At 44.4% G+C, this 71691-nt stretch overlaps 2 protein-coding genes across 3 annotated transcripts; both read right to left on the bottom strand.

The window, feature by feature from the left end:
* Positions 1-1250: 1250 nt before the first annotated feature.
* Positions 1251-15658, bottom strand: YEATS4 (YEATS domain containing 4). 2 transcript variants are annotated; one of them, XM_040981856.1, is made up of 7 exons: positions 15389-15658; positions 13651-13770; positions 11618-11684; positions 11425-11519; positions 4423-4515; positions 4247-4334; positions 1251-1575 (listed from the first exon to the last, which is right to left on the bottom strand). In XM_040981856.1, the coding sequence occupies exons 1-7, from the start codon at positions 15437-15439 to the stop codon at positions 1406-1408; spliced, it is 684 nt and encodes a 227-aa protein (XP_040837790.1). In that variant the 5' UTR covers positions 15440-15658; the 3' UTR covers positions 1251-1405. The 2 variants fall into 2 exon arrangements, with proteins under 2 accessions (XP_040837790.1, XP_040837798.1); XM_040981864.1 differs by lacking the exons at positions 11425-11519; positions 11618-11684.
* Positions 15659-28895: 13237 nt separating this feature from the next.
* Positions 28896-34115, bottom strand: LYZ (lysozyme). Its single transcript, XM_040981876.1, has 4 exons — positions 33932-34115; positions 32368-32532; positions 30466-30544; positions 28896-29142 (listed from the first exon to the last, which is right to left on the bottom strand). The coding sequence occupies exons 1-4, from the start codon at positions 34065-34067 to the stop codon at positions 29076-29078; spliced, it is 447 nt and encodes a 148-aa protein (XP_040837810.1). The 5' UTR covers positions 34068-34115; the 3' UTR covers positions 28896-29075.
* Positions 34116-71691: the final 37576 nt, after the last annotated feature.

A 71691-nucleotide genomic window follows, 5' to 3' on the forward strand; every position in this document is an offset into this window, starting at 1 on the left:
CTTGCATTTTCTTCTTACTGACACTGTGCATCTTCTCATATTATTGTCCATTTCTACATCTTTGCTGGAAACACGGTTGTTCAAATTTTCTGCCCACTTTTAAACTGTGCTTTTTATTACTGAGTTATAGGAGTTCTCTGAAACCTCACAGGAAGATTAAAGTCAACACAGAGAAAACAAGCTGCAGAGGGCAAGACTGGGCCCTGACAGATGCTTAACCCTTGTATCCTTGATATGTATGAAGTCAGAACTTCAAGCATGGGCCATGCTGTTGTTGTTTTTACATTATTCATTTCAAAGACTGCCGCAGAGAGACAGGCCTTCCACCTACTGGCTCACTCCCCATGTGGTTGCAGCAGCCAAGCTTTGAACCAGGCTGAAGGTAGGAGACAGGAGCTTCCTCCAGGCCTCCCACGTGGGTAGCAGGAGCCCAAGCATTTCAGCCATCTTCTGGTGATTTTCCTAGGCCAGTGGTAGGGAGCTGGAGCAGAAGTAGATTAGCCAGGAATTAAACTGGCACCCATATGGGATGCCAGCATTGCAGGAGGTGGCATAACCAGCTACACGAGCACCCCACACCTTAGTTTCCTGGAACAACATATCCTTGGGGGTGCAATCCAGCGAGGATGATGGTTCCACATGTCAAGGCTTCTCTAGTACAACAGCATTTTCCCCTGTGTCTTCATCTATTCCTATGTCCTGTGCAATAGCACAGGCCTGGCAGGCACGAGGTAGAAGTTCAGTGATGCCTGGAACAGTGAAGTCCCATTCCAGGGGTCCAGACAAGGAATGTCAGACCATGCAGACCTCTGCCCAACCTCTGAATACTGAACACAATGGCACAATCTTAGAAGATGTGAGGTCGCAACACTATGAAGATATGTTAATTGCATTGAGGGGATGACAGAAAGTCTTCCAAGAAGAAGAAACGCATTAAGAGGCACAAATAGGATCTGTAAAATACATTTATTGAATACATAATGGGCACATCATATACAATATAGGGAAGACTGGGGCAGGTACAAACATGAAGAAATTAAATTATTATCATGAATTCTAACTACTACAGAAGCATATACAAAATCTGTACACATCATACTTTATAATGAAACTCTGATGCCTGTCAAAAGGACAATAACCTACACATAATTACAATAAAAATATTTTTTAAATTGTGCTTAACATCATAGAATTTCCCTAAAATCGGTTGGTAAAATGCCTATACAGCAGATTCTTACCATACACACTTCCTATGGAAGACTGCTTGAGTGCTACAAACACTCGTACTGCACTGCGAGAATCTCATCAACCACACTGCATGTCCTCTGGGAAACGTCACAGCACGTGCAGCAAGTCCTTTTCTCCATCAAGTCCATTTATCTTCACCAAGTTCTCTTCAAACTAGTTAAATGTCTTTTGTCTGATCATCTTCCTCAAGTTTTCGGATTTCATTTTTTAAACAATTTATAGTTTCACGACTTGCTTTTAATCTTTCCTTAAGCTCTGCAATTTCAAAGCTTGTTTTTTTCTTGGCAGCTTCTAATTTTTCTCTAGTTTTCACTTCAAGTTCTGCAACTAAGGAAAACATACTTTTATTGAATCATTTAATCTTACTCACATCTAAAAACAGTCATAAAATTAACGATGGTGGGCCCAGATCGGTAGCCTAGTGGCTAAAGTCCTTGCATCCACCAGGAGCCTCTCTGGGTGCTGGTTTGTGTCTTGGCTGCTTCACTTTCCATCCAGCTCCCTGCTTGTGCCCTGGGAAAGCAGTCGAGGACAGCCCAAAGCCTTGGGACCTTGTATCTGCATGGAAAACTTCAAAGAAAATCCTAGCTCCTGGTTTCAGATCAGGTCAGCTCCAGCCACTGCAGCCATTTGGGGAGTGAACCAGCCAATGGAAGATCTTCCTCTCTGTAAAATCTAACTTTCCAATAAAAATAAATAAATCTTAAAAAAAAAAAAAATCATGGACAGCTCATTATATGCCAGAGCCTGATCATCAGTATTTTTTGTTTGTTTGTTTCTAAATAAAAAGGTGTTTTCTGGGCCAGTGTGATGGCTCATCTACAAGTGCTGGCATCCCACATGGACACTGGCTTGACTGGCTGCTCTACTTCCCAACCAGCTCTCTACTTACGGCCTGACAAAACAGTGGAGAATGGCCTGAGTCCTTGGGTACTCTTCTTCCATGTGGGTGACCCAGAAAAAGCTCCTGACTCAAATTAGTCCAGCTCTAACCACTGCATTCATCTTTCTCTGTCTCTCCACCTCTCTGTTTATTAGTCTGCCTTTCCAATAAAAAATAAACAAACCTTAAAAAAAATTGTATTTTCTTCTGTCAGAGTCCCCTGGTAAAGTTTGAACAACTCATGATATGGGGGATGAAGTAGTAAACGAGTGATTTTTCCATGGACAAGCTAAGTTACTTTCTACAACTAAGACTCGAATTCTGCCCAGAGTCACAGCTTATATTTTGATAAAACACAAAATAAACAAAAACAAACTCAAGGCAATTCAGCTGGTAAGGCAAACTAACTTTATAAAAGTACTCTTCAGATCATATACAGGTAAAACTTATATAATCATAATTATACTATCAAAACAAGCCTTTTCTGTTTTGAAAGAGGTAGCATTAACAAAATTTGAATTCCAGCATTACAATTTATAAGCTGTGACACTCAAGTTATTTCATTTCTCTATGTTCATTTTCTCATTTTAAATAGAAATTATAATGGCAAACACTTCATAATATTTTTTCAGATTTTAAAAGAATTCATGTGTATAAAGCATCCACCACAATGCTACCTGTTACATAAGAAATCCTTCTGAGCTATTATGATAGGATATTAGATAGTATTTAAAACATCCTAGCTGACTACATAATAATTTACTAAAGAAAATGGCATTATTGCAAGATATCTATTGAAACATAACCCCTGAACAGGGAGCGTGAAGAGAAACACCTATGTGAAGCCAACGTTTCCATCTTGTGGACATTTTCAGTAACTGCTGCTGCTAATTTCTAAAGTATAAGAATGCTTCCAAAAGTTCATGGGAGAAAATGAAAAGTCTATTTTGAAGCCAAAAAAATTGGAAATCCATACATATTCATTTTACTTAATTTGAAGGTACTTCAAAAAATTCATGAAAAATGAAGTTAGAAGACATTTATCATATAATTTTTAAAGATTTATTTATTTGCAAGGCACTGCTATAAAGAAAAAAAGAGAAAGGTCTTCCACCAGACTGGGTGCTTCACTAGCAGGAAAGGGTGTATGTATTAGAGTGGGTTCTTAACCCCAGAAAAACAGGAATGGAGTTCCAAACAATGAGAACAGAATTACGTAGACGAAATGACATAGCAGCTATCCATAAAAAAGGGACACTTGAAAAACGTAAAAATAAAATTAAATGTCCAATGCAATAGCATAGTAATTAAATTCCTCGCCTTGCACGAGCCAGGATCCCATATGGTTGCCGGTTCTAATCCCGGGAGCCCTGCTTCCTATCCAGCTCCCTGCTTGTGCCCTGGGAAAGCAGTAGAGGACAATCCAAAGCCTTGGAATCCTGCACCTGTGGGAGAGACCCAGAAGAGCCTCTGGGCTCCTGGCTTTGGATCAGCTAAACTCCGGCCACTGCAGCCACTTGGGGAATGAATCACTGGACAGAAGATTTTCCTCTCTCTCTTCCTCTCTGTATATCTGATTTTTCCAATAAAAATAAATCTTAAAAAAAAAATCTAAACTAAATGTTATATACAGCCCTAACCTGACCTTGCACCCTGTTAACTTCTCCGGCCTCATTGCCCATTCCCCACTCCCTTATTCATTCTATTTCGTTACAGAAGCTTCTTTCCTGGTCTGTAGACATTCCAACTATACTTTCTCCAAGGGCTTACACCTCAGCTCAGTACCTTACCCCTTCTTCAAACACACTTCCTGGCCTCATCTTTAGACCCTTCAACCATTCCCTACCAAAGGTACTTCTGATCCTACTTTATTTTACCCCACATCCAATCACTACTTTACACTTCACTGCTCTATTTAGTTAATACCCGTTTTTCTTTTACTAGGATACAATATAAGGCCCACGATGGCAGGGCTCTTTGTCTAAGCGGGACACTGCTCTATCCCAGCACATGCTCTACTAAAAAACTATTGGACTGTCATACTCAATCCAATCCTTCCACCATTACAGAACATACTGCATCTCAGGAATAAAATTAAGAAAAAGTGGCACTTACATTCTGTTTCATGCTTATAGGCTCCTAGTGTTAGCTGACGAGATGTTGTTAATAATTGTTGCATCATTGCTGTTGGGTCTTGAAATATCTAAGGGAGGAAAACAAAAGCCCAACAATATCAAAGATTCCCAATTTAAAATGCTTTAAAAATTCATATCATTATTAAATCTTCTTACCATTTCATCATAAAATTCTGAAACCACCGTCTTTTTTCCCAGCATTGCATTGGTGTCCGATTGAAACAGTTTTAATAAATGATACAGGGTTACCTGTGAATAGAAAAGAGTCCCATCTTTGTAATGATTTTCACCATAACTGTGAGACAATGTCACTGCTTTAACAGATTTAGAGATTGGAATCCATCAATTTCAGGATCTTATTTTTTATTATAATCCATTGAAGCCAATCATCTAAACTCTCCGCATCTTGCTTTTCCACTGGGTACCACCATTCATCCAATGTACTTACTTCAGTATTTTTTTAAAAAGTAAGCATATTCGGGCCCGGCACGGTGGCGCAAGTGGTTAAGGTCCTCGCCTTGCACGCCCAGGATCCCATATGGGCGCCGGTTCTAATCCCGGCAGCCCCGATTCCCTTCCAGCTCCCTGCCTGTGGCCCGGGGAAAGCAGTCGAGGATGGCCCAAAGCCTTGGGAACCTGCACCCGCGTGGGAGACCCAGAAGAGGCTCCTGGCTTCGGATCGGCATAGTATCGGCCTGTTGCGCTCACTTGGGGAGTGAATCATCGGACGGAAGATCTTCCTCTCTGTCTCTCCTCTCTGTATATCCGCCTTTCCAATGAAAAAATAATAAAAATAAATCTTAAAAAAAAAAAAAGTAAGCATATTCAAGAATCTCTAGATAGTAAATATATGGAAAAAAACCCACAAGATTCAGTACTGGAAATTAAACTTGGAAGTTACTAAGACATAAATTATTTTATTTACACAGTGATATTGAACTGTAATACTTGGTGAAGACTAGTGTTTACCAATTTACTGTGAGAAAAAACAGATTTGATATTTTTCAAAAGAAATATCCAATACTAAAATGTTCTTTGAAGAAAAAGTAGTATCTTTGGAGATCTATAAGAACATTACATAAATGACATTAATAAATTTAAAAAGTTGGTCAGTGGTAATTCATTTTGGCAAGAGCAATGTACCTCCAAGTATTTAAATACAGATGTAGTAAGACATTAAAGCTAAAGTTGTGCAGTATAAAATGTAACAATTCCAGGCCCAGTGTGGTAGCTTAGTGGCTTAAGTCCTCGCCTTACACAGGGATCCCATTATCAGCACCAGTTTTAATTCCAGCAGCTCAGTTTCCCATCCAGCTCCCTGTTTGCGGTCTGGAAAAGTGGAAGAAAGCTCAAGGCCTTGGGAGCCTGCACCCGCATGGGAGACCTGGAAGAAGCTCCTAGTTCCCAGCTTCTGATCAACTCAGCTACGGCCATTATAGCTGCCTGGGGAGTGAATCACCACATGGAAGATCTTCCTCTCTGTCTCTCCTCTTCTCTGTATATCTGACTTTCTAATACATTTTTAAAAATTCAAGTAGTAATTTCAGGGAAATAAAATCTAGCTGGCAAAAGATCAAGCGTTTATGCTGAAGTTACAGAAAACAATTTAGAGACCTCAAAGAATTTTCCAAAACTACCTACATTAATAAGAGAATGCAATTCTCTAAAACACAAAACAGGTAACAAGGGTATACCATGAAAGAAGCCAGAAATTTATAAAAGTCCTTGGAACTGAATTTGAGCAAGTATTATCCACACCCTTTAAGAACAATCCAAACCAACTGGTAGAAATCTCAGACTTCCTTGAACATGGCTCAGCCAGAAGTACTCTATTTAAAAGACAATTTTCAGGTTCAAGATGGTATATTAAACATGTGGAGACAGGGCCCAGATGACTCAATTGGCTTCCCTTGCAAGCACAGGATTTCATATGGGTATCAGTTCATTTCCTGGCTGTTTCACTTTCCATCCAGCTCCTTACTTTTGGTCTGGGAAAGCAGTAGAGGATGGCCCAGAATCTTGGGACCTGCACCCAACACGTGAGACCAAGAAAGGTCCTGGGGTCCTGGCCTCAGATTGGCTGAGCTTCAGTCCCTGCAGTCATTTGGAGGTTGAACTAGGAGATGGAAGAGCTTCCTGTCTCTCCTCTCTGTAAATCTGACTTTCTGATAAAAATGAACAAATCTTTAACCAAAGCCCCAGATGATGTGGCAAATTGCTAGAGCTGAAACCAGAAGAGACAACGTGAAATGGTAATACACCATAACAGAGAACTGCAACCCGAGCAGCAGAGCCTCCTGAGTGGTGCGGCCTACCAGTGTATGATGGAGCCGCAGTGCTGCAAGCCCCCAAAACTGGGACACCAGCAGGTGGTCACGCTTTCTCATCCTCCTTTCTCCATTCCTGCAGATATCTAGAACCTTTCACCCCAATAAATCAAGTATGAAGGAAAAAATTTATTTCTCAGTAATCCTTTCTGAAGAAATTATTCCAGCAAAATGGAAAAAAACAAAAAGGATCATCTGTCATTATCATGAATTGTCAGATAGTATCCAAAGCTTGAAAACTCAAAATTAAGAGTTTAAACATGAGATACATAAGAGCAATTTCTAGAATTATACAGTAACTGTTAAAAAGTGATTCTCAGAGGGCTGGTGCAATGGTTCAACTGACTAATCCTCCACCTGCAAGCACTGGTATCCTGTATGAGCCCTGGTTTGTGTTCCAGCTATTCCACTTCCCAATCAGCCTTCTGCTTATGGTCTGGGAAATCAGCAAAGAATAGTCCAAGTCCTTGGGACCTTGCACATGTACAGGGGATCCAGAAGAAGCTTCTGGCTCCTGGCTTCATATCAGCTAAATTCCGGCTGTTGCAGTCAAGCTCTGGCCATTGCAGCCATTTGGGAGGTGAACCAGCAGACTGAAGATTTTTTTCTCTCTCTGTATATCTGCCCTTACAATTAAAAAAAAAAAAAAAAAGTGGTTTTCTGGAGTACCCACACCATGCTGCGGGTGGGCAGGAGGCCTTGGTGTCAACAAGCAGCCCATTCTTTCATGCCCTAATGGCCTCAGATACATCAGGATCTCCAGTCTCAGGGGGACCAGAGCCCAGGGTGCGCATCCTGGCTTCGGTACATATGTTGCATATCAGGAAACCTCTGCTGACTTCAGACCAAGGGAAAGAACATACCCACATGCAAAGGTAAGTCTGCCTACTCCTGTGAATGAACTGAAGGCCTCCTCAAATACCTCTTCTAAAGCAAAGTAAGTAAAGCCTTTGCTCTCACCATATCAAGGCCGTTGTACACTAAGGCAGATGTGTTTTTTTCTACCTCTTCTGATCCTCTTTGGAGGCTGCTATTGGTAGAATTCCTTAGTGAGTTTTTTTTTTTTTTTTAATATGTAATAACAGAAGATATCAGTAGATAACATGAATCTAATTCTAAAATCTTGATCTATTACTTCAAGTAATTCGGCCTACACTCAAGCCAACTTTTAAGTCTGTGGACACCGTCTAAACAGTCATGGACAATCCACAGGCACTAACAGAACCAGGAGGAGGCTGTGTGTGCAGTGGTTAGTGCTGCCTCTGCTCTAACAGTACCATCTTACTGAAAGGGGCATTACAAGTAGACAGTTTTACAATCTGCATAGAGACAATCTATCATCACCCACTAATTGGGAAATAATAAAATACAATTTTCCTACTTAAAGAGCACTCTACCATAATTTGTTTCTTTCCAATTTTGCTCATGCTGATTGATTAAACTGACAGTTTCAGAAGCCTATAACTTCTCAGTCACAATTACAATGCAAGGGACACAGCCACTGTCACTGCCTGGAAACTTTCTGGCTCGTGAGATGGGCCATTAGATCCTGGGACAGACAAAGCCTACACTTCTAATCAGCAGCAACCCTTACGATTAAAGGTGAGAAATCCGTGGTGGGGGGTGGGGAGAGAATGAAGCAGTGGAGGGAAGCTAGCTAGGGTCATGAGTTGTTAGGTGACATCTCTCCCACACCATGTAATATCACTTGCCTACCTGTCAACTAAATAACTCCTTCCCCAGAATTTACTTTTTGCCACACGGGACCTGAGGATGGCAGCATGCACCCCTCTGCAGGCTTACAGGAAGCCTGGCCACGGGGAGGGGCTCTCTCTCTCTCTCCACGTGGATAGAGGATGCATGGGAGAAGCATTTCTCTCTCAACTTTCCCCTCTTGACCTGCTCTATCCTGAACATGGCCCACATGTTGTCTGTGACTTTCTCACCTTTTAAATTTTACACATACATTTTTAAGAGGTTTTACCTGGGAAAGAGGTAAGAGATGGGGAAAGATGCTTTTGCAAATTTACACTGTGTTGCCCAGAGAGATATGCTGAAGTCCTGAATCCTAGTAGCTAAGGATGCCATCCTATTTGAGAACAGTCTTTGCAGATATAACTAAGATGATGTTACCAGGATGGGCCCCAATCTAGTGACTGGTACCCTATAAGACAGGGAGTGAAGATCGATCCCAGGACAACAGAGGCAGAGACTGGAATTACGCTGACAAAAGCCAAGGATCAGGAACTGGAAGAGGAAAGAAAAAGATCCTTCCTTAAGGCTCTGAGAAGAACAAGGAGACTCCTGGCCTCCAAGAACGTGCAAATGTCTATTGCTTTAAGCCCCCTCCTCCATTTGTGGTACTAGGAGATCTGCCTAACTTTCTTAAATCTTCTTTTAAACCATGTGGATGTTTCTCTAACTAGAAAAAATTTCTTCTACACCTATATCATAAAACTGCCTACCTAATTTATTATTTAGATTTCCATAGGCATTCATGCAAATATAAGCAACAAATAATTTCAAGACAGATGCTTCCGATTTTTAGTAGTATATGAAAATTCTTAGAGCAATAAAACTGCCTATACTAGAAATCCCCATTTCCAAGAATGAAAACCCAATTTGAGTACTTTACTTTCAGAAAACTTATAGTGGCATTCCCCCATACTAAAAACATGCAAGCCTAACAGGCTCCCACTTGAGAAACTACCTAGATGAATTTAATTCCTACATAGAAGAGCAACACTGACATCAGAGGGTCCTAATTCTCACCACATCAAAATCACCTAAAGTGCTGATCCCTTTCCAAGCCCTGCTCAATCAGCCTCTCCAGCAGGTGAGGCCTCATGGCCCGAGTGTCTAAAAGAAACCACCTGGGGTATTTCTCACCTAGGAGTAACTTCTCTACACCACTGGCCCAGAGGATAGTCAACTCCTTTAAAACAATAAAAACAGCCTTAAAAATAAGATAAATACATAAGCTGGGGGCCCTGTGCCATAGCACAGCGACTAAAGTCCTCGCCTCAAACATGCTGGGATCTCATATGGATGCAGGTTCTAATCCCAGTGGCCCCGTTTTCGATCCAGCTCCCTGCCTGTGGCCTAGGAAAGCAACAAGGACGGCCCAAAGCCTTGGGACCCTGTACCCATGTGGGAGACCCAGAAGAAGTTCCTGGCTCCTGTTTTGGATTGGCTCAGCTACAACTGTTGCGGCCGCTTGGGGAGAGAACCATTGGACGGAAGATCTTCCTCTCTGCCTCTCCTGCTCTCTGTATATCTGACTTTCCAATAAAAATAAATAAATCTTTAATAAAAAAAAAGCTGGGCCCGGCGCGGTGGCGCAGTGGTTAAGGTCCTTGCCTTGCACCCCCGGGATCCCATATGGGCGCCGGTTCTATCCTGGCGGCCCCGCTTCCCTTCCGGCTCCCTGCCTGTGGCCCGGGAAGGCAGTCGAGAACGGCCCAAAGCTTTGGGACCCTGCACCCGCGTGGGAGACCTAGAAGAGGCTCCTGGCTTCGGATCGGCATAGCATTGGCCGTTGCTCTCACTTGGGGAGTGAATCATCGGATGGAAGATGTTCCTCTCTGTCTCTCCTCTCTGTATATCCTCCTTTCCAACAAAAAAAATAATAAAAATAAATCTTTAAAAAAAAAGCTGATTCTACTAACATAAAACTTTTTTTTTTAAAGATTTATTTATACTTATTAGAAAGATCTACAGAGAGGAGAGACAGAGAGGAAGATCTCCCATCTGATGGTTCACTCCCCAAGTGAGCAGAACAGCTGGAACTGAGCCAATCCAAAGCCAAGAGCTCTTCTGGGTCTCCCACATGGGTGCAGGGTCCCAAGAATTTGGGCCATCCTCAACTGCTTTCCCAGGCCACAAGCAGGGAGCTGGATGGGAAGCAGGGCCGCTGGGATTAGAACCAGTGCTTATATGGGATCCTGGCTTGTGCAAGGCAAGGACTTTAACCACTATGCTATCACACCTAGCCCTAACATAAAACTTAATAGCAACAGAACTTCAAGTCCCAAAACTGGTTAACCCCAAGTCACACATATGTGCAATGAGACAGCAATAAACTGATTTGTAACTACATGTTTTATAAAAGTCAAACTTCTCAATTTTGGTCAAAATAAAAGGTACCTGAAGGTGTATTTGGTCTGAAAGCCACAGTTGGTTAAACTGAGTGCTTTTGTGCACGCACTGCTCTGAGCCTTACAATCCTCATCACCGAAAGCAGAATTTCCTCAACCTCATCAAGCTGCTGAGGGATCAAAATTTTAGAAGAATTTTGCACTGTCAGGCAACAACCTGACAACAGATTACAGCTGAAAATCCAATGGTTATATGTAAGCATGCACAGACACACCGAGGTTATAAATCAACACACACACATGCATACACACATCCACATCCACACAACACTGCCAGGACTGATGGTAATTTGAAAAAGCAAGAGACTGTTTCTAAAGGCTTAATCATAAAAACTGGATACTCCCATTTCAAACAGCATATGGACTCAACTTGTTCAGTACTAGCAGTGAAATGACACTAATGAAATTTGAATGTTTTTCTGTAGTAATCATCTGATTTCCATGGTTTCTTTCCAAAGCAATTATATCCTTTCTTTCTAGGCTTGAAAAAAAAGAGGGGGTGAGGGTAGTTTGGAAGGCACTTCACTTAACAAATGGAAAACTGAACTCATGGCAAAGCATACCATAATATAAGATTATATAAAGTACATCTAAACATGACCTATAACTATACATTGCATATTACTACATTTTGCATTTACTAGAAATCTTTATTTGCAAAAATTATTACTCACAGGTCTTTCATTAGGGTCAATAAAAAATATTTTGATGATTATTTCAAATTCACCCCATCCTGTTTCAGTAATTTCATACGGAGGCTTAGTAACAACTAGAGAGAGGAAAAAAATAAAACAACTGTAAATCACTGATTTATTTTTTGGATCTTTTCAACTTTATATACTATGAATCAAAAAGACTGTACTGTACCTCTTAAAGGATTGCCATAGCTTTCATGCAATTTAAACTGGATTTTCTTCACATATGCTGACATATCCTAAAACAAAGAAATTTGTTCTATCATGTACCAAAGAAAATTATGAAGGAAATACATTAAATTAAAATGGAAATACCTTAGCATATTACCTAATTTATAAAACTGCTTAGTAACAGATGCATTTGTTTATTTTTTTGAAAGGCATAGTTACGCAGAGAGGGAAAGTCAGGGACAGGAAAAAAAGATCCTCCAGTATTTTGAACTGGCTGCAATGGTTGCAGCTGAACCAACCCAAAGCCAGGAGCTTCCTCTGGGTCCCCTATATGGGTGCAAGGTTCCAAAGCCTTGAGCTATCTTCAACTGCTTTCCGAGTCCACAAGCAGGTAGCTGAAAGGGAAGTGGAGCAGCTGGGACATGAACCAGCACCCATATGGGATGCTAGCACCACAGGTGGCAGAACAGCCTGCTATGCCACTGTGCCAGCTCTACCCTATTTCTCTATTACCTTTATCTATTCATTGGTTGTAATATTTGCTTTGCCCCATTGACCATTATGAATGCTGCTATGAACATTCATGTACAAATTTTGTGTGGATATTGGAGACTGGTTCATTTATCTGTTTTATTTTTTGTTTACTTGAATGGCAGACAGATAGCTCCACCCAATGGCTCACGCTGCAAAAGCCTTCAACAGCCAGGACTTGGCTGAGTCAGACCAAAGCCACGAACTAGTAACTCCATAACTCCATGTGACTCTCTTACATGGACAGGAAGAACTCAACTACTCCACCAACACCCGCTACCTCCCAAGGTACAGTCTTGGTAGGAAGTTGGATGGGAAGCAGACGGAGAATTTCAACCCAGGAACTCTGATAAGAGATGCGGATATCCCTAGATTTAATTCACATAACAGATTTTTCACATTCTCTGGTGGTCTTATAATCACATGATCTGCTAGCCCTGAAATGCCTGCTTAAATCCTGTCACTTTCAGGTGTGATGTTTAGCTTCTCACTTAAGGTAGCACTGCTGTTCCTGAAACATTTAATCCAATATATGTTAACGTGAGATGTAACAGATGGAAGGTATACCTGTAGTTGCATTTATAGCATGCTCATTCTTGTTCATTTTAATTAGAAGACATCTCTGGGAAACTTATATCTACTAACAATTACATGAAAATGGCAATTCTTAGTCTTTTAACCTTTTCTGCCAAAATTTCTATAAATGGCTAATTTTACTCTCAGAAAATTACTATGTGAATAGTAGAATTCTGCTCTGTAGCTCACATCACTCCTCTGCATTCACCCTGCCCTGGCCAGCCTCTAGCGGACACCAGGTAAAGGAAGTACCCCCAATGTTGAACTGTGAACCTCTAAACTGTAAGCCAGAATAAACCATTTCCTGAGGCACAGCAGCCTAAGTGGTTACCTGGAAAGCCAGCAATCAATACTGGAGAGTCAGTATGAGGCCAGCTGCTTCACTTTCAATCCAGCATCCTGCCAATGCATCCTGGCAAGCATATGACTCCAGTGCCTGGGCTCCCAGCACTGGCCTAGCCCAGCCCTGGCTATTGTGGACATTTGGGGAGTAAACCAGTGGATACTTGCCTTTCAAGTAGAGGAAAACAAACATTTTTTAATGAAAAAAAAATCTTCAAGCAAAACAAATTATAGCTTCGAAAAGTTATAAGAGGGCACAGCTTGAAAGACTAGTGGCTAAAGTCCTCACCAGGATCTCATGTGGGCGCAGTCCCAGCAGTCCCGCTTCCCATCCAGCTCCCTGCTTGTGGCCTGGGAAAGCAACAAGGACGGCCCAAAGCCTTGGGACCTTGCACCCGCGTGGGTGACCTGGAAGAAGCTCCAGGATCCTGGCTTTGGATTGGCTCAGCTCCAGCCATTGTGGTCACTTGGGGAGTGAACCATTGGACAGAAGATCTTGCTCTCTGTCTCTCCTCCTCTCCTTATATCTCACTTTGCAATAAAAACAAATCTTTAAAAAAAATTACAGGAGAAACGAGTGCCTACCTCATTTCTGTATGGCTTTACATACACTGTCCACTGATGTGTGTGCCCATCTTCTTCTCGTTTCTTTCCAAAATATCGAGCCACGTTACCATAAACTATCGGTTTAACAATAGTTACTCCCTAAAAGAAAAACAATTTAAAAATCATTAAGTATTGTATCATTACCTACATACAAAGTACAAGAACTGTAAAAGCTTATTAAATAACAGCAGGGGAACAATCCAGAGTTGATCTAAATGGATTTCTCTTACTCATTTCAGGCAGTTACCCTCATTTCATATTAACATCAGATTAACTTCCTACTTTGAAAGCGTTTCCATGTAAATTACCATGAAAAGCATTTGGACAGTTCCGTTAGAAGAAACACACAAGGCCCTGGGCTTTAGCCCAGGCACCAGAGGCTGTGCCTGGCAGCCCCTTCCCGGCCACACCCTCCATCTGCAGGCAGTGTTGTCACCAGAGTGTGGCACACACATCAAAGGCTCTGTGAGAGGATTCAGGTAGAATAAAGGCAAATTTTTTTACTCTACTATTACGTGAGTTTTTATTTTTTAGCCAGTAAAACATAAACTAGAAGTTCAAATACACAATTTGAAGAAAAAATATTAACAGAGAAGTAATTTTGAGAAAATTTGATCGACTCCAAGATGAGTGTTAGGATGAAAGTTACAGTAAGATTCAGACACAGCAAAATGGAAGAGCGATGCTTGTACAAGGGCAGCCCTGCCTAGGCACCAGCTGATGGCAAGCCTGGTCCATTTGTGTGCTGCCATGGATCTGCTTCTCTCTTCACCTTTAACAGGTATAAAGGCAGTGAGTGTTGAGAGAGTCTGATAGAGGGTTTAAAACTTCAACCTGAAAACACTGACCATTCCACATGAAGATAAGGCCAGCTGCTCAACGGTAGGAATGGATATGAAGGACAAAGAGCAGGATTCACCGCATGGAAAACACAACCAACAAAATCAGTAAGACACAAGGAAAAGCAAACAAAAAGGAAAAACGTAATTGTGGCTGCAAAATTAACAATGAGATCTAATACCAAAATCTCAGTCAGTTCAAAAAGGAAGGCTGAAACTTAATCCAAGCAAGCGCTCCTGACGACAGGGTCTCGGGTACAAGGCTGAGAGCACACCACTGCCGGGGCGTGGCAGCAGTCCAGGAGGAAAGGGCTCCCCGAGGGGGGTCCCTGCAAGAAATGCATCTAAATGGGAAAAAGATGCCTGGAGGGACACGATCGTCAGCAGGGGGGGGCAATAAGTCCCCTAACGTTGATGTCTTTACATGGCTCTCTTTCGGTGAAAAAGCATTTGAGAACTGTACACTTAACTTTTCAAGGCAGTCTGCACTGAAACGTACTTTCAGAATGGAACGTAATTACAATGGGAGCCCTCTGTGCTTGCCTTTATATAAATAACAATCAGAAAGAGGTAAAAACGTGTGTCTGAGGGGCCGGCTGGTCCTACCTTGAAAAGGTACGCGCAAAGTGGGACAGACAGTAGCGCGCTCGGCGACCACGCACCCCTGTGTTTGGCACCCCCTTTTTACCCGGGTCCCGGGCCAGCGCCCCCACTCGCGGTGGGCGGGGGCGGTGACGCGCAGGGGCCGGGGACCAATGGCCTGGGCCGCCGCACCGCGAGCCCTGGAAACCATGGTTCAAATCCCAGGAGGGAAGGCGCCAAAGGGAGCCAGGCAGGTCCTCCCCGCGCCGGGAGGAGCGGTGCGGGCCGACACTGACCTTCACTCTTCCGCCGGAGTCAGGCCCAAATTCGGCCATTCTCTTGAACATATTGTCCCACGGAAGAAGCCGCCGCTGCCCACGGGAAAGAGATTGGGGCCGGCGGGGTCGCCGCTCCCCTCAGAGGGCCCGCTCCTCTCGCGTGGACGCAGGAGGAGGCTGTCCGGCTGAGGGAAGGCGAGTCACAGGGCCTCTCGGCGCTCGGTAACCGCCAACTCCCTCACGCGGGGGACGCTACCGAAGGCCATTCAGCCCCGCGCCGCGGCTGGAGGGAGAGAGCGGAAGGAGGGACGGCGGCGCAGTGCGCAGGCGCGGCGGGGTGGCGCGCGCACGCCGTGCACGCCGCGCACGCGCCCGGTCGTCACCCTGACCACGGCGGAGGCGCGCTGCGGCAGTTGCTTAAGAGAACAAAGAAAACTGGAAGCAAGGCAGGTTTCAGAAAGTTTGTCGGGATTTGAGTTTCTACACGGAACGAGTCTGCCAGGCACGAAGAAGAACACAGATCCGCGTCAAGGCCTGTCTCGGGTAACAGAACAGCGCGACCTGAGAGCCGATCCCACACAAACCTCGGTTGTGGAGATTCTGGGAATCGGGTTGGCCTCCGATCGGATCGCTCCATAGCAACATTAGGATCGAGGGAACAGTTAAGTCCCACCCTCACAGTCCTAAAAGAGGACTACTTCCGATTCAGTTGTCAATGCCCAGACATTCGCCAAGTTTCGGACGTGCAAAATCTAAGAAGTGTCTCTCAGGCACCCTGTTCTCAGGAAGCCGGGGCGTGATCCACCAGCGTGAGGGGAAGGAGAATATCGTGAAACACAAAACCCGTAGGGAAAGTGATGGAATCCTAAGGTGCTACTGAACCTAGCTACTTAGCGGTGCAGCCAGCAGTCTGCCCAGGTTAGATTTCGTTCCAGTCAGAAATCTCTGGAAGATACTGTGTCAGAAGGATGGATTTAACAGCATTCCAGCTGTATCTGAATCTGGAGAGGAGATCAACATAGTCACATGCCTCCTCCTAGTTAGTGACCCCTACATGTATTTATTTGGAAGGCAGAGTTAGAGAGATCTTCATCTAACTCCCCAAATGGTTGCAACAGCAGAACTTAGTTGATCCAAAGTCAGAAGTCAGGAGCTTCACTCGGGTCTGCTGTATGGGTACAGTGGCCCAAGCACTGGGATGGTCTTCCACTGCTTTCCCATGTTCATAAGCAGGGAGCTGTGTCAGAAGTGGAGCAGCTGGGACTCCAGCCAGCGCCTATATGGGATACCAGCAACCCAGGAGGCAGCTTTCCCCACTACACCACAGACTGGCCCCCTAGTTGGTGACTGTTAAGAAAATACTTTTTAAATGGTTTGGCAAAGTAGAAGTGCAAAGAAATGTGCTCAGTGTTTACTTATAATTAGTACCCTATGAATATTGTCATAGCAATACAAGGATAATTTCTTTCAAAAATTATCATTGATAATGATTTTTATTCTGGCCTTAGAAAATGAAGTATTGGAGCTTGATTACATTGGAAGTAATTTATGTAGTTGAGCATTCCTCAAAAACACGTGAATTTTCCAACTAACATTGCTGTCCTTTAAAATATTTTTTTTTTTAAAAAATGTGTTTATTTGACGACAGTCATAGAGAGGGAGAGACATCTTCCATCCACTCATTCTCTCCTACAACAGACGGGGCTGGGCCAGGTGGTAGCCAGCAGCTACTTCTGCTTTCCCATCTCTGTACCCTGGACCCAAGCACTTGGGCCTTCTTGTATGGCATTCCCCTGTGCATTAGCAGGGAGCTGCATTGGAAGTGGTGCAGCTGGGACTCTAATCAGCGAAGCAGGTGGCGATTCAACCTGCCTCCCACAAAACTGGTCCCCAGCCTTTCTTCTGCTGTTCGTCTTTGTTGATCTTTGTCTGTGGTTGAACTATATTAGCAGCTATTACATAAATACTGTCATTTTAATTCTTGGTTGCCACTCTCCCAAGTTTCATTACTCTATTCTGAACAATTCTTGCACACCTTAGGGTATACTGGTACAAATAAGCGCACAGTCTTTCTGAGTTAGTATCAGAATGGTTTGTGAGTTTTTTAATATTATTTTGAATTTTGATGATTTTTACATAGTTGATTAGGGTAATAAGAGTCAAGGGCTACAGGAAGGTGGGTGAGATCATTATTTCCACGTTCTCTCTCTCTTTTTTCCTTCCTGTGTCATCTGGGAGAAGGGAAGAAATAAAGAGAGAAGCCACATCCTGGGGTGGACAGCCACCCCAAGGTCCCTGATGAGGGTCCCTGATGTGGGGTATGCTCTGTGGGTTCTGCTCAAGAGGCTTTGATAGTTCAACAGTTCTGAATTACTGCCGATCTTGCCACTCCAAGCACGATGAAATCTCTCCACAATCCACTGATTGACATAGTCCACCATAAGAGTCTCCGTTTGCCCAGATATTCACTTCCAACTCTTGACTGGAATAGTTGATAAATCTGTTCTGTCCTCCGTCCTCTGTTGTGGTATCAGATGCCCTCTGCAGACTCCAATATACAGCCATATTCTCCTTGTGCACCTGGATATGGTGTCCACTGCTCCATCTAAGGCACTGAAGAGGCTCAGCTCTTACATATGCGCTCCACAGTCAGACCATGGAACCTGCAATTCTTTCATGGTTGAGGTTCTGAGTCTGGCAGTTCAGTTGCAGGGATCCCTATAGAAACTTCATCTGAGGCAACCCCCAGATCTGATTCTTGTGTGTGCTTGCCAATACAGAGTCTGGCACAGTCCTTAATTCCAAACAGCTATTCATATGCTGGTGGTTGCAATTGCTGGGTTGGCTCTGCCTCCAACCCTGTCTTCTACACAAACCAATGAGTGTTACAGCCCAGCCCAATCCTTCCCACCACACACTCGGCCCTCACGTACACCAGTGAGAGCTGCAGCCTAGTCAGAGTGACCCTCAGTAGCCCCTACCAGGCCCACCTCCTACCCTGGTCCCAATGCTTGCCAATATGTACAGCAGACTGGTCCAGTCTGTCCCACATCCCGTTCAGCTCTCATACATGTCAAAGGGCATTAAAGCCTAGTTCAACCCAACCAGCCCCACTCTCCAGCCCACACACATGCCTGCCAGTTCCACTCTCTGTCTAGCTGTGCCTGCCCCAGTCCTGGTTCTCATGCTTACCAAATGGAGCAGCAATCCAAAAGGAAAGTGCCCACTATTTCCCTACTAAGCCCACTCCCACTCCAGTTCAAGCACTCTCCAAGTGGTTCTGGAGTTTAACTTGACAGAATTTTGCCCCTGTGCCAGTACCTGCCAACTGATGTTGAGGCAAAGCCCAACCAACCCACACCCATTCTGACTTATACATGCACCAGTAGGAACAAACAGCCTGGCTTTCCCTTGATCCAGCTTATATGCAGACCCACAAATGTTATAGCCCTGCCCTGCCTCGTCTGCCCCATCCCAACTCATACTCTCCAGTGGGAGTGGTGGTCTATCAAGGGAGCCCCACACAGCCCCTTTCAGGCTTCACCTCTCCCCTGCGAAATCTCACGTGTGCTGGTTGGGTGCTGCGGCCCAATCTAGCATGGCCCGCCTCACCTTGGCATTTGCCAGTGGGTGTTGTAGCCTGGCCAGGTACAGCCCACCCCCAATTCCAGTTCATGCTGGTGGGGACTACAGCCTAGCCCAGCCCTGCAAGCCCCGAGTCCTGGCTCTCATGTGAACTGGCTTGTGTTGTGGTCCAGCCTGGCCTGACCAACACTCAATTCTGGTGCTTGGATTCGCCAGCAGGTGATATGAACTGGCCCAGCCTGGTTCGCCCCCTACTTGCACCAAATATTTGCTGGTAGATACCATTACCTGGCCTGGTCTTGGCTGCTGCCTGTTTTGATTCTTATGCTCACCTGCAGGAACTGTGTGCTGACAGAGGAGTTCCCCAAGCTCCTCCATCAGAACTTCTCCCAATGCCAGAAGTTAGTTCATGGACACCAGTTAGTTCATGGACCAGCCCTACGAAGTTCACCTCCTGTCCTAGCACGAACAGTGGCCTTTCCTGACTGGCCTTCGCACATTCTGGTTTTTACTGTTGTGTGTTACAGCCCAGCCAAGCCTGGTCACACGTGGATCAGCAGGAGCAGAGACCTAGCCTAGCCCATTCTGCACCTACGCTGGTTCCTAGAGCACCAGTGGATGTTGGAATCTAGCCTAATCTGGCGCACCCCAGACCCAGTCCACACTTGCGCTGAGGGACACTGCAGCTATGTCCAGACCAGACAGCAGTCCCCACTCTGGCCTTTGCATTCACCAGTGAAAACCACAACCCAGCCAGGGTGTTCCTTGGTTCCCCAATGAGGGCTGTTCCCAGCCCTAGATCGTGTGCATGTCAGTGGTTGCTCTGACCTCGCTTGGCCTAATCCCTCATCTGTCTTGGCCTTTGCCTTCAAATGCTGTAGCCAGACCTGACCCAGCCTGCCCCTAGTACCAACTCTGGCTGGCGGGTGCTGGAACCTGGCCCTGCTCAGTCTGCTCCCGTCCCTGGCTCCTGAAAACCAGCAGGTATGACAGTGTTCCTGCCTGTTTTCTGCACTTGCCAGTGAGCTAAGGTTTGCTCAGCTCTGACCGGTCTGCCCCTTTCCAAAACCAACCCACACATCTGCCAACAGTTGGAGCTACCTTGCCCAGCTTGCCCAACCTCCAGGTCTGGACCACATGCTCACCAGCTGGAGCTGTGACCTACTATAGGAGTTACCCGCATTCCCCGACTAAGCCCATTCCCAGATTCAGATATTGCACATGCCAGCGGATGCTAAGCTCTTTCCTGGCATACCCGCCCCTCCATCTTTGCCTTGCATGAGCTGGTGAATGTTGATACCTGGTCCACCTCACTCCCTGTTTTAGGATGCACGTGCGGGTGCTATTTTCAGTCCCTGTACCTGTGAGTGTTGACAGGTTCCATTGTCACATCCAGTTCAGCTCATCACCGCAGGGTTCGGCCCACATATCCCTCACAGAATATAATCCCAGACCTGGTTCTCTTACGTGCTGGTTAGGGTCATGGCCCTGCCTAATGTGACCTGTCTCCTATTCTGACAGTCAGGTACTGGGATCTAACCCTGCTAGATAGGCCCCCAGCCCTAGCTTTAGCGTGGACTGGCATGTGGTGGTCAGCAATGTTCCATGCTAACAGTCCCAACTCAGGACTCCCATGTGGACTGATGTATCAGTCTGACCCATACAAATCTTTCAGTCTCTCCCCTCCAAATCACAAGGCCTCAGCCCCTCGCTTACCTGCAAGTACAGTGGCCCTGTTATTGGGAGTCTCAGGGTTCATTCTTCATCTACCGTTACAGTGGCCTTATCCATGGATGTCCTTAGGCAGTAATTCCACACCCTCCAGACCCCAGAGCTCTCTGCCAGGCAGCTGGCACGCCCACAAGCTCAGGATTTGCCCTCCACTTGGCAGCAATGAGCCCAAAGCATTGAGCCCAACCTGGTTCAGGTCCCCCCAGCAGCCGCCACATTGCTAAGGAGGTCAGTCCATCCAAGCCCCAAGGTCAAACTCTGGTTCCTGAATCTTGAAGCCTATGTGTACACCAGTATGGAAGCCCTCTGCTACCCTCCGATGGCTAACCTATGAATTACACTTAGGTAACAGGAGTTGGATTTCCAGAAGTCATTGCAAATCATATGGGTTAAAGAACACAAATTTTAGCATGCTCAAGATAGAAGGAATATACTAGATAATCAGCAGTGTACTCATTCAATCAACTTGTATTCATTCCAATCATTGTTCTATGCTTCTAGTCTGTGGTGGGATTCCATTATTTGGAGATTGATATATTTTAAGGATGTTAAGTTTTTTTTTTTTAAGTTATTTATTTATTGGAAAGTCAGATATACAGAGAGGAGGCAGGCCCTTCCATTAAATTTTGAAAGTACTTTTGCACAAGGTATGCATTGGAAAGCCTTTAATTATAATGTTTATTTTACAACATGCATAACTCCGTGTGATTCTGTTTGAAGGGGAACAATAGCAACGTGACTTTGTAACTCCCTGAAGCTGAGAAAGAGACAAGATGAGCAGAGGAAAATTCCAGTGGAAAATTCCAGTTACACTCCACAGCCGCTGAGCACAGGGAGTGAGATCCTGATTTTGACCATGATGTCTGCACGCCACTCTATTGAGGAAGGCTCAACAAACAGTGAAAAGTCTAGGACACCGTCAAATATGACCACACACTTCAAATCCTTTGGGGGAGAGGAGGAATACTGTCACAACAGATAAAAGGGCCTGGGGATGGCTGGTGGGGAGTGTTGTGCTCAACTGGCCTCTGGGCGTGGCGGCCACGTGCAGCTGCCCCGCCATGCGAGCTTCCTCACCCGCTGAGCCGTGTCAGTTTAGATGCAACCGGTTTTATTCTGAGAGGCTAAGGGAAGAATACTAAGAAATTACTTCTCAACAGTCCGTATATCGCTGGGGTGAAACTTTTTCTTCATCCTACCCCATTCGGCAGCAAGGAAAGCATTTTGTCTCTCGTGTACATTGGACGCTCTGAAATCACTACGAGGGAGAGTCTGCTTCGCAGCAGACACTGTCGGAGAAAGCATGCCCAGTAATTTTTTACACAGCAGTTCTACGATTGAAAATATATCATAAAGAAATACGAAGACACATGTTCGTATGCACAAAGCTGTTCACAGCAATCCACCGAGGCAAAAAATGGAAACAACTGAAGGACTTACTAGTGGGAAGTGGGTCAATACATTATAGAATATTCATAGGATGGACTGCTACCTGTCCTTTAAAGTGACAATAGAGATTTGTATTTCTGGGTATGGACATAATTTGTGTGAAAAGAAGCAAGTCGTAAGGCAGTCTGTAAAATAAGATTTAACTTTGGTAAAAAGTTTCATTGCTCACATGTGCATATGGGCACCTATGTACAACCTGTTATTCTGTGTATCTTACATGATGTATGTGCACTCTGGAAGAACATATCGCAAGACTTACAATGGCCAAACCTTCCATCAGATGAAAGATATCTGTCTCTCCTCTCTATAACTCTATCTTTCAAATAAAAATAAGTGAGTCTTTTGGGCCCGGCTCTGTGGCCTAGCAGCTAAAGTCCTCACCTTGAACGTTCTGGGATCCCATATGTGCACCGGTTCTAATCCCAGCAGCTCCACTTCCCATCCAGGTCCCTGCTTGTGGCCTGAGAAAGCAGTGGAGGAAGGTCCAAAGCCTTGGGACCCTGCACCTGCATGGGAGACCTGAAGGAAGTTCCTGGCTCCTGGCTTCAGATCGGCATAGCACTGGCCGTTGCGGCCACTTGGAGAGTGAATCATTGGATGGAAGGTCTTCCTCTCTGTCTCTCCTCCTCTCTGCATATCTGCCTTTCCAATTAAAATAAATAAATCTTTCTTAAAAAATAAGCTGAGTCTTTTTAAAAATTGGGAAAGGTGCTTGGAGCAACAATATGCCATGTCAGAGTGCCTGGCTCAAGTTCCAGTTTCTCTGTGATTTTGAGCCAGTTTCCTGCTGCTGTGGGCTGAGCAGGCAGACAGGTCGTGAGGATGAGCTGGAGGGACCTACAAGCCACCACCCCCTGTGCCCATGTGTAAGTCTGTTCTTCTTGTCCATCTGCTTCATCTCGGCCTTAGAAGGAAGATGCCTTGAACTCCATGTGGAATCTGTGCAGGTGCCATGTAAATTCCCAGGGAACTTCACACCTGGAGAAACACAGCCCTGAGACCATAAACGAGACCAACAATTGGGAAGGGATCTCTTCCACTCTAAACCATGGCTGGAGGAACAGCCAGGTGCCCTCTCTGTCTCCCACCACTTCTCCTTTTGGGCAAATTTTCTGGCCCACAGCTAGGTCATGGTGAGTGTTTCTTGTGTGTGTGTGTGTGTGTGTGTGTGTGTGTGTGTGTGTGTGTGTGTGTGTATTTGCATTCTCACCTTTTGGAAAAATGGATCTCATTTGTATCAGCACTTAAAACACATAGCGTTGTGCATGACAAGGACCAGGATTTTAAAACTATACATTAACATCCCCCTCTCACCACCATCACTGCTAATACCCTTGATGTGGAAGATCTCCCCAGGGATACTTGGCACACTGAGAAAGTGCCAGACTAAGGGTGTGGTGAACACCTCAGCTCCACCAAGACATGCAAACTACCTAACAGGGAAGACCTGTTGGAACACAGAAAGCTCACCCTGAGAAGATGCTGCTGTTACAGACACACCTGAGACCACAGTCTATAGTGCAGCTGTTCGCCTCGGGTCACCTGCTTGCTCTTCTCTTACAGCCTTTACAATGCGCTGAAATCCACTCACTCAACAGACTACTCCACTGACCTCTCTCATCACTCACGGCACTGGCCTCAACTGGCCACTTCCTGCGACATTTTGGTGGTTTTCTCTCTGATTGTCGGGTGCCAGCCTCCGACATATGGTGCAGCAGGCAGTGGCAGTTTGTCTGCATGAATCCACAAATGCCCCCTGCTCACAGCCAGTCTTTCTTTCTCCTTGATGCTGTCTTTGAAGAACAGTTTAGCCATGCAGGACCAACTGAGATTCCTGGCCAGGGCAATTACTTGGTGGAATATGATGCCCAGTTCCCCAACGCCCAGTACCTGTCCATCTTAATGGGCTCGCTTTGTCCTTTACAAAGGTCAGAAGCCTGCTGCTCCCGGCAGCCATTTTCAGCTAACCACTCCCTGGGAATCCTTCTGGGCCAAAGGAATTGATGTTTCAAGGGTCAGTATGATTTGGGCTCCTTCCTTCCAGACCTGCCCAGGATGAGAGACCAGTCCTTTGGAGGAGGAACTATTGGGCCTTCTAGCTGAAAGCAGCACCACTGGTTGACCTCCACTGAGCAGCATGCTCCCACTGAAGCAGTCACCTGCTTTCTGTCCATTTGTTCAGCTGTGTCACCTCTTTGCTGGACTGTTTTTGAAGAATGCCACAACCGCTTTCCATCCCTCACGAGTCATTCCTGGCAACATCCTTACTGAGATCAGTGTGATGTCCAGAAGCACCTAAGTTTCCTTTGTAATGTTTTCTGGCTCCAGTATGAACTTCTAGAATAGAAGGCCCATAAGGAAAGAGTTCTTGTGCCTGATTGCATTACAGTAACTGTTACTGAAGACTCTGCTCAAACAGCACCTATTTGTTTACTTAGTTTTTTCTTAAGATTTATTTTGTTAGAAAGACATATGAGATCTACAGAGAGAAGGAGACAGAAAGATCCTCCATCTACTGGTTCACTCCCCAAGTGGCTGTAACAGTTGGAGCTGGGCCAATCTAAAGTCAGGAGTCAGAAGCCTCCTCTGGGTCTCCCAAGACCCTGGGCCATCCTCTTATAAGGAGGGAGCTGGATGGGCATGAACCAATGCTCACATGGAATCCTGGTGTCGGAAGGTGGAGGATTAACCAGTTGAGCCACCGTGCCAGGCCCTAACTATTTCCAAAGATTGCTAGAGGCAGACCCTATTTCTTTTTTTTTTTTTTAAAGATTTATTTTTATTATTTTTTCATTGGAAAGGTGGATATACAGAGAGGAGAGACAGAGAGGAAGATCTTCCGTCCGATGATTCACTCCCCAAGTGAGCGCAACAGGCCGATACTATGCCGATCCGAAGCCAGGAGCCTCTTCCGGGTCTCCCACGCGGGTGCAGGTTCCCAAAGCTTTGGGCCGTCCTCGACTGCTTTCCCAGGCCACAGGCAGGGAGCTGGAAGGGAAGCGGGGCTGCCGGGATTAGAACCGGGCGCCCATATGGGATCCCGGGCGTGCAAGGCGAGGACCTTTAACCACTTGCGCCACCGCGCCGGGCCCCAGACCCTATTTCTAAACAGAGATGCTAATGAGGCATAATACTTGGTATTCTCATACGTAATGCTAGAACCTATATCCAGCACCCAGAATGAGGTGCTAAGCACCTCTTTGACCTCTTCATGCCTGAGAAGCAAGAACTACAACTGAGAGCAGTGATTCAAATTTTAGGAAAATTCGGATGACAAATATCAGCAGGCATTTAAGCAACCTACACATTGGTATTTTGGTGTAGCAGGTAAAACTGACTCCTGCAATGCCAACATCTGTTTAAGTCCTGGCTGCTCCACTTTCAATGCCGCTCCCTACTAATGCATTTGGGAAAGCAGTGGGAGATGGTCCAAGTGCTTGGGGCCCTGCAGCCGTGTGGGAGACCGGGAAGAAGTTCCTGGTTCTGGCTTGATCCAGCCCTGGCCATTGTGGCCATTTGAATAGTGAACAAATAAAGATTCTCTCTCTCTCTCTCTCCTTTTCAAAATCTTAAAATAAATCTAGACATTGTCACCTGAGGCTCACTGACATGTCTGAGAAAAACAACACTTGTGAGGCAGTGTAGGGAATAGACTAGTTCATTTTTAGGCCTCCCATCACAAGGCATACAGCTGATAACCACCTCACTGACAAGTCTTCTGCTGGGAAAGCAGTTATCCAAAACTAAATGGCTTTTAAGGGGAACCGTGTGTATTCTCTCAAGCAGAAGGCTCTGTATATCCACACCTCCAGTAGTCTGGACATGCATTCATGTCTGGGTTTGCTGAACAGGAAACATTGCACGCTAGAACAAAGAATTCAGATGAAAGCATAGTTTTCATTGTGCTGCTGAGCTCTTGGGGCCTTCTCTTTGGAACAAATTAGTTCAGTTTGTCTCCTCCACAATACAGAAAACACGTTCCCAAACAGTAATTCAACAAGGATTTCAACTCCTTCAACATCAAATGCCTCCAGATAGGGCCACCTACAGGCCCCTGGGTAAAGCAGGCAGCCGGTTCCAGAACATTTATGTCCTCTTCTCTGAAGCTCTATCACTCGCTGGGGCCCTGCAGCCAGGAGCCCGGGGCTCCTTGGATCCTTGGCAACCTCACAATCTTAGGCAGGGCCAACGCAATGCCCCTATCCTACATGAAGCAATAACAGAAGGTGAAACTCTTCCCATATGAGAAAGATTTGTCACTGTGGATCGAAGGTGGGGGGGTGGTGAGGCAGGGAGGAGAAGGTGGAGGAGAGGATTACCGCAGGCCCTTGGCCTACTGGGAAAGTCCCTACTAAAGGCAAGGCCAACTCCCCAGCTCCACAAGAAATGCAAATTATTTAACGGGGCAAACCTGCTGGACCACAAGAAAACTCACCCTAGGCAAAGACGCCCTTTAAAAGTAGATGCTGTGGGTGACACTCTGCAGCAGTGGTCAGTCTCTGGTTGCATAGCCAGAGATTCTTTTTTTTTTTTTGTAATATTTTTATTTTTAATGGTGCCTACATTGTTGATCAGGGTGGGAAGGATTGAGGATTAGGGGAAAATGGGTGTGATCATTGTTTGCAATTTTTCCATTTCTTCTTCCTGTGTCTGGGGGAGGCAGGACCCAAGCTGAGAAGGCATACCCAGCCTCCCAACCTCTGAGAGCCTCCCAGAGCCTCCCAGCCTCTGAGAGTTCTGCCCAAGTGCTTTTGATGGTTTTGAAATGCTTTCGATCTTGCTGATCGAAGGATGAGGGAACCCTTACAATGTCCATAGGCTAACAGTCCACCTTAGAGTCTCTCTCCATTCGCCCCCAATTTTTGCTGTCATCGTTTGGCTGGGATAGTTGTCCAATTTGCTCTATTCTCCTTCTTCTGCCATGGTACCAGATGTCCTCTGCTGACCCAAATGTACTATCATCTTCTCCATGTGTATCTGGGCCTGCTTTCCAACTGCTCCGTATCCTCCACTGAGGAGGTCAAGCCCTCACAGGCAGGCCCAAGTCTCCAGGCCAGGCAACCCAGATCCCGCTGGACCTCCTCTCCCCAACCTCCCCTGGGGCTCACAGACCTGGCACCCACCATGTAGTTGTGTCCAAGGACCTGTGCCAGGCCATCTGGGCCATGCTGGATCTCCCAGCACTGGGACTCATGGATCCGGCACATACTGTGCTCATACTGGCCTCACCTCAGCATCAACCAGCAGGTGCTTCAATTTGGCTTTGTCCAACCTGCCCCTAGTTCCAGCTCCTGCTGGTGGGTGCCACAGGATAGCTCAGTGCAGCCACTGAGTCCTAATGTCAACTGGTTGGTGTTGCAGCCTAAACTGACTTGTCCTGCACCCCATCCTGGTTCTCAGATCTGCCAGCAGATGTTTGAACTGGCACAGCCTGGCCCTCTCCCGGACTTGACCCGCATGTGTGCTCGTGGGTACTGTAACGTCTGTCCACTGCTCTTTTGCTTGCTTTAATTGCTCCTTTTGTGTGGGAGACCCAGCTGACCCAGCTGGAGACTCTGCCCCCTGGAATCTGCCTAGTCCAGACCCAGGTTTTGTGGACAGCTGAGAAATGAATGAGTGGATGGAAGATTTCTCTTGCTCTGTATGTGCATTTACATGTGTGTGTGTGTGTGATTTTACCTTTCAAATGGATAAATAAATCTTTAAAAATGGAAAATTCTAGGATCTTGAACAAAGGATAAAGCTATTTTGACAGCTACCCAAGGAATCCAGAGGAAGGAATGACATGTTTGGCTCATGAGAAGAAGAAAAATGTTGGGGATTGTGACAAAGTTTAACACTGCCGTAGAAAGATCAGCTGCTCCCAATTGGAGCATGCACTAAGCCAAGCTACAGCTTCTTCCTATTCGTCCCTTTCTGCATTTGCAGAACTGAACTGATCTGAAGCAAGGATCCAGGAGCTTCTTCCGGGTCTCCCACTCGGGTGTAGGGTTCCAAGTGGAACAGTCAGGACGGAAACTGGTGCCCATACAGGATGCTGGTGCTTAGAGGCACCAGCAGAGGTTTAGCCTACTTTGCCACAGCTCCGGCCCAGTGAATAAGTATTTTTTTAGAAAGGAAGACAAGGTATTCATTGCAAAGCCTTTAATAATAATGTGTTTTTACAACATGCATAGTTTCACACTTTGGTTAATTAGCAATCATTTCAACATCCATGGGCTCATCCTGTCTCAGAATTAATCATAATGCACAACTCTAAATTAATAAAATTAAGAAACAGTACAAGCTCGTCTAATTCCTCCTTCACAATTAGCAATAAGCACCTTAGGTGTTCTTTATTGGACTACACTGCATATAAATCATGTTTCTATTTTAAGGATGTGTAAATGAAAGCTGTCTAAGGAAATCGTTAAACTAGAGGTCACATCCGTTATGAAAGCAAAATTCTTAACTCAGTCTCCATTTTTAAAGAATTGAATAACTGCTCGTTTAACAACTGTCTATTGCCAACCAAGAGAGCTGATTTTTCCTGCATTGGAGACGGTCCTGGACAGAAGGCATCCAAGGCCCACACTGACTCTGGAGTTCTGCCTAAGCCAAGTAGTTTAAAGATAGTCTTCTTTAATATTTTAACTCAATATTGATGAATATTTGTATTACTCAAGAGAAATTCAAGTTATTTCTTTCATCAAGGTTAATATACTAGAAATACATTTGATAACTACAGTTTTAGATGAATTTTCCCCAGTTTGTTATTAGCAAACTGAAATATGTAGTTTTAATGTCAAATAACAAGTACATTAGTGAACAGGCTCTTGGAAGAAAGGCGCTGCTTTGCCTCTGGAACAGTGAGACTGTTCGAAGGGGAAATGATGCTGGCGACTTTACCACTCCCTGAAGCTGAGAAAGAGACAAGATGAGCAGAAGAAGAAAATTCCAGTTACACTCCACAGCCCCGAGTATACTCAGAGAGATCTCGGTTTTGACAATGGCTTCTCCACGCCACCCTGTAGAAAAAGGCAAAACAAGGGAGAGGTTAAAACATGGTAAACTGGGAGAATATATTTCACATCTATGGGGAGAACAAAACACCCTGTCAACAACACAAACAAAATATCAAAGAAATGACAGGTGCTGTGGCCAGCTGACCTCTGGGTGGGAGGCCAAGTGCAGCTGCTGCACCATGCAAGCTTTGTTGAGAGAGCATTGGCTTTGACCTCCGTGCACTGCCTTGATTGAGTGGCAGCTTGCATGCTTGCATTTAGCTACAAAGGGTGAAACGATTCTGCATCCAGGGTGTTCACCTCCCCAGGGTGAGAGGCTGTGTTACGACAGCCTCTTGTGTGGAGCTTTCGGTGGCACAGCCATCCTAGCTTCCTGTGTTGCTAACAATGGGAGAAGAGTGGCCTAGGTCGGGGCGCAGGTGCAGCCCCTAAGATGCTCTCAGGATACTTGCATCATAACATGTGTTGGAGTGCTGTGTGAGAATTCTGACCCCACTGCTGACTCCAGCTGCCTGCTGATGTACTCCTTAGAAGGCAGCAGTGGATGGATCAAGTAGTGGCATCCGCACCAATCATTTAGGAGACCAGGATCATGTTTTGGGATTCTGCCTTTGGCCTGGCCCAGCCCTGGCTGTTGTGGCCATTCGAGATTGAATCAATGAATAGAAAATCTTTGTCTCTGATTCTTAAGTAAAGCAATTACATAAAGTTTTCTAAAAAGCGAGATGAATGGTTTTTCAGTTCAGAAAATGTGATGGATCTCAAGAGAGGACCTGGTTTCCACTTTGGATATAGAAGAATTTGGGGGGTGGGGTGGCGTGGGAGAGTTTCCAAATATTATCTTTCTCCAGACTAAAGGAAGCAAAAATTTGTTATGCAGCTCCATCTGCCATTATGACTTTATACTATATAGTTCCACTTTTTATATTAAAAAAAAGTAGATCAATAAATAAAATGAAGACAACAGACAGATTGAAGCATTGCCATCTGGTAAAACAAAGTGTGCAAACGTTACGCATTGCCCCACCCCACTGGCCTCAGGAGAGCACAGGTTGTGTTGCCCAACAGCAGATGCAAAGCAGTTTCCGCCTTTTATTATGCTAGACATTATCTCAAGACACAACAAGGAACTGTAAGAGTGTAAAGAATCTTAGAAACTCTGGAAATTTCCTAAAATAAATTGAGATAGACGAATAAGATTTTGAGGTAGTTTAAGTATTATTTCTATAAGGATCTAGGTCATTCAGCACTAGCACGGGCTCCCTTTTCAACAGCACATCTTTGGGGCTTTGGGAGTCTTCCCTTGGGACATACAGCAACACATACCATGCCCTGATGCCTTGCGGATCACTGACAACCCTCTTCGCACAGGTTACAGCTTGAGAGATGTCATCTTGCAGTAAAGCTGAAAGAGAGGTGGTGAGAGATGTCAACAACTATCACAGCAATTGCATGTCAAGCTTAGGTTTAGCCAGTGACGTTGCGATAGGTGATGAAAAAGTACTATTTCCAAGAGTTTACACATGTGTGATGGTTGGGGATATCTTTTCCTCCTACTCTTTTGGTATGACATGAAGCATTCTGTCTCTCAACTACCAAGGTCATTGGAAGCTTTGGAGAAACTACTGTGAGGAAAAGCCCTGTTCACAGCAAACAGTAGGAAAAAAAATGTCTAGTAATTTTTTTCTACTCAGCAATTCTATTGAAAATTTATTATAAATCCATTTGCATATGGATATATTGCAGGTACATGATAAAATTCTACTTGCATGTACATTACTGATATACATCTTAGAAGAATATATACCAATGGTGACAATAGGTGTAAATTTCTGAGATGTAAGATCATGACTGCTATTTTTTCCTAATTTATATTTTCTAATATTTAGTTAATGAGTACTTGTTCTTATACATTGCAAACATTTTGAAAAGTAGATTTAAAAAATTCTGGGGCCTGGCACAATACCCTAGTGATTAAATTCTCACTTTGTGTGCATTGGGCTCCCATATGGGTGCCAGTTTGTGTCCCGGCTGCACCACTTCCCATCCAGCTCCTTTCTTGTGGCTTGGGAAAGCACTGGAGGATGGCCCAAGACCTTGGAAGCCTGCACCCATGTGGGAGACCTAGAAGAAGCTCCAGGCTCCTAGTTCAGATGGGCTCAGCTCTGGCCACTGTAGCCATTTGGGGAGTGAACCAGTGGCTCTTTGCTTCTCCTTCTCTCTGTAAATCTGCCTTTCCAATATAAACAATAATAAATCTTTAAAAATTTTTTGAAATTAATCTTCTTGGGCATTGTGATGCAACAGGTAAAGCTGCTGATAATGTTGCAGTACTGGTTTGAATCCTGATTCAGATGCTAGGTAGCAGATGAAGGCCTAAATATTTGGGCCCCCAACATCATAGATGATACTGAGACTGAGTTCCTGGTATCAGCTTGACCTGGTTCCCACTGCTGCAGGTGCCTAGGAAATGAGCGTCAGATGGGAAGTCTGTGTGTTTGTCCTGTCTCTGTCTTTCAAAAAAATTAATTATTTAAAAAGTTGGATTTTTGGTGGCTGCCGATGTGGCACAAGGGCTAAGCTGCTGCCTGCAGTGCTGTCATCCCAGTTGTTGCACTTCTGATCCAGCTCCCTGATAATGCACCTGGGAAAGCAGTGGAAGGTGTCCCAAGTAGGAGGGCTAGATGAAGCTCTTGGCTCCTGGTTTGGGACTGCCCAACTCCAGCTATGGCAGTCAATTAGAAGAACCAGCAGATGGAAGATTTTTCTCTGTATATAAAACTCTGCCTAATAAATAAAATAAATCTTATTAAAAAGTTAGGCTTATGGTTCTTTGTTATACTAATATTTCAATTCTTCCTTGTATTCAGAACATTTCAAGTAATACAAAACGATCAGAAAAAGGCCCCACACCAAATGACCCTGTTCCTCTCCTGAGTTAGCAGGAGGAATAGTATTGTTCTGCAGAGAGCATCAGTAAGGCATTAACAATCGATCCACAGACCATTCTGGAAATTAGTGTTTACAAAAGAGCACCAACCTATTCTGATACCAGCTCTTTACTTTCCCACTTGGGGAATTACAAGTGAGGATAACAAAAACTTATTGGAACTTGAGATGGACTTCTCCCAGGTCCCTCTGAACACCTCAAGGCTTTTCCCCTTGCCTTGCTTCTTTATAAGACATCCCCAGGGCCCCTGTGCCATCACCCAACGCTGCTTGTCTTACCGCTGCAGGGAATACGGCAGGCATTAACTGATTTCGGGGTTTTCCCATCATTACACCAGTAGCGGCTGTTGATCTGAAATATCCCGTAATCAGTGCTTTTGTCTCCAGGGTTGTAGTTTGTAGCCTTTGTGTTATAACTGCTCTCCCATTTGGCCAAACACATCCCTGAAAAGACATTATTTTTAATAATGAACAGCAACACAAACTTACACTGTAAGCTAAAATCAATTCTATTTGCCTAACTTCTATATGCTTAAATTAGTTTTGTGGGTTATGGAGGTGGGTATTTGGAAAGTGGTTTTTAAATGGGGGTTGGATTTGAGGTGGGAGTTGGAGTGGGGTGATTGTATTGGATAGGATTTTTTTTGGGTTTGTTTTAGGGGAGAGGGGGGGGGTAAAAGAAATGGGGAAGGGGGAATGGGATTATGGATAAAGATGTTGTGTTTATGGGTTTGTGGAGGGGTTGTGTGAGGGTTTGGATTGGGCTTATGTGGTGGTAGGGGTTTTGGGGGGATGGTGTGGGGAGGTTTTTGGTTTATGATGTATTGTAAAGATAGGTTGGGTTGTGATTGGGGGGTGAAATTTATTTTTGTGTGGGTTTGTGATGAGGGGGGTGGGATGAGTGAATGATAGATGGAGGGATTTTTGGTTAGTGGGTGTTTATGGTTGGGTATGATAGTTGGGAATGGGGGATAGGTTGGGAAGAGAGATTGTAGAAGGGGAATTAGGGTTGTGGGTAGGGGTTTAGGGTGGTGGGGGGATGAAGGGGATGGGGGAGAGATGGGAATGTTATTTGGGTGTTTGATTTGTGTGTTTTGTGGGTATGATGGAGGGGGGGGTAGGGGGGTGGGAAGGGTTGGGAAAAAATGGATAGGGGAAGGAAAAGGGGGATGAGAGGTGAAGTTTGGGGGAATTAGGGTGGGTGGGGGAATTGGTTGGTTGTGTAAGTATTGGGGTGGTATTTTGGGAGGATAGATTAAAAGGAGGTAGGGGTGTGGAATGGGGGGGGTTTGAGGGGTGGGGTTATAGGAAGTTTTAGGGTGTGATGGAGTGTGTTAAAAAGTAGGGGGTAATGATGTGAGGTATGGGAAATTTAAGTTAGAGGGGGGGTTTGTTATGAGGGAGTAGGGGGATTTGATGTGTTAATTGGGGGATTGGATGGGGATGGTTTCAATTCCTGGACTCCCTGAGGGACTAAAGGCAAGGAATCACAAAGCTGGAGATGAGCGTGTACGGTCAGCTCCTGGATGGGCCTCTAGTGGGTCCATAGCACCACTGGCCTTCCTTTGGCCAATGAAAAAAAAAAAAAAGGCCAACAGGTTTCCTTTGGAATAGCACAGGTAGGCAAAAGACTGGATTTTTTTTCTTTGTCCTGGGCCTAGCATTAAGTTGATAACTCTGCCAACAATAGGAGCAATTTGAGTCTTCCTAATTCAGTGTCTCTTTTTTACAGGGGAGCTGTAGGCAGAGGAAGAAACATTAAGAGTTAAGAAAATCTCTATTACAGGCATTAGGGAATGAGCTGAGCTTCAGCCTCAGGAAGTTGGAAGAAACACAGACTTACAGTTCGGCAAGCTGATTCCCTTGTAGCCATCCATTCCAAATTTTTTCAGAGTTTTGGCCAGCTCACACCTCTCAAAGACCTTGCCCTGGATGGTGCTGGAAAGAAGCAGCATCCCCAGAATCAGGAGCACTTTCATGTTGCCTGGGAAGCCAGAACTCTAGGCTGACAGGAGTGAGGAAGCCCTGGTATTTAAGCTCGTTCAACTTCCTTCTTGCCCTAGTGGTTCGAGGGCTCCACCCTTTGTGTGGAGAGCATGAACAATTCTTTTGATTCACTGACTTGGAAGGGGTTTTTTTTTTTATTGTTTGAATAGTCTGATGTCTTAACCATCAATCAACATGATGAAATGACATTGCTGAAAGATTTTGTTTAGGAAGAATTGGGAATTAGCCGTTTTTGAAATAGATGCTGTCTTCTATTTTATTATGAGGTTAAGCAACTGAAACAACAACAAAGGACTATTTTATATGACTCAAAATAAGCTGTGATTTTTGCCCAACATTCATTTTCATCAAATGATCTAATTAAACTCAGTATTTTGTGCTCATCTTCTTCACTTAGAATTCTTTGGTATATACTTTTCAATAGAATGGTCATGACATTGTCTTCATGGGCACATAGCAAGTTGCCCAAAGCTCAATCCCTGTTCCTGGGGCCAGACAAAAGAAAGACAAGGCTTGGGGAGGAAGGAAAGAGAACACTTCATCTGTTGACAGCTGAGAGCATGGACACCTCAAGAACTTCACTCTGCTAAAAGGGGGTGCTCTGGGACTTTAGAAGAGGCCCCATGGACAGTCAGGAAGAAGTAGAACAGACGAAAGGCGAAGGGGGAAGTTGCATGTTAGCCACTGGCAAGGCACTGAGGCTTGCACACTCCTCTTCTCCTTCATATGCTGACTGTGTGTGGAAGAAACTGGAATAAGATAAAAAAGAAACCCATGTGCTAAGACAGGCTGAGTGGGAAGTCTGCAGGCCTGAAGCCCCCACAACATGCCCTACTGACAAGATGGTGAAGTGGCCTTCAGTCAGCCCGGGGCTACATGCAGGTGTAGTTCTAATCTAGCCTGGACCTGGAATTCCCCTGCATATACCTGGGATTTTCCCTAGATCGAAACCCTCTGAGAGGGACGAGGCTGGCCACCCAAGTCTTATCTTTTGGAGAAGCTAATGACATCACAAGCCTCATCATTAGAATCTTATAGGGACAGCTGTACCATGCCCTTAGTGCCAGCTCAGCCAAGGCAGGTGGCTAGGACACTACGGCCTGATGTTATCTGGCTTCAGCATTGAAACCACTTTTTTTGGGTGAGCTCAGTTCCCAGGAAAGCATCACATCATTCAGCTGGTTTTCTACTCTAGATTGATTGTATGTTTTTTATTAACATAAATCAATGTCTTACTGTTACAACTCTCTGAATTCCTTTTCCATAATGCCTGGCCTCCACTTTCCATGTTAGAATAGAAGTTGGGACCAACGCAGTAGCATAGCACATTAATCTTCTGGCCTGTGGCACTGACATCCCATATGGACTGTTCCACTTCTAATCCAGCTCCTTGCTTCTGGCTGGGAAAGCAGTCAAGGATGGCCCAAAGCCTTAGGTCCATGTGGGAGACACGGAAGAGGCTCCTGGCTTCAGTTCAGCTCAGCTCTGGTGATTTCGGCCATTTGAGAAGTGAACCAGTGAATGGAAGATCTTCCTTTCCTTCTCTTTGTCTGAAATCTGCCTTTCAATAAATAATTTTTTAAAAGATATATTTGTTTTTATTGAAAAGGCAGATCCACAGAGAGACAGAAAAATCCTTCATCCACTGACTCACTCCCCAAGTGGCTGCAATGGCCAGAGCTGAGCCAACCCGAAGCCAGGAGCCAGGAGCTCCTTCAAAGTCTCCCACATCGATGCAGAGTCCCAAGGCTTTGGGCCATCCTCCACTACTTTTCCATGCCAGAAGCCAAGAGTTGGATGGGAAGCTGAGCAGCTAGCTGGATATGAACTGTTATATGGGACCAGTGCTTGAATAGGGAGGATTAGCTAATTGAGCCATTACACTGGACCCAAGCAACTTATTTTCAAAATATGAGATCTGGGGTCCAGTGCGGTAGCTTGCAGCTAAAGTCCTCAGCTTGAACATGTCGAGATACCATATGGACGCCGGTTCTAATCCCGATGGCCCTGCTTCCTATCCAACTCTTTTCTTGTGGCCTGGGAAAGCAGTAGAGGACGGCCCAAAGCCTTGAGACCCTGCACCTGCGCAGGAGACCCAAAAGAGACTCTGGGTTCCTGGCTTTGGCTTGGCTCAGCTCTGGCTGTTGCAGTCACTTGGGGAGTAACTCTTCAGATGATAAGATCTTCCTCTCTGTCTCTCCTCCTCTCTTTATACTTGACTTTGCAATAGATACAAATAAATCCTAAAAAAAAATTATGAGATCTGCAATGTTTGTTTATTCAAAGCAGTATTTTGCAAATTAAGCCATATCATTAAACCAAAAAGAAAGAAAATTTCGTTTTCTTAAATGTCAGTACTCGAGCCATCTTTATAGGTACTGGATGTCCAGTTGTGTCTCATGTAAAAAGAACAGCTATTTCAGATGTTTCACTTACAGGTTTAATTCCTCATTTGAAAGATTGGGGAAGTGCAACGTGATTTATTTCAAAGTCTATTATACTTAACGCCTCTACTGCAGCAAATCTCTCATGTGCAGCCAAATGTGAAACTGGGACATGGGTTTTAGCTTTCAGCCGCAGAGATTCCAGTCAGTAAAGCGCATTATATTAATCAAAGCAGGGTTGCTATTTCTTTCCCTCTGACCTGCACCTGCTGAGCTTCTGAGTGAATAGATTACTGCCATGGACAGTCAGGCTGCTACGGGGGGCTAAGGTTGCCAGGTCCTGGATACACAGTCTCTCTAGGGCTCGGCTGATAACACTGGTGACCACGGCACATCACATCAGCCATCAGTGTAAGGATTCCAGCTCCTGGGTGTGGGCATTTGGCAATAAGCAGGATACCCTTGATGCGTGCGCTATGTATGACAGACACTGCATGTGTGGAGGAGGTGCTGACTCAGGCGTTTGTGGTGGAGCTGGTTCAGGGTCCCAATTCCCACAGGAACCAAAGTTGTAGTTAGTATGAGTGACAGCATCCAATTTTATGATGAGCTGACTGAAATCCTGGTCAAGTTCCAGAACAAATGCGATGATACACACTAAACAGAAAGAGATGACTGCTTGAAGGACTTGTCACAAATTGTTGCCTGAGAACCTGGTGCTCCCTCAGTCCCTACACCTGCACATCAGTCCGTTCCAACAGGACAAGGTTTCCTGGCTCCTCTGACCCCAACCCCAACACCAGCCCTGACCCTCGCCTTCTGCACATCCAGCAAATGGTTCTCCTTCTGCAAATTTCTAAAAACAACCTTATCAGAATTCAAGAAGCACAAGGACTTGTTTCCAGACCTGTCTTTGAAGAGAGATTCTGAGCCACAGAAAAGTATCCCGACTTTGTAGCTATCCTTCTTTTTCATCGATGGCAGTCTCTTTCTCTTTGGCCTTTAAAAAGAATCAGTATTGGCTTGGAATGCAGACCTTGTCCAAAAATCAAGTTAACTCCATCTATTAGGCTAGGCGTAAATTTGATTCTTTGATAAACAGCAAAGTAGTTTTTTTTTTTTTCAGGATCCAAAAAGACAAAACAAAACAGAACAAAAAAACAACCAATAGAATTCATCTCTAGTACCTTTTAAATTCTTCAAAGCTCAATGGAAAAAAACATTCAGCTATCACTTATGTCGGTTTCAGGCACTGATGGTATTAGGTTATCTTTTCAAACATCTGGACAGTTACTTCAGGCATAAACAAATATTTGGAAACTGATAGCATGGTGTTAGGTGACTGTTTCAAAGAGAAGAGGTGATTTTGCATGTTTTAACTATGAGAACAAAGTGCTCACTAAGAGGCTCGAAATGCATTTATGAGAAACACCTATTAAACTTAGCTGAGGAGCAGTGGCCCAGAGCTCTTCACCTTATTTGTTAGGTCAACTTGATGTGTGTATCCACAGCAACCCTGAGCAATCCTTTGATCTTTTTCAATACAATCCTTATCTAGTCTCAGAACTCTCCCCCCTAACACTATTCATCATTAACCTTTCCAACAGCCTCTTTCTATGACACAGCACTCTACCCATCCCTGCAGTAATCCCTAGCCAGTGTGCTCCTCCACTTTACCTAAATCCCGCTTCTTCAGGCCAAGCCAGAGCATGTTTATGGCGTAATGCACGCATTCTGAATGGAGCAGACCACTTCAACATTTCCCAAAACACATTGAAAGGCGCTGCGTTTTGTCCTGAATCTGCCTTGAATTCATCCTTTTACAGACCCTGTTTATGCTCATAATGATATTTTGGTGCCCAATGCATGACCCAGAGAAGACTCAGGATCCATGGCGATCCAGACTGGCACTTGGTACTAGCACGGGAGCCTTGCGCTCCTCTGATCTTAAATTCCTCCCTCTCCCCAGGTGAAATGCCAACCACTCTCAGACCTCCAGACACATCCCTTCTGGGAAATGATACTCCAGGTTTATACCTTTTTTTTCTTTCTTTTTTTCTTGCTCAGAAATTTTTAGAAACTATTTTTTAGTACTTTAAGTCATGCATCTAAGAGGCAATCAGTTTATTTCTGGTATACTTGTAGGTATTTGTGCAAATAAGAAATCTTGTTAAGGATTGAAGTCTTACATTTCCAAAATTGCAAACATTTAATACTCTAAAATTAGTTTTTCTCAGGTAAAAATTGGAAAGGCACTTGGGATGACTGCATCCCATGTGGGAGAATGCTCTGTTTGAGTCCAAGCTAGCCCATGCCTCTTAAGCCCAGCTGCTTGCTAACGTTCCTGGGAGGTAGTGGATGATGACTCCAATATACGGGTCCCTGCCACCCACTTGCAATACCTGGATGGAGTTCCTGCTTTAATTCTGGTTGCTACAGGCATTTATGGCATGAAATATCATGTAGAAGATCTCTCCCTCTGCCCATGAACTTGTTTTTCAAACAAGTCTCTCTCTCTCTTTCTATCTCTCTTTCTTTTTATTGCAAAGGCTAGGATCTTAAAATGTAAAAAAAAAATAGGAGTTATTTTGACTGAGACTTTGAGGTATCAAAAAAGAGAATGATCAATTCACCTCATTACATGAAGCAAATACAAACATGACTGGACTGTCACAGAAGGTAAAAGGGCAACTGAAGCTGCAATGGAAACTTCAATCACCTTGAATTCATGTGCCCACTTGATCCACCTGCAGTTTCTCCCTGTCCTTCCTTCTGGTTTTTTCCTTATATTCTGGATCTCAACTTTCCTCCTCCACATTCATCTGAACCACTGCCTAAAATTCATGAAAAGAATGAAAACCCAGATGAAAGGATGAATGCTGTAATCGCGCCAATAAGAACAAAATCCACGGGATGTAGGGAACCACACACTAAATATGTTGGCCAGACAAAAAGGAGAGTCTCAGAATTCCATGGTCCAATTCAAGAATACTAGGGTCTGCACAACTTGAAATGACTTCTCAAGAAGTCTTGACAGTCCTCTGCCTCCACAGTTAGGAAGTGACGGGCAGGGAGCTACTGGATGAGGAGAAATTGAGTGCCAGTAACACCTGCTAGTGTGTGCACCTGGGACTCCATCCCTTCTTGTGAGCGCCAGCTGGCAGGCTGCGACTAACCATCATGACTGCAGCCTCAGCCTCAGCCCTTCCCAATTCCCCTCATGCACAATCTGCCGTGACACCTCACAGAGGTGGCCACTGTGTATGGTGCAGTCCTTGGAGGAGATACTTCTGAGATTCCAAATAAACGGACATGAAAAGCTAGTGGTACTCAAATCCTGCTCAAACTCCTCCTCCAAAGAATACTGACCTTCCCTGGGTACCACTTCCTACCCTATAAGAGTCTGACCTCCAACTCTAGTGGGGGTAGCAGCCCTCCCTTTCTCCTAAAAGAGAAGTTGCCTGAACTCACATCAGAACATGTACTACCGTTTTCAATAAATCTTGCTTTCCCTTATACATTTACATAGCCTCCTCAAAATATTCTTTATTTATTTGAAAGACAGAATTAGAGAAAGAGAGAGATCAAGTATCTACTGATTTACTCTCAAAACACCTACAATAGCCAGGTCAAAATCATGAGTCAGGAGTTCAACTCCTACATGGTGGTCAAGGGTCCAATAACCTGAACCATCTTCTACTTCTCTCCTAGGTGCATTTGGAGGAAATTGAATAGAAAATGGAGCAGACGGGACCTAAATAACCTCATTTGGGTTGTTGGTGTGGCAAGCAGTAGCTTAACTTACTGTGCCAAAATGCCAGCCTTGCCTCCTTGAATTCTTTTCTCTTATGCTGGTAAGACTAGGGGCAAACCTAGCCTGGAGTCAAATTTCTAACAACAACTAGACATTCCCCTTGCCTAAGGTATTCTCAGTGGCTTCCAATGAAACTATGGACAACAAAGGATCTTCCTGCTCTTGCTTAACAGCAAGCTTCCCAAGATTACATGACAATCACAGCTGGTAAGTCATTTGCTTACCTATTGCATAGTAACATAACAATTGTTTGGAATTAACAACAAAAGCTGCTGCAATGTCTTTCAGAATCCTGAATACAACTATACATAACTGGTGATGGACAAGATTGTAAACAGAGCCTGTGCAAATCAAGTCAGACTGATATGAGAGTCAGGTCATGGTTCATTATCATGTTAAGCGCTACACCTGCTAAGATATTTTAGAAGCCGTCTTAACACACAATGTATGTGAAGGCATCATTTATTGATTTATTTATTTCTAAAAACGCTAGTTTATATTTTCATCTGTAGCGTTTCTTTCTTTATTTTTTTTAAGATTTTTTTTTTTATTGGAAAGTCAGACCCACAGAGAGGAGAGAGAGAAAGATCTTCTATCCACTAGTTCACTCCCCAAGTGGCCACAATGGCTGGAGCTGAGCTGATCCAGAGCCAATAGCCAGAAGCTTCTTCCTGGTCTGCCACATCAGTACAGGATCCCAAGGTCCTGGACTGTCCTCCACTGATTTCCCAGGCCACAAGGAGGGAGCTGCATGGGAAGTGGAACAGCCAGGACACAAACTGGTGTCCAAATGGGATCCTGGCACATGCAATGCAAGGACTTTAACCACTATGCTACCACACTGGGCTCAAAGGCATTATTTATTAAGGTGCATGCTCAAAGGACTTTCTCCATCTCTGCTCTGCACCTGTCACATTCTATCACTTTGCTATGCCTGGTTACATTTTTACCTGAATTGCATAAATTCCCTGAGCCCTTCCTGACTGGGAGAATTGGTGGGATTTTTCTTCTCATTTCTTTCATAGGTCTCTACTATTACTACTGTTACTACTACCACTACATATTCTCTTTCTCAGAAGATGAGTTCAAAATTTTTATAGCAGTAATAGTGTATACAAATAGGAGGAACTGTGGTTCAACAATAACACCCTTTGTATGTGTATAACCCAACGTTTCCACTGTGTGTGCGACCTCCTCTCATCTGGGTTGGAGGAACGAAATTCAAATGCTAATTGAATCTTTCCACGGTGATCCCTTGGCAGATGAAGACATCTAAGGCCACAGACTGAACCCCCGGGGATTTTGTGGAGCTGGCATTTGGCACGGCAGTTAAGAAGCTTCTTGGAATGCCCACACCCTATATTTGAATACCTAGGTTTGCGTTTCAACACTGCTTCTGATTCCAGCTTGCAACTAATGTACAAGTTTGCAGACAGTGGTGATAGCCAAAGCACTTGGCTTGCTGGCATCCATGTTCTGAGTTCCTGCTTCAGCCTGGCCTCATCTCAGCTGTTGTGGATTTCTGAGGGAGGGAGCCCGGAGATGTCACATCACCCCATATCTTTGCCTTTCGGCCTTTCCAAACAAGATACCCCTTCAGAGTTTTTGTGTTTTGAAAAAGACACAGAATAAATGACTCCACACATCCTTGATGGAAAGGATCTTACCAAGTACTTCTGACTCCTTCACTGCCAAGCTGAAAGAAGTCAATCGTTGGATATATATTTCATACTTCAAGGTTGCACCTGATTCATATCAACAGCCATCACTAACACTGGCCTTTTCTAACGTACCCTTACCTTTTATTACGTAAGGAGTCAGGAGTTGAAAACAGGGTAACTGATGACTACAAACTATTTTGTTTTTGATTTCTATGTTATCAGATGATATCTCCACAGACACTGAATGTCCTGCTTTGGGGATCTGGTATTATCCTTACTATATGTTATTACATCTTTCTGATAATGATTAGAATTTTATTTAAACTTGATCACATACTCACATTTAACATACTTCCTGTGATTAATGTTCCCTGTCTTTGAGAGATACCACCCTTACACTTCCTAACTTAATCCCTGTAGAAATGGCTTGGGTTGGGGCCAGCACTGTGGCGCCTTTTGTGAAGCCACTACCTGCAAAAAACAGCATCCCAAATAGGTACCAGTTTGAGTCCTGGCTGCTCAACTTCAGCTCCAGGTCCTTCTAATACACCTAGGACAGGGCAGATGATGGCCCAACTTGGACTCCTGCATCTCTGTGGGAGATTCAGAAGAAGCTCCTAGATTCAGCCCTGCCCACTGCAGCCATTTGGAGCCTCTGTGTCTGTCTCTCCCTCTCTCTTTAACTTTGCATTTCAAACAAATAAAAAGAAATCTTAAAAAGTAAGGAAGTGGTTGAGGCCAGCACCACGGTGCTGTGGTGCAGGCATCCTATACGGGCCCAGGTTCATGTTTCTGCTGTTCCATTTCCAATCCAGCTCCCTGTTAACATGACTGGAAAAGCAGCAGAGGATGTCCCACGTCCTTTGGCACCTGTATCTACATGGGAGACCCAGCGGAAACTCCTGCTTTTAGATGGGCCCAGCTCTAGCTAGCCTTTGTTGTCATTGGGGGAGTGAACCAGTGGACAGAATCTAAGAACTCTTTCTTTCTCTCTCTCTTTCTCTCTCTCCTCTTTCTCTGTACATCTACCTTTCCAATAAAAACAAATAAATCTTTTAAGAAATAAGTGGCTTGGCCTGAAGGAAAGTTAAAAATACAAACTAAGACATAATCACAGTTCTACAAATCTCTAATGATGTCTGTCAGAATGACTGTAGCTCACAAACCAGGTAGCTGTCCCCTGTGCCCCACGAAAAGATAGGGAAGAAAAGTCTCCTGGGTCCTGATAATCGGGAGCCACAATGAAATGGCCACTCTGACTCCATGGCCTCTAATGAGACACACTCCTACCCCTTAGGCTCTAATGAAACCCACCCAAACTTCCAGATTGTCCATTCAGCTCCTTAGTGCATAATGCCCATAGGCAACCTGTTAATAATCACCAGACACTTGATGAGACCTGCTCCTGTGGAAGATAGATCCAAATAAAGAGAAATTCTGAGGAAACAGTGGCAACGAAAAAGAAGATACAAATTATAATGAATATGTCAAAAAGATTAAGAAAAAAATATCATGTGCATGGACCAATCAAAGATGTGGTAATTAGAGGACTTACGAAGCAGCCCATATTGGAAGGCACTTGGTAAATCCCCTAGCAGAGTACCACGTTTGCATTCCAGCTCTGCACTGACCTCCCCACTGCTAGAAACTCACATGATGGCTCAAGTACTTGGGCCACTGCCTCTCCTGTGCGAGACCTGGATTGAGTCCCAGGTCCTTGGATTTTGCTTGGCCTAACCTGGCTGTTGTGTGCATCCGGGGAAGGCAGCCAGCAGATTGAAGACTTTTCTGTCTTTCTAAGTTTCAAATACAGTGAAAATCAATACTTTTTAAACAAATTTAAAGGAGCCCTTGATATTTAAAAAATATAACCCCACTAATAACATATTTAATTCAAGAATTAAATTATATGTCCATTCACCCACTCCTTGTAAGGCCCCAAGGGCAATGCCAAAGGCCTCGTGACTAGCACAGCCAAGGGAGAATGACACAGGTGCCATCCTTTGAGAGTCAGCACAGCTCAGCACAGGAGACTCCTGCCCTTGAATGACCACATCTGCTTGGGCAATGACCACTGTTAGAACACATCAAGGACATCCTGAAGCTTTCACATTTTCACCAGGTTTTCTGGACTTTGTAGTTTCTTGAGAGGCTTCTGCACATAGGACCAACTACAAAAACTAAAGGGACCAGGGTTGTGGCGCAGCAGGTTAAACCGTTGCTTGTGACCTCAGCATCCTACATTAAAGCACTTGCTTGAGTCCCAGCTGCTCTACCTCTGATCCAGCTCCCTGATACTGCGCCCGGGAAAGCAGTGGAACATGGTCCAAGCACTTGGGCTCTTAACACCTTGACAGGGCCCCACCCCAGCCATCTGGGGAGTGAACCAGTGTTTTTGAAGATCTATTTGTTTCTGTCTCTGTGTCTCCCTTTCTCCATCACTCTCCCTTTCAAACAAATCGGGTTTTAAAAAGCAAATTTAAAAAATCAAAGAAAGAATATTTTTTCCTCACTACTTTAGGGGAAATGAACTTGGACCTAAGTTTTGTCTGGTTTAGAGAAACAAAGCAGCGATGTTTGTTGCATCCATTAATGGTGGGGCACATTTACACTCACCACACAAGCTAGACCTGCTTGGTCTGAGTAGAATAAACTGAAAAAGTGGGTGGTGAGGGGGCTCCTAGAATTCACAGGGCTTAGTTCTGTTCCTGAAGATAGCTCTGTGGTCCCATGACCGGGGTCACCAAGCAGCCCGCAGCAACCCTGGCTGTTTTGACTTTCAGTGACTCTGACTGTTGGGGCAGTCCCCTTTGTCTTTATAATTTTGTTTCATTATAATGTATGCCACCACTATTAGTTTCATTTTGATGCTGTTCCTGCATTTCTTCTTTCTCTAATCGTTAAAATCTACTTGTGAGCCCAGGCTCAACGGCTAAATCTTCACCTTGTGAGTGCCAGGATCCCATATGGATGTCGGTTTGATCCCGGCTGCTCCACTTTCCAACTAGCTCCCGGCTTGTGGCCTGGGAAAGCAGTGGAGGACGGCCCAAAGCCTCAGGACCCTGCACCTGCATGGACAACCCAGAGGAATCTCCTGGGTCCTGGCTTTGGATCAGCTCAACTTCGGCCACTGCGGCCATTTGGGAAGTGAACCGGCAAATGGATCTTTCTCTCTGTTTCTTTCTCGCCATAAATTTGATTTAGTTTCCTAATAAAAATAAATAATTTTTTAAAATTACCTACCTGTGTCACTGTAAGAGAAATATGAAATGCCGTGGGGAAAAAAAAAAAAGCCTTGGAAAGCCACTGAGGCAAATCAATATTGTTCACACTGGTGGAAGGAAGCAGTGGTGTGCATAATGTCAAAGGGCACAGATGATCACTTGCCTGTGAAGTATAACAATGCCCCCGAGCCACTGATGCCATGGAGCACCTTGGGGGTCCCAGTCAGGACAGCTGCATCTGACCCCTCACTCAGCTGATGCTGCCCTGTGGGGTTTGGATGGGGGTACAGAGTCATCTTAGCCATGGTAGCATGAATGTTGAGGTTGAGGAGGGGCTGGGGACAGACAATATCCTTTGGCTGAAAGGTTGAGGTGCAGCCACTCCTGCCTTTCTGGCAGTGAAGCTGCCCTTTGTCTTGTGTAATGGCTGGTGAGACAGAACCAGTCCCCAGCGGTCACTTCCTGCAGGTGCAGCAGCCTGGTTTCCGTGGGAACACTCCCTGCCTCAGGAACAGGGCACAGGGATTAGCTCCAATCCAAACAAGGCTTTTTTTTTGTTTTTCTTTTTCCATTCCCAAATGTGGTATTTCCTTGACCCCTGAGGTGTACTAAAAGGCAATTGATTTGAGTTTGTTTAATCCAGACCAGAGCATTTCCAAGAATGAGTGCTCACTTTTTGATCTCTTAGTGCTTAACATCTCTTTAATTTATATTCTTGCTCATTGCGAAATAGATCAAACAAGGTGGATAATTTTCCTTCATGATATCTCTAATGCCTTCCAAATTCCAAAAACAATTTACACATACATACATACACATACACACACCCCACAGATCTTCCATATACATTAGTTTATCCCCCAAATCCCTTAACATCCAGGGCTGGACCAAATCAAACCCAGCTCTGAGATGAGGGGCAGGGACCCAAACACTTGAGCCATCATCTGCTGCTTCCCAAGATGCATTAGCAGAAAGCTGGGCTGGAAGCAGAGGATCCTTGAATTGAACTGGCACTCTGATATGGAAGGTGGTTTAACCGACTGTGCCACTACACTCACCTAGGAAAATCACGTAACTTAAATGTATACTGTGGCCTTGTTCTTATTGAATTTTGATCTAGATTACTGGTTAATACTAAGATGATTATTCAACATACCCGAAGGACTGAGTATTAGGAATTATTGCTGATGTAGTGCCAATACTCTGCTAAAATAGCTTCTACCAAGAACCACAAATTACTGAGTTTGAAACCATTACTTGGCTGATGACTTAACCTGACAAACATACCAGCTGCTAAGACTTAAACTGCGCAACCTCCCTCTAGCCATGGAAGTAAAGGCACCGTTTCTGGTGTTTGCCCTGTGCTTGCTCTCTGCATCTCCTGCTGTGACTTCAATGGAAACTCTTCCAATTCTATAAAGTTCAACTAAATACCATCAGCATCAAATATTCTTCCCTATTTACTTTAATAGCATTTTCAGGAAGCCTCTCTGGACATAAGCACTTATTAGATTGATGACCATGATTGAATTGGAGATAACCAAGGAGGTTTAAGCTGTGGATAACGCTCTAATTCATATCTATAATTATGGGTCTTATCTTGGTCATCAGATCTCAAATTCCCGAAGAAGGAAGACTCCTTGTTCCGTCAATCCTGGCTTCATTCACTTCCCAACAAAGAAACCAAGCACTGACTACATCTGCTGTGCCAGATGCAGAGAGTTCTAAGATAGCAGAGGGAGCATGGGGGAGTGGAGTGGTCAGTGAGGAGACCAAAGGGCCCAGGTAAGTGGCTAAAAAGTACCTGACAACCAGGGCATGGGAGGGGGTTGAGGGTAGGTAGGTAGTGTTCCAGCTGGCAGTGCACCAAGGGGGGTGGTTTCATCTGGGCCCATCACTGCAGGTCGTCCTTAACAGAGAACATTTCTGTAAAAGGGATGTTTAAAGTTAAGTCTCTTAGAGTATGTGCAAAGTACAAAATGGTTTTGTCAATGGCAGCCTGACTTCAGAGCTCCTATGTCTCGCCATGTGCTTTAAATCATGGTTGTCTTTGGCATCTGGTGTATTTCCAGGCTCTTCGTGGGAAACACTCTTTGGCAGTAGTGTTTTAGAAGCGGTTACTGTCTGCTAGGCAAACACTGGAACTCAGGCTGTTGTAGGAATCATGCAGCACTCATCCTCTGAGTAAGCCATGTTGATGGGAAGCACATAATTTTAAGTGTGATGGGTGTTACAGATGGGAAAACACAATGTTTATGGGAGAAATCAACGGAGATAAACTTGTGTAGAAGTTTCTAGCTGAGATCTGAATGAATGAATTGTAGTACTCTGATGGAGAAGCCGAGGAATTTGGGGTAGAGAGTCTGAAACAGCAGATTCTAAAACAGATGACAACAAGAGGCAAGAACTATGGACGTGGACACTGAAAAAAAGAGCTGGGGTGTCTCATGAAAACAACAAACAAACAACAAAGAAAATGCAGAGGGCAGGCAGGGCCAGATCCTGGTGCTTAGTCATCCAGCATAGAGACAAAGTGAAACTATGAGCTTTAATCTAGAAAAATAACAGAATTTAAAATTTTTAAAAAGATTACTCTAGATGGGACCCTGGAAGAGCTGCTTGAGAACCAACAAACCATCCAAGAGGGCAGGAGGTTGTGGGAAATAATGAAAGCCAAGAAGGGTCAGGAAATACTTTGGAGCTAAAAAGTCATGATTTGGTTTCTTCAAGATACTTTAAGGTAAAGAAAAAAGGAAAAATAAAACTGCACTAGCTTTTTTTTTTTTTTTTTGTAAGATTTGTTTATTTTATTGCAAAGTTAGACTTACAGACAGGAAGATCCTCCATCGGATGATTCACTCCCCAAGTGGCTTCAATGACCGGAGCTGAGCTGATCCGAAGCCAGGAGCCAGGAACTTCTTCCAGGTTTCCCACGCTGGTGCAGGGTCCCAAGGCCTTGGGTTGTCCTCGACTGCTTTCCCAGGCCACAAGCAGGGAGCTGGATGGGAAGTGAGGCCACCGGCATTTGAACCAGTGCCCATATGGGATCCCAGAATGTTGAAGGTGAGGACTTTAGCTGCTAGGTCACCACGCTAAACCCTGTAAGTAGCTTTTATCTGTCAAACGCTTACAACAAACTACTTGCTTAATAAACATTACCTGTAATCCTTACAGTGCTCTCACATCCACTTCATAAATGTGTGATATGCATCCCAGAACTGTAAAACTTATCCAAGGAGGTAAGTGGCAGAGCCCGGGTTTGGATTCAGGTCAGCTTTATCCTTTTTTCACACTACTTTGTAAGAATTGAAGTAAAAGAAGATAAATTCAAATTTATCTCACCAACAAACTAGCTCTTTTGGCCTCTTGTGATTTCAGCTCCTGATATAGTTATGCAAACCTACTTTACATATTTACTTTGAATGTGTCAGTTCTCTCTGGTTTGCCTAATGTTAGGCAATGCTGTTGAACACCTAGCTAGAGGTTATTTTAAAAATCAGTTTCTTAGGTGTTGAACAAATGAAAAAGTCATTCTGGAGGCCTTTGCAAGTTATTGTGAATACTTCCTCAACAGTCTCATTTCTGTTATCTTTAAGCACCCAAAGCCAAAGCAGCCAGAACTTGGACTGGATCCTACTTCCTATACCTACCTTAGAAACCAACACTTTTCTTCCCACTTTGGCCAAGTTACAAAAGCCCTTTCTTAATTTGCACAATAGCTAGGCAGACAACATTGAGAAACTAGAATGAAATTGTTAACTAATTTTCCAAACATGTGATGAAATGCAGTCCAGTTTCCAAATGCAAATGTCCCTGTCTTGTTCCTCCTCCCAGAACATCCTGATTTCATTTCTTTATTAAGCATGATCTCTGGGTTTAGGTTCCTTATTATATTTTCTCTGTGTGTCAATGCAACTGGATTTTCATTAAATTTCCTCTTACTAGACCAGACAACTAGAATTAAACCCTGTTCATGAGATCTGGTACTATTGCAAAACACTGGAGCAGGAAAGAATAAATAGTCACAAAAGAAGGGGAATGGGGTTCCTAAACGTGGATTATATTTTTCTCTCTTGACAAACAAGCATCTTACTATAAACCTTAGCAAGCAAATAACATAATATGCTTACTATATTGTCAATAACAATTTATATATACACTCAACTGAAAATGATGCTGTTCTCTTTTTTGGTGGCACTGTAAGTTATTTAGGATGCAGCTACATTACTATTTTAAAAAGACTGACTTCATTTATATGAAAAGCAGAATTACAGGGAAAGAGGAATGGAGAAATCTTCCATCTGCTGGTTTACTTCCTAAAAGGCTGCAACAGCCAGGGCTGGGCCAGGCTGAGGCCAAGAGCTCCATCTGGATCTCCCATGGGGATGGTAGATGTCAAGCACTTGGACCATCTTCTGCTGCTTTCTCAGGCACATAAGCTAGAAACTGGGTTGAAAGTGTAGGAGCTGGGATTCAAGCCATCACTCCTATGGCATGCTGGCATTGGAGATTATGACTCAACTTGTTGTGCCACCATACTTGCCTCTTGCAGCTTCATCTATTTTTTCTCTAGTCTTCCCCCAATAGCACATTATCTGTGAGGTATTTGAAATGCTGACAATTATAACATTTACACACAGGTCTTGCAATACAGTCAGCTTATAGTAAAAATGATAAGGGCTGGTATCAGAGTCCCATACATCTATCTTGTAAATAGTTTCTTAGACTGATAACTCAAACCAATGATCAATTAAAGAGTCACTTAGTAAATTAAAAATGATACATAAAATAATAAAATGGTAAATTCTAATCTGTTCTAAAAAATGGACATTTGTTTTTGAAAAGCTAGAAAGTAAAGATATTTTTAAACTTCTCTCATAAATGTGCCACCTTCTAAAAGGTAAAAGTTGGAGATGGGGTTGTGGCTCTCCTCGTGACACCAGCATCCCATATCCGTACCAGTTCATGTCTTGGATGCTCCACTTCTGTTCCAGCTCCCTGCTAATACACCTGGGCAGGCAGTTGACCTTGTCACCTACTTGGGAAACCAGGATGGAATTTAGGGCTCCTAGTTTCGGCCTGGCCCACTATTGGCCACTGTGGTCATTTGGGTAATGAATCAGTAGATGATGAATCAACAAATGAAAAAAAAATCCCTCTCTGACTCACTGCATTTGAAACAAATAAATAAATAAAACTTTGTCAAAAATAGGAGAATTTACCACATATATACATACAGAACTATCCATTTTTTTAAGAAAAGAAAAATAATGGGAATAAACTCTAAAGTCAAAAAGATTACACTTAAAAATATCTTTCTTATGGAAACAATTCAGTCTCACTGTAGGTTACATATCTTCTGTTTCCTCAGGGATGTGGAATGTGTTTTGGATGTGAATTTGATGGCTGGACTATTAACATGGGCTTTGGACTAGCCCCCTTAACTCCAGGTTCTCTGTCCTCTTGACCCACTCTGCACCAGAGCTTGCTTTCCTTGAGCTCATGGGGTTACCATTCACAGGGAGCACACATCAGTCCTACACTGTCTGTGACTTTATGGTCAGTTACTGTCTGCTACTATCTCAGACCAGCACTTGCCATCATGTGCTCTTGGGGGGCTGATCTCCCTGCAGCCTTCACCTCTGCATTTCCAGAGAAGTGTGCTGTCACTGGCAAATGCAGCTACTTGAGAAACTGGGTAAAGTCACTGGATACGAAATGCATCCACCTACCATGAAAGTGCTACCCTCGCCCCCTGACCACCTGTGTTAAAACAGGATCCTGACAGGAAGTAACAAACATACACATAAAAATCAACCACAAATGACAGGAGGATATCTTTCTTGAACATTATAAATCATTATAAAAGACAGCTTAGAGTTTCATAGAAATAAAGAGAATACTTTTTAGAAAGTTAATTTAAAAATAATTGTAGATTGATAAGTAAACCGTGAAGTAGTACAAAGTGACCATATACCCACACTCAGCTTCCCTATTAACATATCCATATGATGTATTTGCCAAAATTCAAACTCCTACCTTCCTCTTGTGTGTATGTGTGTTTTTAAGATTTATTTTCACTGGGAAGGTAGACGTACAGAGAGAAGAAGAGACAGAGAGAAAGATCTTCTGTCTACTAATTTATTTCCTGAGTGGCCGCAATGACTGGAGCAGATCCGATCCAAAGCCAGGATCCTGGAGCCTGGAGCCTCCTCTGGGTCCCCAATACGGGCGCCAGGGTTCTAAGGCTTTGAGCCATCCTCCACTGCTTTCCCAGGCCACAATCAGCTGGGACCTGAATTGGTGCCCATATGGGATCCTGGGGTTGGAAGGCAAGGATTTAGTCACAGTTTTTGTTGTTGTTGTTTTAGAATTAAGCAACGAGTCTTCAGTATCATTAAGCTGTCTATAATAGAGGTTAAAGTAATGTTAACATTTTACCCTTGTAAATATATCATAGAAATCAAATCACAACATAGATTCTCAACAATTCAGGTATTTCAGCTCACACAATAAGGGATTGTCAGTCTTAAGATAAAAACCTCTCCAGACTTGCATTCTCAAGTCCCTCTGCTTACAGAATGGGGTAGCTGGCTGCCATAGTGATCACTCAGCGGTAGTCGTTGTCTTTGTCATGCAGCCACTGGCGTTCCATTCTGGACCACAGCCATTCTTCACATATCATTATGTTTTGAATCTTGGTTGGGTTCCTTCAAAGACATAGCCAACCACAGAGTAAAAGGATGGAGATATTTGCTGCTATGGCCTGGATTACAATAAATTATGCTTCTGTTGTTTTCGCTCAAATTCCGTGCCTTCCACATCTACCCACCTCTAGTAACCAACATTCTGTGCTCAGATTGAGATATTTTATCTTTATTTCCAAAGATTTATTTATTTACTTGAAAAATCAGAATTACGAAGAGAGAAAAATGAAGTGAAGAGACAGGGAACAAGAGATCTTGCATGTATTGGTTCATTCTCCAATGCAGGCAATGCTCAGGGTTGGACCAGGTTAATGGCAGGAGCCAACAGCTTCTTCTGAGTCTCCCACTTGCATAATAGGGGCCCACATGTTTGGGCTGTCTTTCAATGTTTTTTCTCTCCAGTTTGGCATATTTTAAAAAGGCATATTTTCAATGAAGAGAGGAGAGGGAAGAGATAGAAGAGGAGAAGGGGAGAGGAAAGGGAAGAAAAAGGAAGGGGAGAGAAAAGAGATCTTAAATCTGCTGATTCACTCCCCAGATCTGGCTGCAACACCCAGGGGAAAGCCAGGAGGCTGCTATTTCATCCAGTCAGGACTCAACTCAGCACTCAGACACGGGATACAGGGGTCCCAGGAAGTGGCCTAACTCACTGCACCACAATGTCCACTCCTGACATTTTTGTGGTAGTTGTTCAGGACAGCTTTGGCTAGTCTGAGTCTTTTATGGTTCCATATTTTAGGTCTGCTTTTTCTAATTCCGTAAAGAATGTCATTGGTATTTTGACGTGGATTGCAATAAATCTGTACATTGCTTCAGGCAGTATGAACATTTTGATTATATTAATTCTTCCAATCTAGAAACAGGAATATATTCCTACTTCCTGCATCTTGATTTAATATTGGCATCAGAGGACAAGGAAACTTATCACAAGCCAGGAACACCTGGTAACCTTGGAACACCAAGCAGCTGACCAAGTCCCAGCGCTATCCCTCCTTCCTGCTTCCCTCTGGCCACAAACAATAGAAGAGCTTCACCAGTCTTCATGCTATCGTTGCCAAGGTCAAGCAGACATTCCCCTCTAAAGTGTTCCAAATGCTGAGTCTGCGCAGATCAACACTGCCATGATGTCATGTCACAAGCATGCAAAAACTGAGAATCTGCCACCTCCCCCATCTCCCACACCTAAAATGTATAACAGTCTAGTAGTGTATGCCCTGGGTGGTCATTTCCCTCATGGGTCACCCTGCCATGTAGAACTGGTCCCAGGTTGTCTCCCACCAGGGAGCAGTTCGTCAGACTCTTTCTCTTTCTGCTCTCTCTCTCTTCCCAAAAGCCACTCTTCTCTCTGTAACAAAGACCTCCTGTGTGATGTACCACATCTGGCTTTTTGGGTTTGTGGATATTAAAGCTACAGCCCTGACTAAGTGGTAGTACCTGCTGCTGTGCAAAGAGACTGGGCCTGGGGCAGGCTGGGCTGTGCTCAGTGGCAGCACCCATTTATTTGCATGAGGATGGGGCTGGGTATAGAACTGACAAGACAGCTGCATCCACTGGTATGTATGTTGACTGGTGTAGGTGACAGACTGAACCTGTCACTGCAATGCCCAGTGTGGTAGCCTAGTGGTTAAAGTCTTCACCTTGTATGCACCAGGATCTCATACGGATGCAGATTTGCATCCCAGCTGCTCCACTTCTCTTCCAAGCTCCCTGCATATGGCCTTGGCAAGCACTGAATGATGGCCCAAAGCCTTGGGACCCTGCATTCACATGGGAGACCCAGAAGAAGTTCCTGGCTCCTGGCTTCAGATTGGCTCAGCTCCAGTCATGGCAGCACTTGGGGAGTGAACCAGAGGATGGAAGATCATTCTCTTTGTCTCTCCTCTCTGCCTCTCCTCCTCTCTGTAAATCTGACTCTCCAATAAAAGTAAATTAAAAAAATTTTTAAAAGAGTTAAGTCTGAGGTCAACTCAGACAAGTTTTCTTGGTGACTCTCCAACTAGATGGCTAGGCTGAAACGCTGGGCCACAGGATATATATGCTGGCCCATTCTTGCAGTACCTGTGTCTGGACCGTGCCTCCTCAGTTGCTGATGCCTGTGAAGTGGACAGCATACCCAGATGCACATACAGGCCAGATCATCCAGGCCAGCAGAGAACTTTAAGTGCCTTGTTGGAGGATGAAAAGCAGAACAGGTTGGACCACTCTCCTGGCCTAGTCTTGGAACATGTTCCTGAGCCTCTGGATGCGCTAAGGTGGAGTTGGTTAGCCAATAAACCTTGGAAAGATATTCTCAACTATGGTGCAGCAAAGCCAACAACATCTCAGAACTATCAAAACCACTCAAGTAACACCCTCAGAACACTCTTCCCCACACTGGGTTCTCTAAGCTATCAAGCGACCATCCACCCATCCCAGGGTGCTGATGTAGTTTGACAACAAGGTGTGCCCCTCTTCCTGCAGACACAGGGTAAAAATAAAATTGAAACATTTGTTCTACCCCCTTTCTTCCATAACTGGACCCTTCTTACCCTAACTGGAGACCCACATGGGTGTGCATTCTTCTCAACCAAGTAAACAATTTTAAAAATAAAATAAAATAAAAGGAAGTAAAGCAGATGTTTGGGATGCCCCTGTTCCTTAAGACATTTCTCTCTCTTTTTTTTTTTTAATGTAGGGACTTTTCTCAGGATTTCCTTAAGACTGCTCATGAATTATCTCAGTTTCTGCTTATCTTGCAAATACTTTTTCATTTCTAAATGATAGCTTCACTGGATATAATATAAATAGTTGGAAGTTTTTTTTTTCTTTCAAGACCTTGAATTTAATTGTTCTACCCTCTTCTGGCCTATGGGGTTTAAGCTGAGAAGTCAGCTATTAATCTAAAGGGGTTTTCTTTACTATATAATTTGATATTTTGTTCATATTATTTAATATTTTCTTCTTATTTGTAAAACTTAACAGTTTAATTATACCAAGCCTTGGACAAGGTCTTTTTTGGTTCAGGTCCTTTGAGATTCCTCTATCTGGATGTGTAAATCTCTTTCAGAATTTGGGATGTTTTCATTCAGTAGGCCCTCAATACTAGTTTCCTTCTCTTCAAGTGTTCCTATGAGTATTTGTTTGCTTCAGTGTTATCTAATATATCTTTTATACTCTCTTCATTCTTTTAAACTATTGTCTCTCTGTTTTTGTCTGATTGGCTTTTTTTCAAATTCTAGTCCTCAAAATCAGAAATTCCACTTGTTCTATTCTGTTGTTGAAGCTCTCACCTGCATTTTTTTTCATTGATTGAAGTGTTTAGCTCCAAAATTTCTGATTGGTTCTTCATGATTTCTCTCAAGTTTCTCATTAATACCATGCATGTTTTCATTTCTCTAAATTGTCTGCCTTCTCTTTGATCTAATCAAGTTTCTCTCAGGTCATAGTTTGAGTTCTTTTCAGGCATTTCATAGGTTCCCTTGAAGTCAGCTTCTGTTTCTGAGGAGCATTTGTGCACTTTTGGAGGGCTCGGTATTCCATGATTCTCCACATTTCCTGTGCATCTGATGTCATAGTTCCGTACAAAGCATGTTTTGTTAGAAAAGACGGAATATGGTATGTTACTTGTGCTATTGCTTTGGGTTTGAGTTCCAGCTGAGCCCAGAAGTGTAACCGCTGAGTGCTTTTCCTTAGCCACATTTAATGCCAGCAGTGTTGACAAGTGCTACTCTTGTCTAGCGCAAGGCAGTAGCATGACTGAAACAGACACAAGCTTCCAAAGGTCTGTGTCTTCTGTCCTCAGATAGTTGGGTATGACATACAGTATGCTTCCTGACAGGTGCAGCTATGGGAAAGAAATGGGCTGTCCCTTTGTCCCAACAGATAACCCTCAGCATTGCTAGAGCTTGTGGTTCCAGTGGCTGTGGAACTGTGTCACACTCTCCTCTCCCCGAGCCCCCAGCTCTTGTTGCATAGGCATAACTGAAACTGGAGCTCACAACATCAAGAGCTTTAGTTCTACATGGTGAATATAGATTATGCTGAGGATACATCAGCATAATCAAGGTCCCATAAGATTATGTTCCACTGACTGAGAAATAAAGCACTAAGTCACAGTCCTTGAGCTGTGGGCGGCAGTGAGGTCTTTATCCAGGTCTCACAGGGTGAGTGCATTGTGTTGGAGACTGTGGACTGACAGACATCAACATGAGTAAGACAAATGCAGATAGGGCCTTCCAGGTCCAATGGCTAAATACGAGTTACACAGCCAGAGATAGACCAAGAGTTGCAGGGCACAAGGAGGACTTCCCTTATCTCCCAACATGCATCTAAGTAATTTTATTATGAAAAAGTTTCAGTGTGATATTAGGTTATAAAGTTTAAGAATCCATCCATTAATAATTGAATAGATCATAAAAGCTGGCTGAACTGTTTCGATGGAAGAGGGACTAAATTGATGTTCATGATATCAAAGTGAGAAAACGTGGCTGTTTTTCTTGTACAGGACAGGCACACTAAAAATGGCAATCCAGTAAGATGTTATCTTAACGCTGACATGTACCAAGTGATGACAGAACACAGAGGGGAGCTAACACCTATCCAGAAAGACAGGGAAGGCTTCACAGGATTTCAGCCGAGGAAACAGGGCAGGGTTTTGTTTGTTTTATGGTGAAAGGGTAGAAAGCTTGTGACAGGAACTGTGTCTCCTTCCATGTCTAGCTCTCTCCTTTCAGGCACAAAGAAGACTGTATTTCCTCACCAGGAAGAGCTATGTAACTAATTCTGGTCAATGAGTGATGGCCAGAAATGCCATTTCTGGGGCCATTGTTCTGGAATAGCTGATAAAGCCCCTGTGTGTGGTGTGAGCTTCTGATGTGGGTAATGCTTTGAATCCTAGCTATTTCATTGCTGATTCAGCTTCCTGCTAGCATGCCCAGAAAGGCAGTGGAACATGGTTCAAGTGCTTGGGACCCAGCCATCCATATGGGAGACCCAGTTGGAGCTCCTGGCTCCTGGCTTCAGCCTGTCCCAGCTCCAGCAGTTGTGACCATTTGGGGAGCAGATGGGAGATATCTCTCTGTCTTTCCCTCCCTCTCTGTAAAATCCTGCCTTACAAATAAATAAATAACTTCACTTAACAAAAGCAATTATCCCTTTTTGAAAAGATTTAATTATTTTTATTGGAAAGGCAGATCAGATTTACAAAGAGAAAAGGAGAGATTTTTTTCCATCATCTGGTTCACTCCCCATATGGTCGCAACAGCAAGAGCTGAGCCAATTTGAAGACAGAATCCAGGAGTTTCTTCCTGAGCTCCTACACAGGGTCCCACGGCTTTGGGCCATCCTCTATTGCTTTCCCAGGCCACACGCAGGGAGCTGCATGGGGAGTGGAGCAGCTGAGACACGAACTGGTGCCCCTATGAGATTCCAATGCTTGTAAGATGAGGATTTAGTCATTAAGCCCTCATGCCAACCCCAGAATGATCATTTCTAAGATGAAACATTTACTTGCTGGTACAAGACACTGCAGTTCTCTTACTCTGCCTTGGCAGCAGAGTGGGCAGTGTAGCTGCCTGGAGCTGATGTTGGAGCACCTGTCATACCAGTATTCCACAAAGCAGCCCTGCTTCGAGCCTTGGCTCTCATGTTTCTGATCTAGCCTCTCTCTAATGCACTTTGGAAGACAGCAGAAGAGGGCCCAAGTGGTTGGGCTTTGGCCATTTATATGGGAGACCAAGAAGGAGTTCCTGCTTCCCACTTCAGCGTGGCTCAGCTCTGGCTGCTGTGGGAATGGACCAGCAGATAAAGAGCTCTCTCTCTCACTCTGTCTTTCAAATAAATCTCTCTCTCTCTCTCTCTCTCTCTCTCACACACACACACACACACACACACTTTAAAGGAAGACACGGTTGCTTGATGGTGAAGCTTCTGGCAGCCCGAATCTCAGAGCCACTTGTCAAACTGAGACATTTTGGAATGAACAAGGGAAAGATGTGTGTTGAATCACTGCGAGTTTGACACTGTTTCTCTATTTCAGCTTTCCAGATAGAAGTTAACATGCTGAAAAATTGAGAGAGGAATAGGAGAATAGAGAAATGTGAATTTGAAGTACTTGGCCTGGATGTCCTGCTCTCCAGGAAGTACAGCATAGTGAAACTAAGTCAATTCAGCATGTGGTTGAGCTATGTCTGCTGTGTTCCGGTTTTAGATAGATTCGGGTCACTGCCAGCCTCAAGTGTGCATTAGAGTGGGAAGAGGACTTTCCCTAAAGCACAGCCTGGGTTCTGAGAACCAGCAAGACCCTAGAGATCCCCCGGTGTTTCCCAGCCATGCCTCAGCCATGCCGTAGGGGAGTCTCTTCCTGTGCTGCTGACACCAGAGTGGGCTGCTTGGGAGTTTTCTTGGTCCTTCAGGCTGACCTTCTGTTTCAGTCTGGTGGTCTCCTGTAGCTTCATTGTTGCAAGCAGTCCTGATCCAACTCCGGATAGGGCAGCAAGGCCCGGCAGCGAGGCCCTGCAGTGAGGCCCTGCTCTCCTGTCCCTCTGGCCCCCAGAGAGCGCCCTGAACGTACTGCATGTACCACAAATTTCAGGAGGGGCTCTCTCAGCTTTTTCTTTCTTTCTCCAAGTTCGTTGCCCAATATCCCTAAACAAACCACTTTCACCCCTGGAAAAAAAAAAGTCCATGAATGGATGCAGACTTGTTTTGTGGTTGGGTGTCCTTGGCATGTCGTCTGAGACACTAACCCATGTGTGGCCATTAACTGTTGAGGGAAATTTGGCAATCTCTCTTTACCCCATTGAGGATGAGTCTTTGTCTTTCTGTTGTTTCTTGTGTGTATGCACGTCTCTCCTTGACAGGGCTCCTTGTTTTCCAAAGTTTGTGGGTTTTTTTCCTGGGTTTCTTTGTGCCTTCATGAATAGGGGTGTCTAACCCCACTTTTGTCAGTCCCCCTCTCGTGTCAGCAGCTCCACCACAAGCTTCTGCTCTGTGTTTCTGCATGGGTAATCCAGGTGTTGGTTTCTATCAGCACTACATCTGGTGAACCTTGCCTGGGAAAGGTTGAAAGCTCCATCAAGAGGGAGAACTTCTAGATTCTCGCAGTTACAGGGGCAGGACAAGGGAATAGGAGTATGGAAAGGTTCAGTTCTGTTGGGGGACAGATAGCTCTATTCTGGGGCTGGAAGAGAGTGAGTCCCTATTGTAAGTACCACATGTGGTCTGTCTTGGGTCACCATATATGAGCATCCTGGCCAAAGAGCAGACACACAGAAAATCTATTCATCATAACAGGCTGCCAAGGGTTAGCTACATATTTCAGAAACAATTGATTCCAGGTTAGGGAAAGGGCAGTCTTGGGGTTGGCATTACATAAAGAGTTAAGTGGCTGCTCGTGATGATGGCGTCCCTTATGGACCCCATTTCCTCCACTTCCAACCACAGCTGGTGCCTGGAAGAAAAGCCAAAGATTCCCCAAATAGTCAGACCACCCACATGGAAAACCCAGGAGAAGCTCCTGGCTTTGTTCCAGCACAGCCATGGTCATTGTGACTGAGGAGTAAACCTGTGAGTGGGCGATACCTCTCTCTAATTCTAATGTTAAAATAAAGAAATCTCATTTAAAAATATTTATTTATTTTTATTTGAAAGGCTAAGTTCTAGAAACAGAGAGGAATGAAGGAAAAGAGAGAAAAAGACACCTTCCATCCACTGATTCAGTCTCCAAACGGTCACACACCCAGAGCTGGGTCCGGCTGGAGTTAGGATCTAAGAGTTTCATTTGGGTTTCCTAGTTAATACCCAAGCACTTAAGCCATCTTCCACTGATTTTCCAGGCACACTAACAGGGAGCTGAATTGGAAGTGGAATAGCTGGGATTTGAGCCAGTGCCCATATGGAATGCCAGTATTAGTCCCATAAATAAACTTTCTTTTTTAGAAAGGCAGTCTGTTGGTCTCTCTTCAGGAAGGGCTTGAGGTAAGCAATAGTGACAAAAGCTTAACAGAGGCCATCTGCTTGAGTTGTCTAGGCTGTCCAGCTTCAGGGAAGCTGTAAGATCAAATAAGACTGATCTTCCAGACTGACTAAGCATCCTTGTATTCTTTGAACATCAGATGAAGAGGTACTTATAGAAGAAAAACCATCATTTTCTGTTAATGTAACCAAGCAGGGCTGTAACTGGTTAAGCAGAACACTAAGATAGGGTACCATTCATGATATAAAATTGTGAAACTGGGCTGGGCATTTGGTCCAGAGGTGAAGATAGCACTTGGGGCACCTGTACCCCATTCTGGAGCAGCTGGGCTTGGATGGCAGCTCTGTTTCTGACCCCCGCTTGCTGCTGACACACACTCCAGGAGGAGTAGGTGAGTAGCTGGGTCCCTGTGACTCTTGTAGGAGATCTCAGCTGAGTTCTGGACTCCTACCTTCAGTCTAACCCAACCCTGGCTATGGCAGTTATTTAGGGAAGGAACTAGGGGATGGAAGATCTCTCTGTCTCTGTGTCATTCAACTGAAAATAATAAGCAAACACACACACACAAAAAAAACACCTAGGGCTGAAAAATTAGTTTTTCTTCCAAATATTATTCTGTCATAAACTACCTATAGGGCTGGCACTGTGGTTGAACTGGTTAATCCTCCACCTTCGAGTGCTGGCATCCCATATGAGTGCTAGTTCATGTTGGTTGCTATATTGCCCATCCAACTCCTTGCTTGTGGCCTGGGAAAGCAGTGGAGGATGGCTCAAAGCCATGGAACTCTGCACCCAAGTAAGAAACCGAGAAAAAGCTCCTGGCTCCTGGCTTTGGGGTGGTTCAGCTCTGGCCATTGCAGCCATTTGGGGAGTGAACCAGCAGAGGGAAGATCTTTGTTTCTCCTCTCCATAAAAATCTACCTCTCCAATACAAACAAACCTTTTTTTTTTTTTTAAAGGACACTATCCATGACTGAATTAATTCCATGAAAACCCACATTTTCAGTACTTACTGATATTTTCCTATACGCAGGCTCTCAAAAGAAGCCTTCCTGATCTCCATGATCCTGACTGTTACAAAGTTCAGTTTCCTTCCAAGCTAAATGAAGGTACTGATGCTAGTGTGTAACTTTGTTGAGATCATGCGTTTGTGTCTTTCTTGAGCTCATACAATGCAGATTACAGCACATTTTGACAGCCAGTAAATGATATTTGTTCTCTCAACAATAAAGAGATGGGTGTTTGGCAAAGTGGTTAAGCCATGAGTTGGGATGTCCACATCCCATCAGAGAGCCCAGGTTCAAGTTCTTGGTCTGTTCTCAATTTCGACTTCTGCTAAAAATACAAAGCTTAAGAGAATTAAGATGGCAGAATAGGGTCCCTGCACCATGGCTGAAATTCTTGGGTCCCTGCACTGACTTGGGAGACATGGCTGAAGCTTCTGGTTGCTGGTTTTGGCCTGGCTCAGCCCCAGGCCAGCCGCTAGTCATTTGAGAAGTGAATCAGAGGATGGAAGATTTTTCTTTCTCTGTCTCTCTTCTGCCTGCAACTTTGCCTTCAAATTAACAAAGAAAGGAAAGGGGAAAGGGGAAGGGAAGAAAAGGAGGAAGGAAGGAAGGAAGGAAGGAAGGAAGGAAGGAAGGAAGGAAGGAAGGAAGGAAGGAAGGAAGGAAGGAAGGAAGGAAGGAAGGAAGGAAGGAAGGAAGGAAGAAAAAGAAAGAAAAAGAAGGAAAAGAAAACTTTTCCACACCGTGTGATGTAGGTACCCACCCAGACCATCTGCCATGTCTTCAAGGATTTGCTTCTGGGCTGTGTATTCTGCTCCATTGGTCAGTTGTGTCTGATTGCATCTGCTATCTAAATAACCTTGATTTGGCCAGTTGAGCAAGCATGTGGGTTCCCCATTCTGTGCCTTTGGAGACAGAGTGTTACATTCTCATCATCCATTTTCACTCAAGAAGACTCAAAACCAGTCATTTTCCTAGGGATCCCTGATTTCTTTTCTTGGATATGACATTCAGAATCCAAGATTTGGATGCTAGATAAATTCATGGCTTTGTAATCTCACTGGTCCCTTAAGTCTAAGCGTACTAGAACGGAAAATTATCTTCAAAGCTATGTTTTTAAAAGTTCACCAAAAAATTGGTGCAATTTTAAATCCATGTAGAGCTTTTTATAATATCTAGAACTCCAATTTAAACCATAGAAATCATACCAGTTTTCACCCCGTCTAAATTTCTAACTCCCTTTATAGGTAGTGAGAAACACGACTTCCACTTACCTCTTTCATATTTGCTCATCTCCACTCCCAACACCACAGCCACTTCTCTCCCTCTTTCCTTGCTTGAGCTCTGCCAGTCCATACCGGCCTTGCGGGGATGCCCTCCTCCCCCTATGCACGATTGCAGCCCCTGTGCCATAATATTCCCCCTTCCCCAGGCTCCGAGATCCACACCATGAGGCACCCAACCACAGACACGTGGGCTGTACTGCAACCCAAGGCTACCTCTCCTCAGGCACTACCTCCTGTGGGCTCTGACCTCACCCCACTCCAGGCTACTGCTTTCCAAGGACCCCCCACTCACTTCCTTCAGGTTCTGACAGCTTAGGAATGACTGTGCCACGTGCACAATCTCCTCACAAGGTCTGGACCCTTCTACCACCTGCTGGGATAGCCCCTGCATGCACTTCCTCTTTGTTCTCTTTAGGAATGCCCGGGATCCTTTTCATATGTTCTTTTTTGTAATTGGTATTATTCTTCCTTGAATCTGAACTAAGTACTTGTACTTACTTGTGGAAATCATGGAGTTTGTTTTCCTTTTTTTCATTTTATTTTCAATTTAATTTCCTTCTTTTTTTTTTTAAGATTTCTTTTTTATTTTCTTTATTGGAAAGGCAGATATACAGAGAGGAGAGACAGAGAGGAAGATCTTCCCTCCGATGATTCACTCCCCAAGTGAGCGCAACGGCTGATGCTATGCCGATCCGAAGCCAGGAGCCTCTTCCAGGTCTCCCACGCGGGTGCAGGGTCCCAAAGCTTTGGGCCGTCCTCTGCTGCTTTCCCAGGCCACAGGCAGGGAGCTGGAAGGGAAGTGGGGCTGCCGGGATAGAACCGGCGCCCATATGGGATCCTGGGCGTGCAAGGCGAGGATCTTAACCACTTGCGCCACTGCACCGGGCCCTTCAATTTAATTTCAACTCCTTGAAAGGCAGAGAGATAAGACAGCAAGACAGGGTTCTCCCACTTGCTGATGCACTCCCCAGATTCCCACAGCAGCTGAGGCCTGGCCAGAGTGAAGGCAGGGCTGAGAACTCTGTCCAGGCCTGACACATGGGTGAAATGACCCATCGCTGGATGCAGAAGAGGGGTGCTGACTGGAGCCTCAAGCACATGGGATGTGGGTGTCTTCATTGCTACACCATTCTCCACCCCAACTCATTTTTCTCTTGTTGTTTCTGGAAGCTGTTTCTTGTCCTAACAACTTGTCCATTTCACCATTCACAAGCTTGTTAGTATAATTACTTCAGTAAATCCTCTTACCTTTGAAGACAGGTAAAATTTACATTAATTTCCTCTTTTTCATTTTTGACACTAGTTTTGCCTTCTCTGCCTGTCTCATTAGGAGTTATTTTGCTTCATTATCTTTTCTAAATTCCAATTGTTGGTCATGTTTATTAAGGATATGTTTATTATTTCACTAACTTATGTTTTTATCACTAAAATTTTTTTTTTTTTTTTAACTTGCCATTTCTTTGATGTCCTAGGAGATAAATGCTTAGATCAAAAAACCTGCGGGCCCGGCGCGGTGGCGCAAGTGGTTAAGGTCCTCGCCTTGCACGCCCGGGATCCCATATGGGCGCCGGTTCTAATCCCGGCATCCCGGCAGCCCCGCTTCCCTTCCAGCTCCCTGCCTGTGGCCTGGGAAGGCAGTCGAGGACGGCCCAAAGCTTTGGGACCCTGCACCCGCGTGGGAGACCTGGAAGAGGCTCCTGGCTTCGGATCGGCATAGCATCAGCCGTTGCGCTCACTTGGGGAGTGAATCATCGGAGGGAAGATCTTCCTCTCTGTCTCTCCTCTCTGTATATCTGCCTTTCCAATAAAAAAAATAATAATAATAAAAATAAATCTTTAAAAAAAAAAACCCTTCTGTAAAGGGACAGACGGTAAATGCTTTAGGCTCTGTGAACCAGTCTCCATTACAAATATTTTCTCTGTTAATAAGGGTATAAAAGCAGCCACTGATAATAAACAAATGAATGACAGTAACTATTCCAACAAGCCTTTATTTACAAAAGCAGGCAGTGGTCTGGGTTGGGTTCATGGTCTGGTTTGTTGACCCCTGGTTTAGTAAGTTAAACCCCTGGTAGGCCTGTTCCCATTGTTTGCTGTTTCTTTTGGTTTTTTAATCCATATCTTATCCTCTGATAAATCAGATTATTTTTGGTGGAGGGAGAATTGCATTGTTGATGGTTTCAGAATCTGAAAGATCAGTTTTTTTTTTTTTTCAGATAACTTACTTCTGCTTTTAGATGGGAGATAAACCAATGTTCCCAGCACTGCCTCTTTGGGTTCAGTTCCTCAAATGCCTGCCACGCCTTGGAAGCTGAACCTACACTATTTCCCAGGGTCCACATTTGCAGTGACTAGAGTTGGGAGGCAGAGCTGGCATCACACCAAGAGTATCTTGACAGTGGACACAGGTGTCCTGCCTGCTAGACCAAAGGACCACCCAGGATTTCACCTTTGCATCAGAAAAGATCCTAAGCAGGAAGACACCCTTTGAAATGCGGCTTAGTCATTCTCCATGACATTTGGCTTGTGCAAGATCCCAAAATCCTTACTTAATACTGACATCCCCTTTCAATTACTTTCCTTTTTAACTTTTTTCTTCATAAAAATACTTGGCATTTTATCATCTTAATTTAGCACCCTAGGAGCATGAAGAAAATTCATATAATTGTGCAACAGATCTCTAAAACATTTCTTTTGTAAAACAAACTGCACACTCATTTGCATAGACAACCGTGTGTGTCTTTGACCACTGAATATAACGTTACTGTTATGACCTTAATACGCTGGTATAAATCCCTCCAACTCCTAGGCTGCTGCATCCATATTCTTCAGACGCTGGTCTGTAGCTTTCCTTTCCGTCTATGGTTTGGTGTCAGGGTAATACTGGCCACACAGAATGTTTTTACAGTGTCCCCGCCTCTTAGAATTCTGTGAAAAAGTTTGGGGATTCTTACTAATAATTCTTTAGAATTTTATTTATTTTAAAGAGGAGAGAGAGAGAGAGAATATTGACCTTCCATCTGCTGTTTCAAATGCCTCTAATAGCTCAGGTTGGGCCAGGCTGAAGCCTAGGGCCAGGAACTCAATGCAGGCTTCCTATGTACATGGCTCAACCATCTGAGCTATCATCTGCTGCTTCCTGGGTTGTGTGTGAATGCAGGGAGCTAGCTAACAAGCTGGGTTTGGTCCCCAGTGGTATGCAACTGCCTTGTATCTGTAGCTGGCAGGCATTCTGGGCCTGGTTAATACCAAATTTGTGTTAATATATACCAGTTTGCCAGTATAGCTGCATGTTTTTTTTCTTGTTTTTAAAAGCTGAGTGGGGATGGCGGTGAATTCAGGGCCCAGACACAACATCCCACCCCCACCCCTGGGCAGAGGGCAAGTGGTGTGCCCTGCGAATTGCCCAGGGAAGAGGGTCTGGAGTGGGAGCAGCTGAGAACATACCTGACAGGGAAGGAATGACTTCTGGGACCTTTCACAGATATTGCACTCACAGGTAGGTGAGGGAGCAGTGACAGGCTGGACGATTCTCCTGGCCAAACTTTGAAGCAAGTGTTTGGGTTTGTGGATGCACTAAGGTGGACTTATCAATTAGTAAGTCTTAGATTTTCTCAACTCTGGTGCAATAAAACCAATAACTTCTTAGAACTATCAAAAGTACTTAAGTAACACCCTCAGAACACTATCCCATATCAAGGTCTCAAAGGCATCATCAAATGACTGTCCCCCATCCCCAGATGCTGATGTAGTTTGACTATAATGAGTGGCCCTCTCCTCCCACTCCTGCAGATGAACAAGGAGGAAAAAAAAAAAAAAAACAACACGCTGAAACACTGTTCCTGGCCCTCCTCACTCCAACCAGAGTCCTACATTGGTTGGCATCTTCACAATGACATGACGAATACTAAAAATAAAGTAAAATATAAAATTCTAAGAAGTTGGGTTTGTTTGTTTGTTTTTTTCATTTCTTTGAGTGATGAGTAATGTTGGCCTACAGGATTTAAGAAAAAAAAAATATTTTGGGCCAGGCATGATAACATAGTGGTTCAGGCCTTCACCTTGCACATGCCAGGATCCCATATGGACACCAGTTTTAATCCCAGCAGCCCTGCTTCCCTTCCAGCTCTCTGCTTGTGGCCTGGGACAGCAGACCAAGATGGCTAAAGGCTTTGGGACCCTGCATGTGTATGACCAAGATGGCTAAAGGCTTTGGGACCCTGCATGTGTATGGGAGACCTGGAAGAAAAGCTCTGGGCTCCTGGCTTTGGATCGGCTCAGCTCCAGCTGTTGCGACCACTTGGGGAGTGAACCATCAGACAGCAGATCTTCCTCTCTGTCTCTCCTCGTCTTTGTGTATCTGCCTTTGCAAAAATAATAAACAAATCTTTAAAAAAATTTAAGAATTAAATTTGTTTGAAAGAGGGAAGATCATCAGTGGATTTTGGAGGGATTTCATTGTGTTGGAATGGCAAGATCAGCAGCAATTCAGAACTGTTAAATTATTGAAACCACTTGAGCAGCGCCCTCAGAGCATGCCCCACATCCGAGACCCTGGATGTTGGGTAGGTGTAGCTTCTCCCTTTGTCTTCCCTCCTTCCTTCTCCCAAAGGAAGGAAAAGAGAAAATGTGGAAACAATGGTCTTCCCCACTTTCCTGTAGCCCTTGGCCCTTTGTACCCTAATCAATTATGTAAAGAAAATCAAAATAATAAAAAATTTTTAAAAAAGAGGAGAGATATTCTATCCACTGGTTCTTTTTAAGTAAACATCCATCGTGGTACTACTTTCACTGCATTCTACACACTTGATGTATTTTCACTTTCATTCATTTCTAGGTATTTGCTAAATTCGCTTCTGATGTTTCCTCTTACTCATTGGTTAAGTGCACTGATTGATTTTCATATATTTGTAGACTTTTCCTTCTAAATTTAATCTTAGCCAAAAGGCCGAGAAGCAATCTTCTTCTGTTACTGACTTCTGGCCTCATGCTTGGGGAAGATATTTTCTGATTTCAGACTCTCCCTAGGACTTAGCATGTGATTGCTCTTGGAGAATGCTCAACGTGCCCTTGAGGAGACTGTATTTTGCTGTTGTTAGGGGAAGAGTTCTGTATGTGAATGTGCTTCTGTGAGCCAACTGGCTCACTTGTGGAAGGGGCCTTTATTCCTTACTGAGCTGCCTGGTTCTACCTACATCCAGACAAGTATTGATGCTTCCCACTACTATTGCATTGCGGTTAATATGTGACTGTTTCCTTCCTACGTATTTGTAATTATTAAACTTGCTCCTAGCTAACAGACCCTTTTCTCATCCTATAACGTCCCCCTCCTCTCTAGACAGTTACTGTTAAATTGTTTCACCTGAGGTTAAGCATGGCCACTCCTGCTCTCCTTAGGCTTCCATTTACATAGTCTATTTTTCTATCTTCTCAGTTCACCTGATTATGGCCCAAGATTCATGGATCTCCTGTAGACAGCCTGTATCATCATGTACCACATAATGTCTTGGTCAACTGTGTGACAAGTTTCAAGATCCTATCATTTAATGATATTGCACCTTAGTTCATGAAAGTATACTCTGTTTGCACAACCATAAACTTGCTTGGTGATGCATTTCTCAAAATGCATTGGCTGCAAGCCTCAGGACTGAGGCAAGTCCTACACCAGCTAGACTGCAGTATCACTTGGAAAATGCAAGATTCGTGATTGGGAATGGCTTTGTAGGGAAACTGTGGGCACCTATCTGATGGGTTGCAGTTCCCACCAATCAGCATGAGAACCAGAAATGAGGCAGGCCTCATAGGCTGCAGCAGGCTACAGTTTGAGTAGGCTGCAGTTCCTACAGATATGCGTGAATGCTGAGTGTGTGGCGGGCAGGATTAGGCTGGGCTACAGCATCCATTAGTTTGCTTATGAGATGGGGCTGGAGACAAAACTGAGTGGGCGGGCCCGGCGCGGTGGCGCAAGTGGTTAAGTCCTCGCCTTGCACGCCCGGGATCCCATATGGGCGCCGGTTCTAGTCCCGGCAGCCCCGCTTCCCTTCCAGCTCCCTGCCTGTGGCCTGGGAAAGCAGTTGAGGACGGCCCAAAGCTTTGGGACCCTGCACCCGCGTGGGAGACCCGGAAGAGGCTCCTGGCTTCGGATCGGCATAGTATCGGCCCGTTGCGGCTCACTTGGGGAGTGAATCATCGGATGGAGGATCTTCCTCTCTGTCTCTCCTCTCTGTATATCCGCCTTTCCAATAAAAAATAATAAAAATAAATCTTTAAAAAAAAAAAAAAAAAAAACTGAGTGGGCAACTGCAATCCACCACCAAGTGTGTATGCTGATGTGGGTGATGGACCCGCACCAGCTGGGACACACAGGAGTCAGGTCTGGGGTCACTTCAGGCAAGATTTCTTTGGAAACTGTTTCCCCCTTGTCCATTTCAAAAATCTGGACTGCTGGACTCAAAATTCCAACCATGGGGAAAATCACAGGATTTGTGGTCTGACCTTGGAGTGTATGTGTCAGAACTGGGCCTCCTCAGTTGCTAAAGCCTGTATCCAAATGCACACGGGGAACATGACAGCTCATTGAGGCCTGCAGAGGACATTTAGTATCAGCAGATTGGAGGGCACAACAGATTGGACAGCTCTCCCTGCCAAGCTTTGACAGCAAGTTGCAACTCTCAGGTGGACAATGTTAGCCAATGGACCTTGGAAGGATTTTCCTCATCTTAAGAGCAATGAAATCAGCAGCATCTCAGAACTACTGAAACCACTTAAGCAGTTCCCTGGGATCTTGCTCCACATTGGGGGTCCTAGGATGACGTCAAGTGGCCATTCCCATCCCCAGCTACTGGTGCAGTTAGGCGGTGGGAGCGGTCCTCTCCCCGTTTCTCCTCTCTTCCGCCATATACAGGAAGAAGAAAAATTGGAAGCAATTGTCTCATCCACTTTTCACTACTCTTTGACCATTCCCATTCTAATCAGTGGTCCACATGGGCACACATCCTTCTCAACTATATAATCAGAAACAAATTTCAATAGAGAAAATTGTTGCCATAGGTAAGTAATCATTGACTTATAGAGATTTAAACAAATATTGCCAACATATGCTTGGTTGGTTCACTTAACTTAGTATTTAAAATACTAATAGTGGTTTATTATTCCAATTTCAATGTCTTCTGCACTGGTTTTTTATATTTTTATTTGAGAGGCAGATATACCGACAGGAAAGACCTTCCAACCACTGATTCACTCCCCAAGTGGCTGCAACACCGAGAGCTAGGTCTATACGAAGCTAGGAGCCTGGAGTCTCTTTTGTGTCTCCCACGCAGGTGCAGGATCCCAAGGCTTTGGACTGTCCTTGACTGCTTTCCCAGGCTTCAGGCAGGGAGCTGGATGGGAAGTGGAGCAGCTGGGGTACGAATTAGCGCCCCATGGGATCCCAGCAGATGCAAGGTAAGGATTTATCCAATAGGCTATGGCCGGGCACATGTTGGTTTTCATGCTCAGGTTTCCTTCCCTGCTCTATTTTGTGTGGTGACATGCTTTGGTTTCAGCTTCCTTTGTGTATATTCCTAGTGGTTTATCTTTCTGATGATCATAATTACATCGCAGAGTTATAACAAACTGTTTTAAACTGGTCAGTGAAACATAAAACTATTTTTTTATGACTATCCCTTCTGTTTTACTGATGGCACAAACTATGCAGTTCTGTGAGTACCTATTAATACAGGCTTTCAACTACATAATACGCTTTCTTGAAATTCTGTTCTGGATTTCTAAGCTTTTTTCAGGCCCACTTAGAACATCACAGTCCTGGGCCTAGCGCCGCGGCCTAGCGGCTAAAGTCCTTGCCTTGAACGCCCGGGATCCCTTATGGGCGCCAGTTCTAATCCCGGCAGCTCCACTTCCCATCCAGCTCCCTGCCTGCTTGTGGCCTGGGAAAGCAGTTGAGGACAGCCTAAAGCCTTGGGACCCTGCACCCATGTGGGAGACCTGGAGGAAATTCCTGGCTCCTGGTCGGCACAGCACTGGCCGCTGTGCTCACATGGGGAGCGAATCATCGGATGGAAGATCTTCTCTATTTCTCCTCCTCTCTGTATATCTGGCTTTGTAATGGAAATAAATAAGTCTTTTTAAAAAAATATCAGAGTCCTATAACAACTATGCTCAGAAGTGTCTATTTAATTGTCTGTATCCATGGAAGATTGGTTCCAGGTTCCATTGCAGAGCACAAAATCTAGATGCTGAATATCCTTTCACGAAGGGACTTAGCTTTTACTTACAATCTACACACATCCCCCACATACTTTAAATCATCTCAAGACTGCTTGTACTGGCTAGTATGATGCAAATACCACATAGTTACCTCAACGCTTTGCCTAGTAACTCTTCTAACTCCATTTGGGGTTGATTTCTGGAACTTAGTTTGTCCATTTAAACGTGTCCTGTGGGTTCAGCATGGCTAGCTGAGTAGGCTAGTCTTCTACCTGCAGCTCCAGAACAGCCCGGATTGTTTGACTTCTGATCCAGCTCCCTGCATTGGCCTGGGAGAGTGGTAGACAATGGCTCAGGTCCTTAGGCTCCTCAATCCGGGGGGATCTGGAAGAAGTTCCTGGCTTTGTGTCAGTTCAGCTCAGGCCGTTGAGGCAATCTGGGGCGTGAACCAGCAGATGAGATTCCAGTCTCCTTCTATCACTGTAAAACTCAGATAAAAAATTTTAAAAGTGTCATGTGTCCAATATTTTGCATACCTTGTTGTTTATTAGGACTTCAGTATTGAAGAGTCACTTCTCCCAAAATTTTTATGGTCTGCATCCGCGGAAGGAAGGATTTCCCCACTCTGCTTGTCTAGTGACCCTGGAAGCTGCTAAAGCTTTTTCAGAGTACAGCTCTGGCTACCTTCATGACTGCAGATAAAGAAATTTGCCGGTGTGCTCAAGACCGCCCCCTGGTGTTTGTGACCCGGTGGCATCACTTGTATTGTAGTAATTGCAATGTTGGAGCGTCCCCCAGTGTCCATCTGTGGCACTGACGGCTCTAGTACCCTTGAATTGTCTGTTATCAGTGATTCCCCATCTCACACCTGCTCCTGTCACTGCTAGGACCAAAGCAAGACACAGTCCAGACCCAAGAGCAGGCCACGTTTCACTTCTGTCGTCCCAGGGAGGGGACAGAAATTGAAACAACCCTGCCAACTGCACAATGCCATGCATGGAGCAGACAGTAGAACTAGGAGGCTCTGGCAAGACACAAGGTTCGGAATTTTCCTGCCTGACTTAATTGAAGTAGGTCAGACTCACTTGTGGCACAAGAACACTACTGACTCCCAATTCCTCACAGAGGCATTTGGCTTACATATCATTTTTATTTTGTGTTGTTGTTGTCCTGGAATACTCTGCAAGACTGTATCCTCCCACTTCATGTTTTACTAGATTCATGTTTCTTCCCACCTCTACACTGAAACTGTGTGACTTCAATCACTCAAGAACCAACCATTGGGCCTGGCACAGAGGCTTAGAGGCTCAAGTCCTCACCTTGAACATGCCGGGATCCCATAGAGGCACCA

This window comes from Ochotona curzoniae, unplaced genomic scaffold (genome assembly GCF_017591425.1).
Source record: "Ochotona curzoniae isolate NIBS_2020 unplaced genomic scaffold, NIBS_Ocur_1.0 contig_1014, whole genome shotgun sequence".
NCBI lineage: Eukaryota > Metazoa > Chordata > Mammalia > Lagomorpha > Ochotonidae > Ochotona > Ochotona curzoniae.

Coding starts and splice junctions, on each gene's coding strand:
- YEATS4 (XM_040981856.1), bottom strand. CDS start 15,439: ATGTTCAAGAGAATGGCCGAATTTGGGCCTGACTCCGGCGGAAGAGTG. Junction 13,771..15,388: donor ACTCCGGCGGAAGAGTGAAG/GTCAGTGTCGGC, acceptor TTTTTCTTTTAG/GGAGTAACTATTGTTAAACC. Junction 1,576..4,246: donor CTATAAGCATGAAACAGAAT/GTAAGTGCCACT, acceptor TGTTTTCCTTAG/TTGCAGAACTTGAAGTGAAA.
- LYZ (XM_040981876.1), bottom strand. CDS start 34,067: ATGAAAGTGCTCCTGATTCTGGGGATGCTGCTTCTTTCCAGCACCATC. Junction 32,533..33,931: donor GGGAATCAGCTTGCCGAACT/GTAAGTCTGTGT, acceptor ATGTCTTTTCAG/GGATGTGTTTGGCCAAATGG. Junction 30,545..32,367: donor CTGCCGTATTCCCTGCAGCG/GTAAGACAAGCA, acceptor CCTCTCTTTCAG/CTTTACTGCAAGATGACATC.